Below are 71804 nucleotides of genomic sequence, written 5' to 3' on the forward strand. Positions count from 1 at the left end.
TTCTATTCTATTCTAGTTATTCCATCATTATATTATAACTTGTTATTAGTTTCTCTAATAACCTTATCTATAGTGGTAATTTTCTAGTCTGAATATTATGTGCTTAAGAACATTAAAACAAGGAAGATAATTGGTTATGATATTAAGCAAGGAAAGCTATATAACTTAGACTTAACATCAAATAGTTTTGACATGTTACCTCAAGCTTTAATAATGGATTTATCTAAAGGGAAGAAGAAGAAGAAGAAGACTAAAATTAGGTAATTGTATTGATATTTGGGGGATGCTTCATTTGGTTATCTAAAAAATATATTTTCAAGTTTATTTAAAAATAGTTGATGTTTTTAGTTTTTAATGTGATGTTTGTGAACTAGAAAAGATTGATCATGTTTTGTTTCTAGTAAGAGCTCATATTCATTTATGATTATACAGTTTGATGTTTGGGATTCATTTGAAGTTGCTACTTTAGGTAGATCATGTTGTTTTGTTACCTTTATTGATGATTGTACTATGATAACATAAGTTGACTTGATAAAAATCTAAAGGTGAAATATTTTTTTTTATTATAGAAGTTTTATAAAAATATTGAATCTTATACAAGGCACTAGCTCAGGCTCTCTGTAGTGATAATAAAGGAGAATATCATAGTTCTAAACTTCAAAAATATTTGAAAGCATATAAAACTATTTATCAAATTACTTGTTTTAATATACATATAAAATAGGGTTATTGAGCACAAAATTAACACTTACTAGAGGTTATTTGTTCTTCATTAATAGAAGTTCATATGTCATTATCTTATTAGAGAGAAACATTTGCCTTTAAAGCATAATAAATCAATAAGGTACCCTCAAACTCTATTGAATCTTGAACTCTATTTTAGGCTCTCACTCAAGCATTTTAGGCCTTAGCAATCCTAAATTTACCATCCATGTTTTAGTTGTGTTTTGTTTGTACACCTTTATGAATACCAGTATAACAAGTTCAATCCTTAAATGTTATGATGTATTTTCCTTGGATATTCCAATCATTAAAAATGATATTAATGTTACCATCCTCAAACTCGATAAATATTTATCATAATGAATGTTGTTTTTCATGAAGATATCATGTATGTTTCCTTTAAAATTGAACTTTCAGGAGAGTATCAAAAGAAAATTCAGACTTTAGATTATGATTTTCTAGACATAAATTTGAATTCTAGGAGTGATGATTATGAAGTTAGACGAAATAAAAAAAAGGTGGATTGGGCTTGAATGGTATAATTTTTGACCAAAGTGGTGATAAACACTTAAAAGTTAAAGATGTCACTCTAACAAATACTTTATTCAAGTTAGAATCTCTCACAAATAATATATCATAATAGTCAATTATTGAGGATGTTCCTAACTTAGTATATGAGTTAGTAAGAAAATTATCATATCATCATATAAATTTATTTTTAAATCCATATATGAACCCAAACTTTCTAGCAAAGTAAAATATTGTATGAGTCATTATATGTCTAATCATTATTTATCTTAATCAAATCTATCATTTGTAAATCAATTGTCATATGTACATGTTTCTAATAATGTGTTAGACGCCTATCTGAATTATGTGGAAATCAGCTATAAACGAAGAGATGAAACTCTTTTTAGAAATGAAACGTGTTGAATTTCCACTAATAAAGAAACCAGTTGGATACTAATGGAAATATAAAATAAAATACAAGGTTGATGACACAATTAATGTTTTAAAACAAGATTGATGGTGAAAGGTTAAACTCAAACCCATAGAATCAATTACACAGAGACATTTATACCTTTAGCCAAAATTTATGCAGTTCGGGTCTTATTATTATTAGGTGTAAACTTGATTTGTCATTAAAATAATTTGATATGCATAACGCCTTTCAACATGGTGAATTATTAAAAAAAGTCTACATAGATCTTCTGTCATGGTTCATGATCCTTAAAAGATAAAATTAGAAAGTGTGTGGGTTGAGAAAATTGTTATATAAATTGAAACAATCTCCAATAACATGGTTTGGAAGGTTCACAAAACCTATGATAGTCTTTGGCTACCATCAGAGCAATTCAGATCATATATTGTTCTTGAAGAAAAAATAGAGTAAGATTACAACACTCATTATATATGTAGATGATATGGTGATTACGAAAAATGAAATTGAATAAAAAAAAGCTCTACAAAATTACTTGGATAAATAATTTGAAATAAAAGACCTAGATATTTTAAAATATTTTTTTAGAATTAAAGTGTCTCGATTTTATAAAGTAATCTTTCTATCTTAAAGAAAATATGTCTTAGATCTTTTACAAGAGACTGATATGTTAGCATGTTAACTAGTAGACAATAGTGTAAGGCTATATGTTGAGTCCAATTAAATATCAGCTAATAAAAAAAGATAACAAAGACTTGTATGAAAATTGATGCGCTCATCATCACCCACTGACTAGATTTAGCTTATGCATTAAGTATTGTTAGTCAGTTTATACATAATCCAAAAGAGCAACATATGAATGCAGTAATGCGTATTTTGATATAAAAGTTATACCTGGTAAGGGATTTTTTTCATAAAAACTGCAAAATTATTAAACCATATATACATATATTGATGATAATTGGGTTGCATCAGTAGCTGGTAAATGATTTACTTCTTGTCACTTAACCTTTATAAATGGTAATCTCATTACATAGAGACATAAGAAACAAGGTGTTGTTACTTGCTCAAGTACAAAAGCTGAATTCAGATAAATGACTCTTAGACTCTATGAAGTATTGTGATTAGGTTTTTATTATAAGATTTGGGTTATCAATCGAGACAACAAATTTAATTATATTGTGATAATATAGCAAGATGTTATATTGCCCATAATCTAGTTCAACATGATCATACAAAACACATAGAGATAGATAGATTCTTCATTAAGAAAAGGTTGGATAAAATAATTATAAAGTTTCCTAAGATTGAATCTAAGGATTAATTGGATGACATTCACACTAAAGCAATTTGCAAGTCAAACAAGTTGGGCATATATGATATTTATACACTAACATGAAGGGAAGTGTTGATATTTCTTGATTTCTTGTATAGGGATTCAAAGTTAATTTTCTGGTTTTTAGGTTCCTAATTTTTATGCATAATTATTTTTCTAAATTAGTGTTTTACTAGATCATTGGTATCCATTGCATTGCGAGTCAGATCATTTTTTTAAAATAAAAGAAAATTTTCTAAGCATTGATAAAGTGGTTTTTAATAAAATAAATTTTAATCATAAACTCAACAGATTGGACAATATTTTTTTTAAAAAAAATATTGATACATCGACAAATTTTATGATATTTGTTATCAACTATTGGGATTATGACATATTAGATCGACCCTAGTTAATTTATCAAATCTAGGATCTGAGTCTTGAGAATGTGATAATCCTATAGAAAGCAAATCAAAATAAATTACGAAGATTAATTCCTAATCAACCCAAAATTTGAAAAACAAAACTGAAAAAAAAACATTAAATTTATAAAAAGACAAAAAACTATCCTAATCAACTCGGGTTAACCTGCCAAACTTGCAATCCGGATCATGAAATTAAGATAACCTTATAAAAAATAAATTATGCAGTTAAATTTTCAAGCAATTCAATGTTGAAAGATGACATAAAAAATTGATTGAAAAATAGACAAAAACAACCAAGTCAAATCAAGCTAACCTATTAAACTTATGACCTAAGTCATGAGATCAAGATTATTTTTTAAAAAAAAAACAAAAAAAAAAAACTATAAAGCTCTATTTCTAATAGATCTAATGTTAAAGGTTAAAATTGAGAGAGAAAAAAAAAATCCATGAGATTATTAAATTCCATAAAAAAAAATTGAAAAAGAAAACTATGAAGCCCAATTAAAAAAAAAACTAATATTGAAAGATAAAATTTAAAAATAAAAAGGATTGTGTGTTGGAGAGTGAAATTGAAAAAAAATCGATTAAAAATTTACAAAAAGAAAAACAAACAAACTCAACTTGGTTCAACTTGCCAAATATATGATCAAGGTCATAAGATCAGGATAATTGCATGAAAAGCAAATTAAAAAAAATTACAAAGCTAAATTTCTAACTAATCTTGTGTTGTATGATGAAATCAAAAAAGAAAAAAAGTCAATTAGAAAAAAGCATAAAAAAAAACAGCTTGAGCCAACTCGGGTTAACCTGTTAAACCTATGACGTGAATCATAAGATTAGAATAAATTCATAGAAAGTAAATAAAAAAAAATTATGAAGCTTCACTTCCACCAAATCTAGTATTGAAGGTTGAAATTGATTAAAAAAAAAACTTAAATCTATGAGATCAATATATAACCTAATAGAGAGAAAATAAAAGAAGAAGTAACAATAAAGTACTTTAAGGATATAATTTATTTAAAAAAAATAAGAAAAAGAAAATTAAGTTATTAAAGGGTTAAATAAATAGTATTTTGTGGGCCTACAATTATTTAGGCCCACCCTTTATATATATATATAAAAGAGTTTTAATTATATTTTTTTTAAAAAAGTGACCAAAGCTCAAGGACAACTAGAACAAACAGAATGCAAGTATACAAGCTTGACTTTCACTTTTTGAGAAATCAAGTAAGACGATGAATATATACTATGAATTGAATATCTTCTTTTAAAAAAAAAAAAAATAACAATGTCTGCAAAACCATCCATGAATCAGAAAATCATGCTTGCCTTGTTTTTGAAGATTTATTTATGTCAGTCTTGTCCTTCTAGGATGCCTTCTCATAATAAAAATGATAAAATTAGATAGATGGAATCAGAATGTAATTCAGGCAAACAATCTCAGTATCTTCTTTAGTTTCATTACTTTAGCATTTGTCCCCAGTCTTGCCCACAGCTGCTGTTTCTTTTTGCCATGGAAAAAAAATATATATATATATATATATATATATATATATATATATTAAAATTTTATCTAATTAATTTTTTTAAAAAATAATTTTTACAATCTAGTCCTTTACAATGTACCTGCAGAAACTAAAAACTCATTCACAAGAGCAGTTGATTCTTTTATATTTAAAAATATAACATCAGTTATTTTTAATGTATTTTTTACTTGAAATATATTAAAATATTTTTTTATTTTTAAAAAATTATTTTTAATATTAGTACATGAAAATAATTTGAAAACATAACAAAATTAATTTAAAATAAATAATTTATTTATTTTTTAAAAACATTTTTTGTAATGGAAAAATAAACAGTTATTTTAATGTGTTTTTTACTTGAAATATAATATCAATTATTTTTAATATATTTTTTTATTTGAAATATATTAAAATATTTTTTATTTAAAAAAATTATTTTTAACATTAGTACATGAAAATAATTTGAAAACATAAAAAAATTAATTTAAAATAAATTATTTATTTATTTTTTTAAAACATTTTTATAATGGGAAAATAAACTGTTATTTTAATGTGTTTTTTACTTGAAATATATTAAAATAATATATTTTTTTTAAAAAAATATTTTTGATATTAGCATATAAAAAATAATTTGAAAAAAATTAATTTTAAAAATAAAATAAAAATAAATTAATTTTTTTTAAAATATTTTTGTAATGAAAAACAAACAGTTGTCAAAATGCTAACTGTTTCAAAGTACTTTTGGTTCTGGTGGCATCCGGTGACCAATCACAAGTCACAACGCCAGAGGCTTGCTGGTGCGCATAGGTTGGGCGCGTCTGTAATTTGACTGTCAAAGCAAAGAAAAGAAAAGGAACAAAATAAAAGTCTGAATAATATTGAAATCCTAAATGGGGCCCATTGTAATTAGCTAACACCAATTACCAAAGCCGAAAGAAGATCAGAGACAGAGGACCCTTCTGGGCCCCCCAATGTCCGCCACTTTATCAGAAAAATCATCATTCATTGAATTAATTTTTCATAATCAATATGTTTGTTTAATAATTTAATACGATTTCTTTTTGTGCTGAGAATCAATGCATTACATTAACATTAGTAAAAAAATATAAAAAAAGTGATGTTTACAAAATAGTATTTGTTATAATAATATTTTTATTTTTTTATTATATTTTTTTATATTTAATTTAATAAAAATAAAAATTTATAATTTGTATTGTTTTGCAAGCTAAAAGAGGTGGTGCTTTTACTATGCACCACCTCACAAAATATTATTAATTACAATAGTATTTTATAACTTTGATTTTTTAAAAAATTAATATTATTTTTTTTATTTTATCCTTTAATATTTAGATTATTGAAGATTATACTTCATAATTTGTTTTGTTTTTCAAGCTAAAAGAGTTGATGCTTTCATTGTACAACTCTTTACAAAATATTATTCGTTACAATAGTCTTTATTTTTTTACTTTTTTTTTGTTAAATTGATATTTTTTTTTATTTTATCCTTTAACATTTAGTTTATTGGAGATTAAACTTCATAATTTATTGTGTTTTGCAAGCTAAAAGACATGATGCTTTCATTATGCACCGCCTCACAAAACAATATTCATTACAATAGTTTTTTTTTTTTACTTTTTTTTCTTAAATTCATGTTTTCTTTTAATCTCATTTTATCATTTATCATTTAGTATATTAGATATTAAACTTCATAATTTATTGTGTTTTTCTTTCTATGTGGTTATTTTAATATCATAACTCGTGTTGCAGGTTTTATGGGTTGACTCGAGCTTTTTTTATTTTCTTTTTAATTTTAGACTTTAAAATTGAGTTGATTAGGAATTAGGCTTCATGATTGTTTCTATTTGCTTTCTATGAATTTATCTTGATTCTATGACTTAGGTCATGAGTTTTGCGGGTTAACTAAGGTCGTTTTATTGTGTCTTTTTTTATAATGATTTTTTTCCTAATTTTATCCCTTAACAATATGTATGATTGATAATTAAGTTTCATAATTTATTTTGATTTGTTTTCTATAAAGGTATCCTAATCCCAAGACCCGAGTCATGGGCTTTACAGGTTAGCTTATATTAACTCAAGTGTGACTATTTATTTACTTTTTATGAGGTTATCTCAATCTCTTGACCCAAATCATGGATTTGACGAGTTAACCCGTGTTAACTTGGGTTATTTTTTTTTTATCCTTTTTTAATTGACCTTTTCTTTTTAACTTAATCCTTCAACATTAGGTTGATTGAGGATTGAGCTTCATAATCTTTTTCAATTAACTTTCTATAGGGTTATCATAGTGTCATGACCTAAGTCATGGGTTTACCAAGTTGACTCGGGTTTTTGTTCTTTTTATAATTGATTTTTTTTTCAATTACATCCTTCAACATTGAGTTAATTAAGAATTTAACATCATAATTTATTTTGATTTATTTTATATGAGGTTATCATGGTCTAATGCTCCAGGTCCTAGATTAAGCATGTTCACTTAGATTAACCTGGATCGATCAAATATGTTATCATCTTAATTTTTTTTTTTTAAATGATGTTGTCTTGAGTTTTTTAAGTTAAATTATTTTTTACTAGTCATCTAGGTTATTTTTGGATCACCAGATTGACCAAATCATATCGGGTCAATTCCTACACAATTTAGTTTTTTTCACTAAAAAAAAATTAGCAACACTTAAATATTTTTTTTTTACTTTAAAAAACTAACCTAACCTGCATCATATTATAGACCAACAATTTAGTACTATAATCTTTTGGGATGTTGAAAAGTTTGTTAGTGCATTAGCAATATTAAGTTTTCAAGTATTGAAAATTTTTATGGAATGGGTTATGATACCAAATTGTAGTAGTTGCAATATATTATAACTAGGTAGCTATCTCGCACTATACTACAAGTTGGATTTTTTTTTTTAACGAGACGTAAAAAAACAATGTAGTTTATTGTTAGTACTTGTTACAACATTAAAAACAATCCGAGACTATGTAATTGAGAAGAATATGCGTGAAAAATATAATTTTTTAAGCAATATTCTTTATTCAATTAAGACTGAAGTCAATTATTTTCATGGTGACATCCTTTTTTTCGTATAATATTAAGTTGGTGATATATTATACCAACCTAAATTAACTTAAGCTAACCACCAATTTTACAACCTAAGTGATGGGCTCAACCATAATATGCTAACCTGATTGGTAACTATTTTTTTTTTCTTTTTCTTTATCTCTCTTATGACAACTTTTGCTGGTCTTAGGTTGGATGAAATTTGAGACTAAATTGAAGAATTATTAGAAAAATAGGAATTAAATTAAAAGAATAGGATTGGGGTAGAATGAGATTTGAAACTCAATTGAAAAGTTATTATAAATTCATAGACTAAATTGAATAAAAAAAAAAGAGACAAGGTTTTAGTATGTGCATCCCACATGCCAGCATGTTGGAGGAGTTATTACCCTTTAGCGGCGCATGTGAGCTCCTCCAACCTCGCCAAGCCAGCTTCCTTAATGTTATTGGAATCATGGTAAAATGGGCTTTTATAAAGGGGACACTTGTAATTAAAGGCTTTGGTGTATGCATCCAATGCAATTTTTTTTTTTTTTTTTTTTTGTATCTCTATTTTCTTCTCCTTTTGGATTGTTGCATTTGTTTACTCTTTCTTATAGAAAACGGGTTTTTTTTTTTTAACCGAAGTTCAATCTTAGTCCCTTTATTTCTAATTATATGTTATATAAAAATTCAAAATGATTTTTGAAAATATAGCATAAAGTCAATGCTGGATTGTTTTTTTTTTTTACAATAAGAGAACATGATAATAAGCTATTGTGAAGCAAGTTCTAAAAAAAAAAAAAAACTGAATTGAAAAGAAAAAAAAAAGTACGGAAAAAAAGCAATGAATCCATATTAATTGAAACACTAAAACACCAAAACGCCTAGGAAAACGAGATTTTCTATAGAATAGTCATTCTTGCGCGAATGGTTCAAGGTTTTTTTCCCATTAATTTATAAAATTATGTTTTTTTCAAATAAAAAAAAATCCTTTCTAACATGATACAATATTTACCCGAAAATAATATAAAAATATTTATTAAAATCTTAGCAATATTTTATTGTATTGATCATATAACATTTTGTTTTTGCAATCAATATGCTTATTTTTTTTATTTCTTGAATTTAGATTTATTATTTTATGCTCTTTAGTGCTGTTTTATGACGCTTTAAATTTTTTTTTTATATATATAATTTGATTATGATAATCATGTACATTGTATCCTTGCTCATTATTTACTCCACATGCATTTAAAACAAAAACATACAATTTTTTTTACAATTAATATAATTCTTTTATTTAGTTTGTTGAGTTTAAACTTATTATTTTATGTTTTTGTGTGTTTTTAATGATGTTTTCATCTATTTAACACGGTTTTGTTTGTTTTTTTTTTAATTAACACATTTGCATCTCTTTTTTGAATTGTAGGATTTAAGTTTTTTAATATATATTTTTATATGTTCTTCATTTATGATATTTTTAGTTTTTTTTTTATAATATTTTATTATGCAGATAAGACACACACACACCTGCATGGACTAAGTAGAATGGGACGCATTCTATTCAGCAATCCATATATCACTTTAATATTTTAATTGAATGTTTAGTTGATTTTAATTGAAAATGCTTCTATTTAACTATCATATGATATGATATGATATAATGCTTAGTCCTACGTGCAATGTACAATTAATCATTTATTTCATTCTTTGTCAACATGCTTAGTGGTGGGGGCACAACACGTTACACTCTTGGATATTGAGGCTAATTTAATCACAATAGACTTTATAGTTATTAAATTTGGTTTTCTTTCAACTGATCAATTCAGTTATAAGTTGATTTAAGTCTTTCCAAGTTAAGTATTTTAAAGTTGGGATACATGTATAGTTGTTAAGTTTGTTAAAATATAATCTGGTTGACTAGATCAAAACTAAGCGAATTCAACTGAAGAAATTCCAAGAGATTTTTTTTTAAAATTATTGTTTAAATAATATTATTTTAATTTTTTTTATATAAAATAAAAAATAAAACTAATATTATTTTAAAATAAATCCAAATTAACCTATTAACTAGAGCTAACCTAGCAACTCGGGCCTTACCCCGTCAAACTCTAGTCAGGTGTGATAAGCATGGATTTAATTTAGAGCACACGTGCTTAGAGACACACGAGAGAGATTATATACGAGTACAGTTTTGTTGGTGGAAGAATCGGGTACCCATGAGGAAGGAAAGGGAATAAAGAGGATGTATAAGTATAATTTTTTTTAAAATTAAGATGAGTATTTGAATCAACTTACACAGATTAAAATTTAAAGATTCAGATCGGATGTTTCGTAAATGAATTTACATGGAGGACAGCTCAAAGGTTCCATGAGAAAATGCCATTAAAATCAGACTTTTTTCCAAGGCTTAAATGGACCTCAAGCACCGAATCCAAATAAGATATAATCTTTTTCCTGACACCTATTATTACACCACGAGTGACATTATAACCTGTTTGTTTTTAATGTTTTGAAAAAAAATTTAAAAAATTTTTATTTTTATTTTAAATTAATAATTTTTTATATTTTAAAATTATTTTAATATATTTTTAAATAGTGATTATCAACTGGCAACCATAAACTGAGAATAAGAGGGGCTTAAGTAGAAGTTAGGTACCAATATCGAAGACACCAAGCCCAACGGCGTTACTGAACTGAACCCTGAGGGTGACCCAGCAGATAAAAACACCCTCAAACAGGAGGTAATGATAGCAGTAATTTATTTATTTATTTTAGTCTGAGGCATTTTCAAAACATATTGCCTTATTTGTAATCATGCAAGCAACCAATCATCATTTCCCTAGCTGTTAACTGGTTTGCCATCATGAACACAGATGATGTCAAATTCATTCTGCCATTAACAATAACCCCCTCATGGAAGCAGCAAGTTTAATTTGCTGTTGAGGGTGATTCCGTTTTTGTTAATTTCACAGCAACTCTATCCAAAAAGAGGTGAAGAGAACTACCATAGAATCGAAAAGCAGGACCAAAAGTACCTGATTCCACATTCTTTATTTCTTGTTAACATATGCAAAGCAATTACGGTCTGGAAGTACAAATACATGAGGGCCTTCTTGATAATGTCCGGAAGGTGTTCTGTTGATCTTTTTCTCTCTCTCAAGGATAAGAAACTCAAGTCTCAAAAACAAAGAGGATGAGCATGGCCAAACGCCTGAAATATGCAGTATAATTTGACCTTAGCACTTCAACCCCCGAAATTATTGGAATGAAAAGCAGCCTTCTCTTTAAAGTTTAAACCCCCACATAACAAACTATCCGTTGACATGAATCTCAGGAGGACAAACCTTCAATGGAATAACCTAACTTCAAGCAGCTTTTGGCATTTTGTCTGGCATTATATTACTGGAAAGAATAAGCTCTGGAGGTGTTTCCCGAACAACTCCAAGCATTGAATCGTATTCTTCGTCACGGCGAGCGAATTTCTTGCGGAGCATTTTCTCAAACTCAATTTCATCAAAGCCCTTGGCATTTTCTGCTGCGTGAACTTGTGCCAAATTGGCATAATTTAATGCTGATTGGGAGATGAAGGCCATCTCTTCTTCTGTGAGCTTCCTCATGAACTTAGCAGGATTGCCTCCCCACACCTGACAGCAAAGAGATCACTTGACTAGTAATCAACATCTCATCTATGCCATATAATGAAAAAAAGAGTAAAATAAGAACCACATATAATGAGGTATTTTTGGCTCTGATCCACAGGTTAGCCCTTCCACTTGACTAAACAATACGTGTACAATGGCCACATCAACATAATATCACAAATAGAATAAAATACAGAAGTCCAAGCCGAAGTAGCTGCATGGAAGGTTCTCCAAAATATTTAAGTATTTTGAAACATTCAACTGAGAAGCATTTGCATATGTGACACACGAGATACGCACAATTACTTCAGCAACAGAAATTGGGAGAAAACAAAGCTGATTACTCACCAGAGTAACCAAAAGATTAGAAATTTATCTTACTAGAAAAACACGCTAGTTGTTTCTATCTCCCACTAGATACCATTTATGCCAAATTAGAAAACTTCAAAATCAATAAAACCAAAATAATGACTGCCATTGTCAACCCGAAGGTTTCAAAGTGACAATTTACCATACAGACAATAAAATTAAACATCAAATGACAAGGAACTCAAATTTTGTATTGCTTAGCCATACTTTATGTCAAGCATAAATCCCATAGAAACAGGAATTGAAATTTGATTGGATAAGAGTTTGCAGGCTTTAGGGGGCAAAAAAAAACAACAAAATGAATGAGAATTTCACACACCTCTCCAGAGGGAATCCTAGTATTCTGCCTCACAAGAGCTCCAGCAGCAACCATGGCATGTTTCTCAACACATACCCCATCTAGCAGGGTTGCACCCGTACCAACAAATGCATCGTCCTCAACAGTGCATCCATGTAAAACAGCACTATGACCTGTCCATTTGAAGTTTGTAATCATAAACCAAGATCCTTGATTGAGACACCCTTAGCAGGATTATGATATTTACATTCAGAATGTGACCGAGCATGACTTACCAACAGAAACATTATCCCCAATGATGGTTGGTAAAACCTTTCCACTTAAGTTAGACTTTGCAACATGAACAAGAGAATTATCTTGTATATTGGTTCCAGACCCAACACTGATGCTGTTAACATCACCTGCACGGATGGAGCCACGGTTGGACAAGAATCAGCAATATGATACACACAAGCAGATTACGCTCTTCCGTGAACACGAGGTTATTCATCTATATCTCAAGACCTAAATATGCAATCATTTAAACTAGAGCATCTTGTTGAGTTAAGGCCCCATATCAAGCTTTAACTTTCACTAAATTCATGTGGTTAATACCCTACGGAACGAAGCTATCACTTCTAACTTGGCGTCATTATATCTAAAAACAACATAATCAAATATATTGAGAAGTGAATTAATGACGGAAAAGGGGGGGGGGGATTTCTATTGTGATGGATAAAAAATGTTAGGCAAAAATAAGTTGTCCATCTTACCTCTCAAAACACAGCCGTACCAAATGGAAGAACCTCTTCCCACATGAACATTGCCAGTGATAGATGCACTAGGGGCTACAAACGCATCCTTTTCAACAACAGGAGCTTTATCAAATACATTCATGAGCGTCCGATGCCTGGATACTATTTAATCAAAGAATAGAAATTACAAACCATATACCCATTTCTGAATCTACTATATGTAAAAATAAAAAAATAAATAAATCGCTCTAATACAAACTAAAAATATAAATGTAACAAACTGAATCATGCTCACGTTGTTCTTGGAAGTAGTAGTTGCCTTGAAGCCGGCAACCGAGGCGATCAAGTGCTTGACCAGTTTCACGGATCCAGAATCCTACGCTGTAGATTGCTCTCCCTAATGTCCCCATCTAATCTTCTGCCTGATCAGATTTTGATTTATTTTCTTCAATTGAAAGAAATATTACTACTATTATTATTATTATATTACCATTGAAAGAAGAAGAAGTGGAGAAAGAAAGGAGAACAGCTGTAGAGACTGAGAAATGCGAGGAGGCGGAGTAGTAGACACCTGACTACCCTTCAAAACGCTGTGCAAAAGACTCCCTGCGTGTGCACTCCACGAGTGCCATCTTGTCTACCAATCACGTTCCAGCAGTGGGTTTTTTTTTTTTTTTTTTTTTACTTTTCGTGGTCTTGCCACGTGTTGCATTTTGCTGGGTAGTTAAGGCTTTTAGAATGCACACGACATCGTTTTTGTTTAATATGCCAATATTTTATTTGATTTTAATTTTTATCCTATCTCTTACAATGTGAACACAACTTCTTATTTGTTTAACGTACTTTAGACTTAAAGATTTCAATTCACCCCTAATTATGCTAGTTGTATGATATTTTATAGATTGCAATTGTTTCATTTAAATTTATTTTCTAAGCTAAATATAATAGTACTAATTAAAACTATGATAGCTAAATTAAATTTCATTAAAATTTATAAAATCAAAGTAAAATACTTAAATTTGCAATTAAATTAAAACAATTTTTTAGCATACATATTAGGCATATGGTAAAATATTCAAAATTATAATTTAATCAAACAAGATCATAATATGTATACTAGCACACAAAACAAAGTATTATATTTAAAACATAAAATATTAAACTAAAATCACCGTAAACATAATAAACTTGCTTGTTAAAGTATTAAACAAAAGAAATATAAATATTCAAAGGATTAGACCCTCTATTTTTAAAACTAAAATGCCCATATCTTAGTGCAAATAATTCTTCAACTCTTCACAATCTTGTAATTGTTTAATATAAAATTAAAGATTTTTAGGTTTTTTTAAAACATGATAATCAAGGATTATTGGGAGTAATTTATTATTTATGTTTAATTTGTTTTTAAAAAGTTAATGTTTCATATTAAAATATTCTTGTTGAGTATAATTTCCAACAAAATCTCAATCCTAAAGGTGCGTGAATGGATACCAATTTTTCTTTGAAATCAAAAAGCGCATTAACCATATTTTTGAGAACAAACTTGTAACAAGAGCAGTATTGGCTTGTATGGGAGAGTGCTTTCTTGTAAAGATATAGCCACTAAAAGCTGGGAAACAACCATAAATATGAAAGATAGGGACTGATTCAAATGACTCTCTAACTTTGAGAGGTTTCATTTGTTAACAGACAGCACTCCTTGATGCGCTACTGAATTTCTTGGACCTTTTTTATGGAGATAAAGTGCCCATTTCTGGCCAGGGATTCTCAGGTAAAAGCTTAATAAAATGGCAGTCCCTGGAATCGTAAATGCTTATTTTTTCTTATACCCTTACCTTTTTGAGGCACTTGTACAACCATTGTCCAGGATGATTGCTGCATGATTATCAAGCAGTTCTTCTGGATCATCTTTTATCAAACCAACACAAACAGCAGACATTGCGTACAGAAATTGGTGTTCTTTCATGTTATAATCAAGCAAAATAAAGCAATGTATTTGGAGGGACTGATCCATCCGGGGCAGGAGATCTGAACTTCAAGTAGAATTAGCATCCATAACAGCGGCACCTTAATATGGCACTCGAGTATGTGGCTAAGGACTTTCAAAAACAGCTTCACTGCACATACTGACTACTGCCAGAGCTCTTCCTGTACATGCTAATGAATTTGGCCACAAATTCTGCAGAATAAGTGCATGATCAGGCTATGAACTATCCAAGTGCTTAGAGCATATATTTTCATTTGGATATGGAGGTGTAAATGATGCTAAGCATCATTGCTTCGATGAATCGCAGAATCTTTTTGCGTGTATAACTAGCAATGATTATTCTGTTAGATTAGTTTGTCCGTTTTGCCTTCCAGTTTGAGCAGAGCAGTTGTTCCTGTAGGGAGTCTCTTATCCTATAAACAATAGCTGCTTTTTGTTCAGTTTGTTGACAAGACCGTACTACAAAGTTGGACTTTGTCTTGGTGCGCCAAAGCAAGCCTGAGGACACCACTCCACTTGGCTGGAAACTAAAAGATAAAGGACAAGAAAAGGGGTAAAAGAGAGCTTACAGAATAAGCATGCCAATAATAAAGCTCCCGTTTTGAATTAGCCTCCACTCCCTTCAAGAATAGCTCTACCAATTTCTGTCAGTTGGAAATGCAGCTCTATCGGAATCGTTTACTTGTTGAAAAAGAAAACTATTGGTAGTAATCATGAAATGAAAGCTGAGAGATATCAAATGCATCACCAGGAGAATGAGCTTGGGGTGAACAAAATCCACGAGAAGCTTTTGAAACTTTCCCCGTACAGAAAATAGCCTGTGAAATCCATAAATGAAAGACATTGATCATTAATGTTTTTATCAGGAAAAACCGAGTATGGTAATATCTGATTGCTACCCAGTTAGATTTTCACCCAAAACAATTCTTCCACACACCTACAGTGATTGTCCTCACCATTTTCAAATAAGAAAGGAAAATAGAACAAAAGAAAAGAAGGCGTACTTATTAGGTGAGGGATCATTCAGGATTTCTGTTGCAAGTTCAACCAAAACCTCTTCCTGTCCAAATGGAATTGGCTGATCATCAGAAAAAGGATAGATGCAGAAGAAGATTGCCATAAAAAAATGTTTATCGGTAATTACTAATTATCACTGCCATCTTTTGATCCATATTGGCATATTTATTGGAAGTTGAGTATGTCCATTTGAATCCTCACTTGTGTGCTTTGCAGGCTTCAAGAGCCATGATTGCTTTTCTTAGGTTCTGCTTCGATTTGGCAGCGATCTTAGAAGCAAAGTTCATCGGTAGATCAAACTCTTCTTTCCTTGCAATTTGGATGAGAACTTCCATGATCTGGGAAAGAAGTTGAATCAAGAAATGAGAGTTAAGATAAATTTTTCATTAAGGTCTAATTTGAGCAAGACTAATTCAGTAGGACCAGGGTCACATTTCAAGTATCGATCAAGGCCATGACTAAGGGGGCTTAAAAATCTTAGTTTTAAACTTTGCACTGTATTTAAATACCATTATTTCGTCCAAGCAGTGAATACACTGATTCTAATAGGAACATTCTTACCTCGTGGGTTACAGGAGCATCGACTTTTAAGACTTTGCAGCTATTTTTTACGGTTTCTAGGATGTCCGAATCATCTTCACAGCAAGAGTATGAGCTTACAAGAATCTGTGTAACAGTCCATGATCCATTTTATCAAATGATGTATGCTCTCTGGTGCTTTGTCAACCTCATAAAGAATTAATACTGAAATAAAGAAGACATAAGTGTTAGCTTCAAGTGAATGAGTGGAACGGTTCATCAGGAAGGCAATCATGCTCATGTTTAAGGGGTTCACCTTTATAGTCTGGCTTAAAATTGGCCTCGTTAACTTCAAGGTTAATAGAATAAGTGTTGCTTATTTCCTTCACTAAACCCATTAATGCATATTTAGCATTTGGTTCCGAATTTACACTGATCTCTACATGGTGAGCACTGGATGCTATTGAAATTGCTACTTGTGCTGCTGCCCTTTGTTCCTGTTTCACAAGAAAGTGTAAAACATTGGATCCCAAAGTTCTCCAAAAGTTGAAAAGAAGTTAAATATAACCGATGAATCTTCAATATTCCGCCAACGTTTTTTTATTGAGCTTTTAAAAAATCTCGGTTCTGCTGATATCTCAAAGACTTCAAGAAGATGAGATGACAAATCTGTAAGAATACTCGTATACCTGAACCTGGAAATATCTTAAATCATGTGTTTTCTGCAAGAAAAAAGTGAATTAAGTTATCTTAAGCATCCAAAAGTACTGCTCAAGAGAGAAAGATCATTAATGTTATTGCATCTGATAACCAAGGACATACATTCCAACATGCATCACCAAATATTTCTCTAATCAGAGCCAGTGCTAGCGCTTTTTTACCAGAACCGGGTTGTCCTTTCAACAAAATGTAAGGAATGCTGTCATGTGATACCTATGGTTATACATGGAGTGTGTTAATAAGGCCTGCTGGCAGAATAGACTAGCAACATTGAATGACATGGAATAGTTGATAAAGCAGTTTGCAGAAGCCCAAGTATTTATCTAGAGTTGAGCAGATACGAGGAAAAAATTGTCACTTAATCTTGAAATAGCTTACTAGTTGACTGAGAATTTGAGCTTCATGTTTGTGGCATGTAAATCCACTAAATGAATCAGTTTGATGCTTATCGGCCAAAAACTGTCTCAAGCTCTCAACCACAAACGCCTTCTCAATGAATTATGTTTCATCAAAACGTTTTTTTTTTTCAGGTGATTTTGAGGTCTTGCACGGCCCCTTCCTCACGCGTGAAAACCAAACTTCTGATTGCTTCTTCTTTCTATTTGCTGTGAACTTTTTCAAGCTTCCACTTGTTCTACCTCCTGCTTCACTCATCTTACTATCGTCACTGGTAAGCTTGCTACTACTCCGCCTACTTGCTGAAGAGGCGGAAGTCATAGTCATTCGTGAACCAGAAGTTGTTGTCGAAGTTCTCCGTGAGTTATGATTGATATTAGCATTTGCTTTATTACGCTGAAGAAGAACAGAATCCATGCGGGGAAACATTGTGGGCCTTGGGTACACATTGGTTACATTGTTGTCCTTTACTATGGCATTCTTCTGCATCGCCATGGCTGTTTGGTCGACAGAAAAGAAGATATCACCAGGTGGAATAGATTCCGTGCTTTCAAAATTCGGAGCATTAAGCATAGAACCTTTAGAAAGCTTGATGTTAGCAACTATCTCATTCAGTTCACCAACAGAAGGTGCTTTTGTGTGAGAAACTTCCCTTTCCCTTTGTCTACGGATCATACTCCTTGACAAAGGCGATGGGCTTCTTCCCCCCTTTTGCTCTTTATGACCATGGCTGTTTTCCTGTTCCTTGCCCCAGGCCCTTTGTCTTTGTGCAGTTGACATTCTACGACTAGCGTTTAGTCTCTCACTTAATCTACTGTCTTCGTCAAATTGTTGCTAACGTCGTATCTTTGTGGCTTGTAGGGTGACTTGCTGCTGTGCCTCCTTCGAGGCGGACCGTATCTGATGGCTCGTAACCGCTTCGCCTTTGCTTTAGGACATTAACAAGTTGAGGATGAGGGGCTCTATATCGAGTCGAACCATTCTCCATTGAGCCCAGTATTCGAGCAAGAATTCAGGAGCTTTCAGATTGAAAAAAAAGAGGAGAAAATGTCTCTCTTCCAAATAGCCTTAGGAAAGTGTAGGAATCAAGAAAAGTGTCAGATTCCTAAGAAAAAGAAGAATTTCGATGCTGAGGTAAATAAAAAGGTATGGAATCCAAGGAGGAGACTGAAACTAAGGAATGCAGAAAGATGCTTCAGTTTAAAATACGATGATTGCAAAGCTGAAACATCGGTAACGACAATGCTTGGTGGTGTTCTGTTTCAGGTTTTATCCAGCAATTTACACCCTAGGATCTTTTGTTTTGCTTCCTGTAAGATCTAAGCTTGCCAACCAGCATGGTTTGCCCTTTTGTCCTCTTTATCTTTTTTCATTTTAGTCTGTGGCTGGCTGCTGGACGAGAAGAATTATGGATCTCTGGAAGGACCGTGGACTTGAGCTGCTGAAATAGCAGAATTTTCTTTGTTAGAATAGGAAACAAAATTCAAATCCATTTCAATTCCGCAACCTCCACCCTTCGCTTATTTCACATACTCTCTTAGGATTTCCTTAAGAATGCAACAACATTTTGCTAATTGAACTAGTTTGTACTTCGAAATACTTCAACTTGAAACACCATTCAAAACTAAAGAAAACATGAGGAAATGTTTCTAAACCTGCACGTTTTAAGATACAGGGTACAATGGAGAATCTGAATGATACTGATAACATGTCGAAGCATATTTTCTGATGAATCTCCAGCAGGTTGATTTTGCTCTTAGATTAATTGATGAAAGTGATGAAAGTTATCTTTGGTTTTATCTGCACAAACTTAACCCATTATTGTCACATCAATTTGGATCACACTCCTAATCCATAACTACCTGTCAGAATTCTGGCACTGGGAAACTGTACAATGCACTTCACTATCATCTTGACTCCTATCCCTAGAAACTAGGTAAAGCAAAGAGTGATTTTGTTTTATCCCTCGAGTTATCAGAGCACACACTGCGTTGTAGCTGGAGATAAATGGGAATCCAATGTTTCTGGTTTTTGCTACAACATATTTATGATGTTTAAGCATGATTTGAATTATCAACGATTTTTTCTAGGCCACAGGATCCCACTCATATACCTGCAGGAGAAAACAATTAAAGAGTAGCTTAAGTAGCAGCTTGCTCGAACATGTTATGGTATTGACGCTGTTTGTTATCCAAACCAGCCTGTGAAAACCAAGTCCTATGAACTTCACACATAAAGTCAGCTTTAATCAGGAACTTTGATTAATGAAAGTATAATTACATTACAAGTACTAGCTTGAAGCAGATGTTAGAACTGGGGCTGCAAAATTTGTTACTTTTACAATGTCTGCAGGGAGGCTTCAGGTTTTAGAGATGACAGCCAATCTATCAAGGACTTATTAACAAGCTCTGGAACTTCATCGTGCGGGCAGTGACCAGCCTTTAAGTTTACAAGAGTTGTATTTGGGTAGAACTCTTTGATTCGATTGGCCTTTGCGGGACCTACCCATGGGTCTAAGTCACCCCAGAGCAATAGCAGTGGGCATCTAAGTTCACTCAATGCACTGTTTAACGTGTACTTGCTTTGATTCAGCATGAATCGAGTCATCAATCTGAAGAAAGAAGAATGTTGATAGTAGTTGAGAAAACAATCAGAGCAATTTTAAGTTAAAATCAAGCATTGGCTCCGGCATCTATAGGACTTGTCTTGCAAATGTAATTGCTAATAGTCAGCAAGGAAATGTTTTTAAAATATAATTTCGAAACCAAAGTGGATATTTTATTTAATAAAAGGACGTTAGACTCGTATATGCACCTATAATAAACTTCTCCAGCGTTTGGATCAGCTGCTGGCATGGTAATTGATTCCACAAGGTAGTCGTCTACATTAGAGGTATTTATATAAACCTGCGATGCAACATAGAAGTTTCTGTTAGCTAAAGAAATCATGAAACTAGCAAGAATAGTTTGCACGTTAGAGAATATGATGATTTGAGAAGTCAAAAGTGACATATACTACGGTAGTATGGACATGTTTGGAGACTCAAATTTTTCGAAAACCATCCATGTGTATCATATAACTGACGGGGATGGATAAAGATATAATAAGCGCGGTTGGTGCCTTGGTTGACATCCCTAGAAGGAGCAACCAATTCAAAAATCATAAAAACTAGATTCATCATACTTGTTAAAAGGATACACAAAAGAGAAAATAAAACTCTATCTCAGTTTAAGTTGAAGGCAGGAGACAATCTTAGCAGTGCTATAACAAAGTTTACAAACCTTGGGAATTTGGCCTTGATGAAATGGCGGGTAATCCTACCAGTTAGTGTTCTACATGGTAATCAAAATTTACAAGGATGCAAATATATCCATTCCATGATTTAATATAAGCACATTTCAAAATCATTTTCAGGCAGCAAGGCAGTGATCATGGATATACAACAGAGTTCCTGCTTGGTGATACAAAAAATTTAACGCTCATAATTTTGCTAATATGTCTTTAAATGAGAAGTCCTAGTTAACAAATCAAGGAGCAAGAAACTTACACTCTTTAGAACAGATTCAATGCGAGCTGGCTGCTTTGCTTGCCAAAACAAAAATCCAAGAACTACACGCTGGAAAACTTCCTTCAGGGGTTTCAAGACAAATTTCTGCAAGATTGATTCCTCAGGCTCATCCATGTTTTCATTTGGATTCCCAAACTGACCAGCAGAATTTAGTAGTGCAAGTCCAACAACTTGCTCAGGAAAGCCCACTGCTGCAACCAAAGCAGTAAAGCCTCCAAGGCTGAAAATTCACCACGAGTTATATAACGCCAAAAACATAGAGAAAATAAACATTTTTCTTCCGCAGTACATGTTTTAATCACATACACTCAAACAGACAATATAATGAAAAACAGTGCATTTTATTTGTTATACCTGTTTCCTACTAAAACAGCTGGCTCTTTCACTATCTCCTTCAAGAAATCCACTACTTGATCCCTCCACACCATGGCATCATACTCAATAACTGCTTTCTCACTCCATCCAAACCCCAGCAAGTCTACTGCATAAACCTTATACTTTTTGGCTAATTCAGGTATGTTGTATCTGAGGACATTGCAAAGATGATAACTTTGTCAGGTAGAACAAGACTTTCACTATAACCAAGGAACAAATATGTAAACAAACATCCATTGCATCTCAGCCCGGAAAAAATTCACAACCATTTGATACAATAGCAGCATTATTCTTCTAATTTTCAATTAGCAACAACTATAATGCAAAAAAGATGGGATTCAGAAAAACGAAGAAATCACGTGCTTTAAAACAAAATCCATTGTCTGATTGAGTTTTGTTTCCATCAAATGATCGATCATGATAAACATAAATTAAATAACAGCATTATCATCTCTTGACTAGATGCACAAAGCTTTGTTTGTTTCCTTAACTAAATGTTCTCCAAAAAAGCATCGGGGAAAGATGGGTGCCTCATTCCTTAAAACAGATGATAGAATCTAAGAATAAAATACCTCCAATGAAATGCAGAAGCACCAAAACCATGAATGAGAACAATAGGAAGCCCTTCTCCTTGTACCACATAATGTATTTTGTGACCCCGCCATGTCCAAAAATTATATCCCTCAGGCTTAAATGGCAATCTCTCCATCCCTATCCCCAAAGAAAAGAAGAAAAATAAAAACTTTATACTTAAGCAAGCACAGCTGGATGGTAAAAAAAAAATAAAACTGACCTTGAGTAGGCTCTGTGGCTAAAGAAGAGCCCGTGACTGAAACCCCAGAAGCCAGAATTCCTCTGAAAGCAAAACTTCTCCTGTTCATTTCACATCTGCTTCCTTCAAGCCAAAAGAAAGAGAGAAAGAGGAATTCAATAAAAACCCAGAAACGAAATGAACATTTTAAAACAAAATAAACTTACTGTGCTGATTTAATCTTGCTGGTGGTACAAGAAACCTTGTAGCAGAGGAATTGAATAGCCTTGACCTTAATGAAGGTGACAAAGAACATGATGAAGAAGACATTGAAACAAACTAATTCTTTAAAAACTCTGGATTTTAAGAAGCAAATCACATTTTGGAAAGACCAAAAGCAGCATTTAAATATCTGGGGTTGTGTTTCATCATTTATGTGGCTACTGTCTTTTGTCCTTGTGGCCGTCTTCAAGCCATAACCCTCTTGAGACTTTAGATTTTGTTTTCTAGTTAACTATTTCTCCTTTCCGCGAAAATTCGGTCTTGCTAGATTTTTTCCAGAAGTAAAAAGAGGAAAATATATCTTCGTTTAATTCAAAAGAAAAAGAAATGAACAATATTCTTATCAATACTACTTTAAAAAAAGAAATCTTAACAACTTCTTTGTTCAAAAATAATTTTAAATAATTTAACTTATTTTTAACTAGATCTAAGACATGATTTATAGGGAATTGAGTTCTAAATTAAGTTTTTTTTAAAAATAAATTTTTAATTATTTTTTTAAAATTATTTTGACATGTTAATGTTAAAAAATATTTTTAAAAATAAAATAAAATAATTATTTTAATTTATTTTAAAATAAAAAATACTTTTAAAAATAACCATTATTACATTCTTAAATATTTTTTAATATACTAAATCTTAATGTTTCATAAGAGAGACTAAATTGTAATTGTTGTAAAACCATACAATAATAATAAAAACAATTTTAAAAAAAGGGAAATAGACTGGTCTATTATAACTTGAGCATCATGTATTTTCTCATAATTTTAGTTAATCTTTTTAATTAAATAAACTATACATGATATCTTAAAAATATGAGACAAAATATATTAAGATTTAATATTTATTTTAAATATATTTGTTTGTCATGTATTAATTAACACACACAAACAACAACAAATTATGTATTTGTCTTGCTTTTTGAGTTATTTAGAGGAGAATTCGTTTGGTTTAAAAAATCAAGCTTAAAGTATACTAAAAATTACAAAAATATTAAAAATAGAAGGACATATTTGAGATATAACTAAAAATTAAAAATATAAAGGTATAATTATACATACAAGAATTTATTAAAGATATCATTTAAAATATATAAACGAATATTTTGAATATTCAAGTCCTGTGATTATTGCATTAGTTTGAATGGGAAAAATAAATAAAAGAAATGACATATTGGAAAAATAATTGAATTTACAGAATTAAAGATTTATATGTACACAATAAAAATATTGGCGGTTACATCTCCTTCTCCCTGAAGGAATCTCCTCCCTATATAAGTCCCTGACTTGCCCACGAAACCAAATCTCCCTTCCCTCTCCGCCAAACACAAAAACCCCTTTTCTCTCTGTTACACAAAACTAATTTGCGATTCTTTAATCCTTCGATCAATGGCTTCTGCTGCAGTCTGTGGTACCAAAAGATCATACTCCTTCGAAGACGAAATATCCTCCATCCCGCTTCTAAAACGTATCCGCTGCACCTCTCCGCCTGGCATCCGGCCACCACAACCACCTCCAAAAGAAAACCCAGTTCCCAGAAATCCTGTTCCTGCTAGTGGTGAACAATGGGTGGACCTGCTAGTGAAAGAGATGACGAGCGCAACAAGCGTGGACGACGCAAAAACACGAGCAGGGAGAGTTCTTGAGATGCTGCAGAAAGTAATTAGCGATCAGGTGACCGAAGGGGCGGCGAAGGGTTTTGAAACAGAGAATTATGCGTTGAAGGAAAGGGTTGAAGCTTTGTGCCAGGAGAATGGAGTGCTGAAGCGCGCTGTGGTGATACAGCATGAGATGCTGAAAGAAGGGGAAGAGAAGGAGAAAGAATTGAAGCAGTTCAAGGAGATGGTCGAACATTATCAGGAGAAGGTTCGGATGCTTGAAGTTCATAATTATGCTTTGTCAGTGCATTTGAATCAGGCTTTGCAGGGAAATTCTATCGGTGGACGTTGTAATCCTGATGTGTACTAAAAATATATTTATTTTTATTTTTATTATTTACATTTGATAATTTGTGAGGCTTTGTTAATGTACTTATCTGGTATTTGGAATTGTTGTATTTAATAAATCTTTGATACGACAGTGATGCTAAATTCCCATGTTAAATATTCTAATTGTAAAAGAAACAAACTATGATAGTCTAAGATAATGTATTATGTAAGGATCACTTTATATTAAGCATCCCATTAATTTGAAAATGTTGTTAGAAAAAATTGTTGTAATGATTAAATAAGTTGCAATCTTTTCCCCCCCTAAGACAAAAAGTTTTTAATATTTAATTACAAATATTTTTTGAGTAAATGGTTTTAATGAATCATTATTAAGGGTTAGCAAATACCTAAAATCAGACAAGTATTAGCTTTTAGTAAAATAGTTTAATCAATTTTTGGTTTTGATATAAATAAAATATCATTAAAAATATTATATTTTCATAAATTTTTGTTATGAAAGACCTAAGCATCTATGTCATCACTCTTATAAAAATATTTGGTGTATTGTAATTGGTCAAAAGATATGACTAACTACCCCCACTTCATATAATTTATTTTTAGTTCTTAAATGCAATTTTTTGTTCTTCTCCAAGACAGATTCTAATCTAATGGTACCACCCTTTAAATGAGTGTTTTTTAAAAAAAAATTAAACTCCTATTATCATATTCAAACATGTTATCTAATTTGAGAATCAGAAACATTACTTAATAGTAACCCTATTAGTAGTTTTACTTTCCACATCCTATAAAAACTATCTTTCTTGGGATGTTATAAGGAACATGTATTGCACAAAGACTTGAAACCCTTTTTTTTTATAAAAACTCATTTGCTTGTCTTTGCAATTCAAGCATCTTCATTGAGCATATTCATCTTATAGCAAGGCAAATTCTACAATTTAACATAAGGACACTTTATGGTGTGTTGGATGTTACACATAAAGAGATAAGGCATTATAAAGTTTAGAGTGAAAAAACTCTTTCAACATTACATTTACCTCTTTTTAAGATGGCTAATCTGAAGAGTTTTCTATAATCTTTTTAGCAACTAGAGCAAACACAATTGACTCCTCGTGAACCTCCTTCTCAAACTTCCTAGAATTTATTATGTAAAGTCCATTTTCTTTGACCTTTTTCTTCTGTTATCCATTATTACTTGACTAGAAATAAAATATACAAGCTTTTTAATGTAGCTTTAATTAATATTTCAGTTTTAATTGAGTATTGACTAGAAATATTTAGAATCAATGTTTGATGCAATAATAATCTTATAATCATAATAACTTTATAATTTTTTTTGCAAAAACATTTTTGTTCCTTTATTTTTACTATATTCATTAATAAAATATTGATGATATTAAAGATAAATAAATTTTTATTAACAAATCAAATATATTTATATGAAAAAAATAATACTCATATATAACTAATTGATTTACTACTATGACAATAAAACAAACCTCATACAATATTTCACTTAAAAGCTCAGATTAAACACTCTCTCTGTATTAAACTACACACTTGGTTTGGTACTCACTACACTCTCATTGTAAAAAAAAAAAAAAAAAAAGAAGGTAACATGCATATGTGCATTGTCATTGACCATCAATAATTTATATTAAATTACATTATAAAATAAAGAAAAATGTTATTGTTTCCTACTAATTTTACTAGAGGTTGAGAGATGTGAATTGTATATAAAAAAAATTATTTTTAATATATATCAAATATTAAAATAATCTGAAAATATATAAAAAATATTAACTTGAAGTAAATAAAAAAAATAAAAAAAATTCAAATATTTTCAAAAATATTTTTAAAAATCAAACTTCGTGAATATTTTTTTTATGGCTTTTAATTGAGTTGCACGCTCCATGGTTGTTCCACTCTATGAGCCCTCCCTTTCTTCTTGATTCATCGGCTTGGTGTATAATACCTTTCAATTTCATTAGTAATATCATATTGATTTAAGCAAAATTGATTTGAAACAAATCTAAATAGTTTCCAAATCCTCTCTCCTTAAAGCTGATTCAATTGTCTCAGATACTCCCAGGTTGCTAACATGGATCATGAATGATCCAGGTGTTGTAAGAAGAGCTCAGTACGTATGAGGCTATGTGGAATAAAAGTAGAATTTGTATTAACACAGTAGCCTCATTGTGTTGTTCCATTATAGCTGCAGTGTGTGCTATGTTCTGTTTAACTTATTTTGGCGTCATTACTTCTCAGACAACCATCGCAGTCACTCGATGCAATGAAAACAAAGTTAAAACTCCGGTGGGATGCTTAGCTTTATGAACATAACCAAGAATGTAGTGCTTGAACTGGTTACGAAGCATGATTTTCTCAGTTTGGAAATAGAAAAAAGGAAGTGCGTCTCTGTGGGACAGTATGCACAAGGCCCTTGTTCTATATTTCAATTAACAGAGCTGGAGATGGAGGATCAGAGGAGAATGGGAAGAAAGGTAATATCCCAGATATTGTATTCATCACTGCTTCAAAAATGTTTTGTAGAAGTGTTTTCCTGTAGCTAAGCAGATTAGAATTCTTAAAATTGCAAGTTATTTCCATCAGACAGTCTTGTGTGCTCCTTAATTGCCATGGATGCTGTTGAATCGAAAGATTATTAATAAATCAAATCACAGAGGAGCGTGTCTGCGTCAATATATAGCCAACGGACATCAATTTTATGAATTTCCATCAAGGTTCTGAATCCAGAATACGTTTTTCTGTTATTAAAAGAGATGATTAGTGCATGTATTCTGCCTTCTAACGTGTTAATTTGTTTGAGTTCATTCTCATCAGACAGTGAAATTGACTTACCAATCTGTAAATTCCATTTCAATGATGAAAATAGGATAACACTACCCCCTGCTTACTATACACTACTATTATACATGTATAAAATAATATTTATACGTGTATTTTACTTTTATAATATAAATACCAAAACAATTTAATTTACTTCGATACTAACTAATGAACATTAAAAAAAAAGACTTATAGATTTTTTATTACTAATATTTATTTTCACTTATATATTTACAACTTGCATTCATTTATAATACCTATTTTAATATTTTATAAAGGAAAAACTTGTTTTCAATCTCTTTTTTTACCGCACACACATTTATAACTTATAATATCTATATATTTTTTTATTTTTAAAAAAATATATCTATAATTTTAGCATTCAATGCCTTCAAGTTAATTAATAATATTAGATATTATTGTAATTATTGTTTTTTTTAAAATTTTTTTTATTTAAAAATATATTAAAAATAATTTTTTTAATTTATTTTTAAAATCAATATATCAAAATGATATAAAAATATTTTAAAAAATTATTTTTTTAAAAAAAACAAGATTTTAATTTTTTTGATAAACAATGTTTTGACCATAGATACACTCTAAAATATTTTGTCCTTCTAAAATGTTTTGACCATGTTCGTTGTACCCTACCCAGTCAAACACCCCCCAAAAAAAAAAAAAAATTTCTTCCTTATAAAACTCAGACGGTATTTCCATTTTCAGTCTCAAAATCCAAATTACTTTTCCCTCTCTTCACCTGTCTCTCTCTCTCTCTCTTTACTACAAAAATGGTGACCGTAGAGGAATCGGTGGTTGACACTAAACTTTCACCACCAAATTCAATTACATATTAACAACCTGTGTTTCATTTATAATACCTATTTTTAATATTTTATATAAAAAAACTTTTTTCAATTTTTTTTTTATCATAGTTTTTAAACTTGATCCGGTGATTCACCTGATTAGGTCACGAGTCAGATGGGTAAAAAAAAAAAAAAACCAATACAACACCAATAGAAAACACCTAACTAGTTACAATGCAATACTTATATAAATCAAATTTAAATTTTAAACAAATAACATAAATTTAATTTAATATCCAAAACACAAACCAAATATAAATTCTAAAATATTTAAAACAAAACATCCAAAAACATATTTTCTAAATCAACAATACATTCACTTTTGTTGAATGAACACGATAAATTCTTCGGTGTCCATAGAAGAACTTAAAATGCCGATGAAATTGAGCCAATCTCGTCAACACCTAATAAAACATCAGCATGCTCATTTAAAACTTCATCATCACAATCATCTTCAATCTCATTAATATTTATGACATCTACATTTAAAACACAATTAACAAATAAATATTATATGTTAAACAATACTTTGTTTTAAATAATATTTATCACTAAATGATCAATCATTAATTACCATCATCTAAAGTATCTTGTATGGTCATTGTTTATAGAGCTTGGTGAAAACTCTTTGTTTCTTCAGTTGTCAAAATTGATGGATAATCTTTTACTACCCAATTTTTAATGTCACAAATTGTCTCAAAATTAATTGGATCATAATTTTATCATTTCCAATAATTCCTATATATTAAAAGTGAAGGTAAACACAATATAAATATTAATAATGCTACTAAATAAGATAAAATAATATTTAAGAAATTATAGAAAAGAAAAATACCTTTGTTTCAATCTTAGATTATAGTGGACGTAAACAAAGTCATTAAAAGCCTTTGGTACTCCAATCTATTTCTCTTCTTAGAGTGAATATGTTAAAAAATACTTCAATTTCTCTCGCATCCTAAAGAACTACAAGTTTGACTGAACACTTGTATAGCTAAATGTTGTAGATTTGGAGCACTAGTTCCATATGCCATCCACCATTCATCTATATAAAAAAATAATATGTAAGACTGTCAAATAATATTTTAAAATATAAAAATTATATACCTGGAGGCATAAGGGTGAGATTATTTATTGCGGACACTCGACAAAAGTCATGTTCAGCATTCCTAAACAACTTCATTTTACTTGTGATCTTACTTTGCAATGGTAGATTTTATATGCATACTTCTTAAGAACATCTAGAAGCCTAGAAATGGTGCTCATATGTTTATCCATTATACCATCTAGAAGCCTATAAATGATGTTCATATGTTTATCCATTATACTTGCATCATATTAAAATCAAGGATTCAACCAAAATGCTGTTGCATAAAGATTTCTATATAGTTGTCATCTCACTGATTATTGATAATGTCTATGAAAGGTTTCACTCCAACCTTTCTCTTTTGAAATCTCTTCAACATTTCTTCTTTTGCATAATTAATAGCATCATACAAATATCTCATTAAAGGTCTATCATCACCATCAACCATTCATAGCACTCGAACTAAAGGTTCACTCATTCGCATAATTATTGCACATTATTCCCAAAACAGAGAGTCTAGCATACTCTCAACACACTTTTTTCCTTTGCTATCTTTAGCATAAGCAGATGAGACCCATTCTCTAGATGTCACCATAGCCCTCAACTCATCTTTATGAGCTAAAATGCTTTGTAATGCAATGAAATTAGTAGCAAAACGAGTACGAGTTGGATGAAGTATTTCTTTTCCTTTAGTGAACTTCTTCATCAAATACAATGGATAACAATGATTATAAATGTACTTTATGATACTAGAAGTATGCTACATAATAAAACAAACTGATTGCATTTTACCTATGTCCTGGATTATGAGGTTGATGCAATGAGCAACACAAGGAGACCAAAATATTAAAGGAAATTCTTCCATCAATAACTTGCCAACAACAACATAATTTGCAACATTATCAATCACCATATGCACAATATTTTCTACCCTAACATATAAAACAACCTCTCTAAACAACTGATGCAACAATCTAGCAATTTTTGAGATATCTGATACATCCATAGTTTTCAAAAAAACTGTTTTTTTAGGACAATTTACTAAGAAGTTAATTAAAGTCCTCATCTTTTGATCTGTCCATCCATCAGCCATTAATTTGCAACTAGTCTTTTTCTAAATCTCTCGTAACTTTCAACATAAATTTTCACTTCATCAACCGTTTTTGCCAAGTAATAACCATGAATAACATGCAAGTTTGGTTCTTTATAACTAGGACTCATGGCTGTTATAACATTTATGGCATGCTAATAATACACAAAGTTATGAGCATTACATTGCACATATGCATCAATCATCCACTTTGCTAAAGCAAGATCACACCGTTCAACTACTTTCTTCCTTTGCCAAATATTCTTAAGAGACTTTTGAGCACCATAAGTTGTTTTTGACATGAAATATGCCCCTAATGTTGTAGATTTCTTCTACTTTCCATAACTTGTAGTCAATTGTTTTACAATGCTGGTGCTTTTAATCTTTTTTCTTTTTTGCAACCTTTGGTGGTAACATGTTTTTTAGTATTGACATCCTCACCATCACCACCATCATCATCACCTTCTAATTGTCTAATTATCATCTCTTCATGCTCCCTTTGTTGTGCATTAAATGGATAGAATTCTGCTTGCATTTCTCTAACTTTTTTTTTTTTCAATATTTCCTTTAAGATTTTAAAGCATTTTATGTCGAACATCAGGAGGACATTTGTGACATTGTTCAACTACTCCTTTAGCTCCAGCTAAATGCTGCTTAAATCGATTAATGCCACCATCCGCAAATACTTTAGCATAATATAAATATACTAATTTAGTTTTTTTACATCCAACACTAAGTTCAGGAGTTTCTCTACAATGACCCCATGCCAAATCTATTTTTCCTCTACTACCACTTGACATGGAAATTAAAGGTTGAAATGAATTGAGCCGTTAAAGGATCACTACTTGGAGAAATATACTATACATATCGAAATGTGAAGACATTTTTAAGGACCTATATTAAATGAGAAAAAAAAAAAGATTCATGATTATAGAAAAATAAAAGCAATTTAACAGAATAAGGGACACTATGGGAAGAAAAAAAAAACAAAAAATAGAAAAATTCTATTCAATTTAACAAAATTAGCAGAACATTAAATATAGGAAACAAACGGAAGAAAACAGAAAACACAAAAATTCCTCATGCAACATTTCTAATAAAAATAATTTATACCGAAAGTTATATACAAGGAAATGGAAAAATTAAATTAACGCATTCTTTGAAGCTTTTTTATAGACTTGCGACAAATTCTGCACAGGTTTCTCATTTTGCACAACAGCTTGGCACATACGTAATTTATGAAATTGAGGAGAATATAATTTGAAGCCCAAATCATATATGTTTTCCTTTATTATATATTTCATTTTTTTCTGTTATTTTTCTCTCCTGTCTGCATGGCTGCTTAAGCGATCTCTCAGCGATTGCTGTTTTGTCAAGTCCATTGTAATTTGCATTATTTACACACATTTCTTTCAAATTTTGACAAGAATCACTCAAACACTTTGATAAATTTTCAATTAATCCCTGATTTTATTAATTTAATAAATCCAAGTCCAATTAAGTCTCAAAACTTATCAATTCTCCAATTAAATCCTTGATTGGAAGAATTAAATTAATTCCAAGCTTAATTAAGTCTCAAAACTTATCAATTCTCCAATTAAATCCTTGATTGGAAGAATTAAATTAATTCCAAGCTTAATTAAGTCTATTTATCAATTCTTCAATTAAATTTAAACAAATTAATTCCAAACATTAGATTAATTCCAAAGTTTAAAAAAACTTCCATTCAATTGCCCTTTAAGAAATCCTGGGATAACAAATTGGACATCAATTCGTTATTGTTAAGGCATTTTCTAAGCATATAAGACAAGCTACAGTGAAAAATCCACTCAACCTACACAATTTATCAAATCATAACACTACTGTCAAGATTTGGTATTCTTTGTGCATTTTTGCTTTATGACCTATTTGCCTTATGTTCTTATATTAACTTGCTGGATATTAATGCCTCGATCCTTGTCTTAAAAAAAAGTCTTGTGATTTAAAATCTTGATAACATTTAATTCAACCTTGATTCTAACACTTTTGAAAAAAAAAAAAAAACGGTAAGCCTAATAATTAGAAACAACCCATATAACACAGTCATTGACAGAGGAAACCTCAAATTGTCTTTAAACATGAGTTAACTAATTTCATGCAGTAGTTGCCAAAAATAAAAAAATAAAACACACAAAAACTATCGGGATTGCAAAACAATAAGGCTTGCACTACTAAATTGGGTAGCTAAGTCCTCTATTTTGTCAAGCACATCAAACGAACATAAAGAATAAAAATGAGACAGTTAACTAATATGAAGCTTACGAAGAAATAATTTAAATAAATCAAGAAAAACGAGGCAGAGGCTTTATTAAGTTGAAGAAAAGAAAAGAATAGAAAAACATACAAATGGGGGTGAGAATAGGAAAGAATAAATACCAAATCAAGAACTGCGAAAGAATCGATACTAGATTAAGAACTGCAAGTTCAAAAAAGAGGGAAATAATAAAGAAAAGAGAGAGTAAAAAAAGGAGAGTCGTGAAGATAAATAATTAACATCAGCTTCATCTAGCCTTATTCGTAGATTTGAAATAGTGATCAAGAGTCCTCTGCTCTTCGCGATTGAAATGACTTTTTCTTTAATTTGGTTTTCTCTTTGTCTTCATTGTTAATTGTTTTGGCATTTTAATCGTAAAAGGCCAAAATGACATCATTTCACGTGTGTGTGTAAAAGAGGTTGGGTCTCAGCTGAGTTTAACTGAGTCAATCCGCCGGGCCGGTTCAAGTTTCAAAACTATGTTTTTTTACTACTACACACACATTATAACTTATAATATCTATATATATTTTTTTGCTTTTTTAAGAAATGTACCTATAATTTTAGCATTCAACGTACCTTCAATAAAAATTAAGAGTGCGTTTGGTATTGCGGTAGCTATTGTGGTTGTAGTTTGAAAAAAGTTGATTTATAAAAAGTACTTTTAGTTGAGGTTGGCTTGAAAAAATAGGTGTTTGATTAAAATTGTGGTTGAAAAAAAAGTAATTTAATGTGTTTAATTAAGAATGCTTTTAAAATTGAGGTTATAAAATAATTTATAAAAATATATATTAATATTAATGATTTTTAATTTAAATATTGTGGATTTAACAATTGCTATTACATCATGAAATAAATCATACTTTATATAAAATATTTTTTATTATTCCATGAAACCATCTACAATTCCATTACGTACGAAATACATCCGACAAGAACTACAGTTTTTATAATTTTTTTAGCGTGTAATAAAATTAGATAAAATATTATCAGGTATAAAATTCACTCTAAACTAATTTTTTTTAAATGTTAAAAAAATTAACACACTAAAAAAAAAAAAAAAAGGTCATACAGTGCAAGATGATTGCACTGTTCATTATTTTTTAAGTGAACAGTGCAATTCTCTTGCACTGTTCATATAAACAGTGTATTGTTGTATATTATTTATGTTAATTGCATTGTTTCATTGAACAATATAATTAACATAAAAAAAATAAGGAATTTTTTTTTTTTTAACTGTGTTTCTAACACAAAAGATAAATGGAATTATAAACAGTATATTACTTTTTTATTTTTAATAAAATCACTGCAAATTGCATTTTAATTAATAAGAGAACAAAACAGTCCAGGTTCGTTGTACCTACCCAGTCACCAACCCCCCCTCCCCCCAAAAAAAAAAAAAAAAATTATTTCTTCCTTATAAAACTCAGACGGTATTTCCGTTTTCAGTCTCAAAATCCAAATTTCTTTTCCCTCTCTTCACCCGTTTTTTTCTCTCTTTACTACAAAAATGGTAACGGTAGAGGAATCGGTGGTTAACACTAAACTTTCACCACCAAATTCTTATTCTGCGGTGGTTCTTGGTGGCACTTTTGACCGGTTACACGACGGCCACCGCCTCTTCCTCAAGGTGACATTCTTGGCTCTTTCTCTCTCTCTCTCTCTCAAAAGACAGAGAGTCGTGCACCAGTGACCGGATTTTGTTTGAATTTTTGAACGAAATGATTTATTTATTTGTTTTTGTTTTTGTTTTAGGCCGCAGCAGAATTGGCGAAGGATCGTATTGTGATTGGAATCTGTGATGGTCCTATGTTGAAGAATAAGCAGGTCAATTATTTCCCATTTATTTATTTATTGATATATTTTTTTGTTGTATATTGTTAGTTGAGTAATGCTATTCATCCTAAAATATGAGTATTTATTTTTATGAATAATATCAAATGGTTGATATTAATCCGCGAATGAATTAAAATTGCTGTTATTGACTCTTTTTTAGTTAATCAATAATTTTTGAAAGAAATGTGATTACTTTTGCTACCTCATTTACATTCGTGTGGTGTCGAAGCTAGTTAGGTACCAGTGAAATGGTACAAATAACTTCTTCTTCTTTTTTTTTTTTTTTTAAAAAAAAAAAAAAAAAATTCTTGCTTATTCTTTTGAATTAATGATATATGATTAAGAGTTTGTTTTATCAGAAGTGTGATGCTGATTACCTTGCCTTTTGGGTTCTTAGAACATGTAATGGAACCATTTAAATTACTAGTATTTTTTATTTCTTCGTTTGTGCAATGATTAGGTATTTGGTTCTGCCTTTTGCAGTTTGCTGAATTAATACAACCCATTGAGGAAAGGATGCACAATGTTGAAAACTATATCAAGGTATTTGATTTGAAATTTGAAAAGAATGTTTTGTGTTCTTTTTGTTCTTTTCAGTATCTGGAAAGAAGGGTTGAGAGTTTTTAGACAAGACTGGTTTATTAGGTTGGAACAGCTGCATATACAAGTTAAACTGTTGTGGCTGAGAAAGTGAGCTGGATGGAATTCTTGCATCTCTTACAGTCTGATTATCCCATTGTTCACAAAGTAAGAAGTAGGATGTGTAATTTAACCTAGGAGAAAAAATAGTGTGTCGTGCTTCTACTGGGTGAAGCTTTTTGAACTGAAGTTTGAATTTCCATCGTCAGTTAAGTGGTGAGGTAGCAAAGCTATGGACCGTGAGCACTGTAATTTAAAATCAATGCATTGCCAAATGGTGAGCATGGTTTCTTTTGGAATGATTTTTTTCCTTTTCTGTTTAGAAAATGATTGCTCCTATATTGTTTTGCAGTCTTTTAAGCCGGAACTTGTTGTGCAAGCTGAAACTATTACAGATCCCTACGGGCCTTCAATCGTCGATGAAAATTTGGGGGCTATTGTTGTTAGGTGAGTTGCTATTCATATTGTCTAGGGTTTTTTCTTGGGACCTTCTTTCAGGTTTTGATGTGAAATTTTACCATTTTATTTAAAATCATTGTGTTATTCTAACTTTATATATACAGCTTGAGGTGTCTGTATTCTTTTGAGCTTTTTATGCGTGCATTTTTGTTGTGCTGGGGTTTATCTCCATCATTGCCTGCTTCAATGTTGTAGAAATTAATGTAAATCTTGTCTTAGCTGCTTGAGTTTGTTGCCATTATTCTCATTTTCTTCGTATTATTCATTGAACTTGGTTATAGCAACGAGTGGAACAAAATAAGAAAAAAAAAGGAAGGCCAATTTACCTTCTAGGGTTGTAAATTGCAATGTCCTCTTTACTTCCCTAAAAGGTGTGATGGGATTATTCTTGACCAACTGTTGCTTTTGCGGCAGCAAGGAGACAGTGGCAGGTGGGTTGTCCGTTAATAAGAAGAGAGCTGACAGAGGCCTCTCACAACTAAAGGTTTGTGTTACCATTTTTTTTTTTTTTAATCTGTGATGATGTAGTGTCATGTTGTTTATGTAAAGTGGGCTTTTATAATTGCTTAAAAGGTCAGATGACCAGGCCTTTATATCATGAATCTTGTGCAGATTGAAGTTGTAGACTTGGTTCCTGAAGAATCTGGTGGAGATAATAAGCTCAGTTCTACGACATTAAGGAGGCTTGAGTCCGAGAAGGCCAAAGAACAACAAACACCAACAGAGTCATAGTTCTTGATCATGCACGATGTCCGGAAATTAATTGCTTGTATCAATACCTGACTCTGCAAGGTTCAGGAAACAAAGAATTTCGTGGAAGACTGTTTGGAAAATACATGATACAAGATAGAGAGAATGTCTTTGTATGATTTTATGATTTGATCTACACAATTTCTCCCCAAAATAAATTGATGTTTTGACGTCGATGCGAAAACAATCCATGTGTTAGTAGGACTCAGAATCGTTTCGCTCTTGCACTATGTAGCAAGATATCTGCGTGAGCGTGTTCTCCCAGGTTTAGCCTTTGGAACAGCAGCAGCTTCAGTAACCTTGAAAGTAGAGCAGGCAGTTTTTTTAATTTCTATTTAAACTCGGTATCACACTTCTGATGTCAGGATTGTGTATCATGCGGAGGCTCCTTTTATCATGATCAAAATCGCTTGAAAAAAGCCTTGCATCTCTAGTGGCAAGATAATTGATGAGAATGGTGACATTTCACGACCATAAGGTAGAGTCGTTTTGATTTTTTAACTGCCGTTTCAATGCCTCAAAGGAATTGTGTATCATGCGGTATCACACTTCTGATGTCAGGATTGTGTATCATGCGGAGGCTCCTTTTATCATGATCAAAATCGCTTGAAAAAAGCCTTGCATCTCTAGTGGCAAGATAATTGATGAGAATGGTGACATTTCACGACCATAAGGTAGAGTCGTTTTGATTTTTTAACTGCCGTTTCAATGCCTCAAAGGAATTGCACCACAACAGAAATATTAACGGCTACTATTTCCCTACAACTGAATTTTGAAAATTCTCTAACTGTATAAAGAGGAGTTAACATAACTGAAAGATCACAATCCCGCTCTTTTCTATCTTCCTCGTCTTCTTGATCTCCTCCATGCAACTTCAGAATAAAATAAAAAAATACATATTTTTCTCTTGCACTCAATATCTAAAACCGAAGGAGAAAGAGAGACAAAGAGAGAGGATTTAGTACTGGTCTCTTTAGCAGAGAGCGGAGCCATTGGTTTCTCCAAGGTTTTAAACAAACCGGCTTCTGTTTTCTTCCTGTCCTCTTTGATTTTAATGCTTTCTTTGCCTTTTAGTACAACTCTCAGAGTTTTTTTTTCTTAAAAAGTTTCTTTGATGGTTGCTTTTCTGCTTTCTTTAAGCCATTGTTTAATGTAATGTTATTTATGGGTTTCACTAGAACTGTTGATGGTTTCTTTAACTGCCATGATTTCTCAAGATCGTTTCTTTAAGTTTGTGTTCATTTTTCTTTTCTAGAAAGTGAATTTTCATAATTTTGTAGAATTTGACACCCATTATGTGTATTCTTGATGGGTTTGCTTATTCTTGTCTAGAAAAGAAGTTTATTGCTTTATATATGTGGGTTCTGCTTGTTATATGAAATTAATGAGTTTTTGCAGATGGGTTTTGCAAAATTATTGCAAAGATGAATGATCTAATGACAAGATCGTTCTGAAGTTATGTGGAACTAAAGAAACAAGCCCAAAAGGACCTTCAAGTTGAACTTGACATTGAATCAGGCCAACCAAACCTCTCTCAGTTCTTCCATGAAGTCAACGGAATCAAGAGGAAGATATTACCAATCTCTTGTTTGATCTTCAAAACCTTATTAAGAGTCGAAGTCCACTCACAGTGCCAAAGTTCTTCGTGGCTTAAGAGACCGAATGGAATCAGACATAGTTGCAGTTCTTAGAAAGGCCAAGATTGTTAATTCAAGACTGGAATCACTTGACAGATCCAATATATCCAATCGCAGAGTATCAGAATAGTATAAAGAAGGAAGTCCTGTTGATAGGACGAGGATACCAGTCACCAATGGCTCGAGAGTTAAGCTTAGGAAAATTATAAGTGAATTTCAGATCCTGAGACAGAAGATTTTATCAGATTACAAAAACGATCTGAAAAGAAGATACCACACTGCGACTGGAGAGGAACCAAGCGAAGAAGAGATTTCAGGAGGTGGGGGAGTTCAGATGTTTGAAGGGAAAGGAGTGGTGGACTTGAAGAATAAAGAGAGGCATGAGGTTGCGATGGACATACAGAGAAGCTTGAAAAGGCTGCATCAGGTGTTTCTTGATATGGCTGTTCTTATTGAAACACGGGGAGAGAAGATGGATGATATTGAAGAGAAGGTGACCAATGCAGGTAATTTTTTAAGTGGTGGAACAAACAGTCTGTACTATGCCAATCAGATGAAGAAGAAGAGGAAGACATGGTTTTTATGGGTTTTTGCTGTGATGTTAGGGAAGGGAATTATTTGATGTCAAGTGATTAGTTGTTTCTTTTTCTACCTGCTTGCCTGAAAATTCATGTCTAGTAGAGTTTTCAATAGTTCAGAAGTAATCTTTTACTATTTTACAACGGCTTTACATGTCCTTTTTGGGTAGCTGAATGTGGTTGTAACATCCCCAATTTTAGATATAAAAATCATTTTATCATCCATGGAAAGAACAAGGAATTTTTTAAAAAAATAAATGGATTCCATGACCATAATTCTCAATGATATAATTTTAATCTTGTTAATCATGATCAATAATTTTATCAAAAATCTAGTGAAATTTCCTGAGATACCACATTATTAAAATTATTATTCTCAATTACAACATAATTTTTCTAAATCTCAATATCATCCAACAATTCTAGATCACATGTTATTCAATACCAATCATACTTTTCAAATTCACATCATACTCATTCATACATTTCAATAGCCATACTCATAAATGTTTAAAGAATTTTAAATATAACATTTATTGACTTATAATCAATTCAAGAATATATAATCTACAATATTTGTTTTACTATTAATACTTTTAATTTTTACAATACCCAAAATAAAGTAATATAATTTTACATGTTTTAACTACCAATTTATTTATATACTCATTTAACAAAAAATTATCATTTGATAATATTGCATAGTTTTACAATAACAACTAGGATGATCATAACCTTACGCTCTATTAATCATCTCTATTAATCATGTTTGATTTGTGATAGACCTGTAATTAAATATATAAAGCATAAAGATTTAATTTCTATTTAAACCATGAAACTTATTGTTCATAATTTATTCCTACATTTAATTAAACACCAACATTACATCTTCATTTCTTTAAATTATCATTTATATTTTCAGCAATCCAGACTAAATTATCACATCACAATAGCAACCACCCATGATCGTTATAACTTCAGCAACTCATTTCATTGTCATCAATCTGATTATCCTCTCATGGATGCTAATAAATCTGACAACCCGTTTTATTGTCAACAATCTAGCTATCCCTTTACAGATGCCAATAAATCCAACAATTTTTTTAAATGTCAACAATACGACAATCTCCTCATTGATGCTAATAAATCCAATAAACTTTTCCAATTACCAATAATCCATATCATTATCATTTACTTTGTTTCTTCTTTCACAACAATGATAAGACCTACTACTTGAGAAAGTCTTGCTTCACCTGCATGAGATCATGCTCCCACAATCTCCCTTGAATTAACAGGTTTTCACAATATGAATTCATATCCATAAAGTTCAAGGTATTTAAATTCTAATCACACATAGTTTTTTTATCCTCACCCAACATACCAAAAATTCCATTTAAATTCATCATCATCATCATCATCAATATTTTTATATGCATTAATTTCATACAACTACACATTTGTTCATGAGATTTCACAATTCCTTAATTTCTTTTTCCTTGGTTGACCTAGACTTCTCCATTAACAACACTAGTTTTTTTTTTTTTTTTTTCATCTTATTTAAACTATCCTTTTTTCTTCTTCTTTTTTCTTTCTCTACTACAAGTATACCTCTTAGTACATATTGCATACAATTTTTTCCATCATATAATTATATCAAATTTTCTCATTTATCACTTAACATAGTCGACCCTTCCTCCCTACAAATCACCACGACCCCTTCTTCAATTCCTTTTAATTTAACATCCTTTACACATTTTAACATGTAAACACTACATCAAATCACCCTTAATATTTTCTTCTACCATGGTTGGCCATTACCCTTACAACAACACCATGATTTCTTTCAAATTTCTTCATAAGTTCACAAGTTTGTCAACCAAATACAATCTAATCATAATAATTATAAAAAATCTTTCAAGAACCCCAATTCATCAACAAAAACCTCTAACTAAAACTTAAAGATTTTCAACTAAAATCTATTTAAATCTCATGTAAACTTTTTAAAATTGATATAGAATGCCTTACTAGACAATTATTTGAGCTTTAAATGCCATCCAAACAAATTTCAAGGATTTCCCTTTCCTTTTTCCTTCCTTGATCAAATTTCCTCCCTTGATTTTCACCTTCATTAACTGTTTCTTCCTTATTTTGATGTTTAGATGGCTTGATCTTTACAAACTCTCAATATCTCCTCTCAAATAAACACTTACCTAATGTTTTTTTTTTTTCTAAGTTTTTTCTCTCTATCTCTCAAGAACTTTCAAGCAAAATCACGTTATTTTCCTTCTTCTTTGACGGTTGGCCAATACACACACACACACAAAATACAATGCAATATTTAATAAAGAGAAGGTAACATAAGTTATAAAAATACAAACATGCTTTCTACATTAAATACAAGTCCTTTACTAGTGAAACATTAGAATTTATACCCTTCAGTTTACAAGAAAATAGTTAAATTAGTTACAATTCATAACCAAAAATACAAAATTTTATATAATTCCACACCTAGTAACTAAAAATAAGGAGTCAATAACACTATTTACTCCTAACGAGCCTATAAAGGATCTAAAATAAATAATTAACTTAATGTTACATTGATCTTCATTATGAAATAATCATGATTTCAACTCAATTTTCCACATAACTCTTTTTCTTTAAAGATCAGCCTTTTATTTTAGTCATTCATCAACTAAACTCTCACATTTAAGTTTTCCTCATATCTTTATATTTATCTTATTCAAATGAATTTAATAATTTGGATATTGTACACAGAGGCCCATTAAATTGACTAACCCTTTTAGTCGCTAATAAATCTAGCCATTATAATTGCTAATTATCCCGGCATTCCTTTCTGGAAGCTATTAAATCTAGTATTTCTAATAGATACTAATCAACTTCGCCATTCTATTTGGATGTCATTCAATTCAGCGTTCCTATTCATAAGTTAATAAATCTAGTAATCTCGATTGGTACCAATCTATCTAGCCCATCCTATTTTGATGCCATACAATCTGGTGTTTTTATTTGGAAGCTAATAAATCTAATAATCCCAACTTGATATCAATCAATCCAATCATCCCACTTGGATGCCATTGAATCTGGTGTTTCCATTCAAAAAGCCAATAAATCACTTTCATAACTTAATTTTGTATCTCGATAATCATATTTTCAATTATTATAAAAAATCTTGCATATAAATAAATTGCAGTTAATATTTGACTTAAAGTGAATTTTAATAATTATCAATGTGTTAAACACCTACATGAAGTCTATTATTGTATAACTATCCCCGACTGTTAGGCAACTCTCACAACCTCTCATGTATCATCATAATCAAAATAATTTTAAACTTAATATTCTCATCATAGGATTCTCATTTTCAACTTTCATTCAATTCACATCTCATACTTAAAGAATTCATAATTTTTATATTCTTGCCAAATGATCTAATCCTTTCACCAATTCAAGTATTTTTAGATAATTAAAAATTCCATTTACTTGCATGAATTAACCATAGCCACACACTCTTTTATTTCTTATCCCTAGGCCAAAACTTTATTTTTACAAGAAAAGAGAGTATAAATTTTTCCTAAATTAACTCATCGCCCACTCTTATTTCACTCATTTGAACATGTTTTAACATCAATTTAATCAATTTAATTTTAGTCCTCTCATCCACTCCTTGGTCGAATGCCCTTATAAAAAATAACATGTTATTTTCTTCATTAATCCATTCAAATAACACTTGACCCAATAATTTTTCATGCTTATAAACAAGATTCTAGCATAACATTACACGTTAAATCAATAAATTTCTCAAGTTCAAATTCCATAATCATACATAATATCTTTCAAGCTCATTCATATAATTACCAAAATCAAATGCAATAAAAGGCATGCTTACCTTGAAATAACAAAGATTCAAAAGCAATTTAAGATAGAAAACAACCCTTTATCCTTCTCTTTCTTCTTGTTCTCGCTAACCCTTGTTCTCACTCTTAAGTTTCTAGAACTCCTTCAACCACTCAATTTCTATGGTAGATCACTCAAGAATTCTATTAGTCATCTTTAGTCAACTCTTTTTATGTGATTTTCTAAGGAATTATGAAGGAATTTGAAGAAATGTCAAGAAAAACCCTAACCCCTCTCTTCTTACTCAATGTTGTCGGCCACCCTTAATAGAAAAATGGTATTTATAGTTAAAATTTCATATATTTTCACTTTGACCCTACTTGTTTCCTATTTTAAATATTGTCCCTTTTTAATCTTTCTTTTCTATAATTTAATTCTTTTTTTTTCATTTAATTTCCTTTACTTTAAAAATGTATCACATTCTTTATTATTTAAATTTATTTTCTATCCATTTAACTCCAGGAATTTATTTATTTATTGTTTTATTTATTTCATCCAGGGGTTTACATATTCTACTTGTGATGTTATGGTCGATGGTAGGTTGTTACTAGCAGAATTACTAGATTTTGATATAATAATGAGAATGAAATGGCTTGTTCAATATTATGTTTCTTTGGATTGGTGGGGTAAAACAATGACATTCAGGATTCTAAAAGAACCAGGGCTTTCTTTTCAAGGTGATCGACTTGTATCTCATCCTAACATGATTTCAGTAATCACTAGACAAATATTGTCTAAAAGTATTTCAATGTTATTTAGCTTATGTATAAGATGTTAGAAAAAAAAAAATCCCCAAGATGAATCAAGTTTATATAGTCATAAAGTTATTTGATATATTTCCAAATGATTTGTTTAGATTGCGATTTGATAAAGAGATTAAATTTTATATTGACTTGGTTCTCAACATCGAACCTCTATATATAGAATGGTACCAACATAATTAAAGGAGTTGAAGGATCATTTGTTGGATTTACTTGACAAGAATTTTATTCGTCCTAGTGTTTCTCTATGGGGTGCACCAATGTTATTTATGAAGAAAAATGATGGTTTTTACAACTTTACATTGATTATAGATAGCTAAATCAAGTGACCATTCATAACAAATACCATCGCCCTTGTACTGATGATTTTTGTTTTAATCATTTACAAAGAGCTCAATGTTTTTACAATATCAATCTCAGGTCGGGTATCATCAGTTGAAGATTTGAAAATAAGATATACTAAAGACTACTGAATATGCCAATGAGATTAATAATAATATATGTATTATCATTAATGTGAATAATATTATATTTGAATAAAATATGATTGGTTTGATTGTCTATTTTTTATTTGAATCGTATGATTATCAAATATTAGTCTAAAATGCATTATAAAGTTATACAAGTCAGAATATCTACGCTAACAGAACAATGTTAATCTATATATACATGCTTGAATATAATTATCTAACTAATTATTGACGAGTCATCACACAAATATGTTAGTATACTTTACCTAGCAAGGGTGGTTCTTTTGCCATCACCTATGGCACGAACATGTTTTCTTCTCCATGTCATTCTTATATATGATTTATATATGTTCTTAGTATGCTTAATTACACCTTTATCATGAATGAACCTATTGGATTAATCATAGTATAACTTAGTCTTCTATTTGTATATTTGATATTATTTATTAAGAAAAACTCATCAATTTATTATTTCAATCTTTTCAAGTATATAGTGTATTAGCTGATCAAGTACTATTTATTAGCAGAGAATCCTTGTTTATACTTTAAGTTGGTATGCCCAATACTTCTTCATCTGAGATTTCTTATTTTTTTATACTCATCTTGTAAATATGATCTATGATGTTATGCATAGCTTGAGCTTAACAAGTACGATAGTTTTTAGGTTATTCTTTTTGGGTTATGTATATAAGTATATATTTATATATATTATCTAATAATAGAGAGTGATAATTTATTTTTATATCATTGCTTTAATTTGTTAGTTCTGATAGAATTATGTTAAGGCATAAGAATTAGCATAGATAAGATGGTCTAGGAGCACCTTTATCTATGTGTCTAATCACGTGCTCAAATTTAGGTCATGATACAAAAGGTGGTTATTAGTTTTCTTGTAAGTCAAAATAGCTTAAAAAATGAATTTTTGGATTTAAAAAAAACCCTAGTTTGATTTCCAAACATGTTTTTAGTAGTTGCGAACAAGATAAACAAATGATGCATCTTTTGTTTTTTTTAGAAAAAAGTAGACGATCCATCCTATTTTCCAAAAAAAAAAAAAAAAAAAAGTAAGTTGTGCTGGCCACCTAAGATGAGGCACTTGACCTTTGTATTGTGCTCATTATGTATTTTTTTATATATATTAAATTTCATGAAAATAAATAACTTTAAAATATATTAAAAATATTATTTTTTAAAAATAAGATTATAGTTTTATTCTTATAAAACTATTAGATGTTTTTTTTTTTATAACCCTTCTTAATTTGTATTTACTTTTTTGTTTTTTTTGTTAAATAATTTTTTTGGCTTCTTTGTGCATGTTTTTAAAATTATCGCATGATTAGATAAAAAAAAATAATTTCTAGTAGATTCTTCTTATATTTTCTTAATATATATGTGACATGATAATAAAAACATTTTTTTTTAAGATTTGATTATATGACTCTTATAATGTTTTGCTTAAAAAAACATTATGATAAAAAAAATTGTCAAAAAAATTGCATTAATAGAACAAAGAATTTTTAATTAAAAAAATTGACTTTTTTTGTTTTTATTTCATATCATTCACAATCTTTTTTATATTTATTTTTATTACCGTTGGTTTTTATTAAATGAAGTACATTATAAAAAAATATTTTTTTTGTTAAAAAGATAGATTAATAAAAACTAGAAATTATCTTGTTTAGATAGAATTTAAATTATCATTATTTTATAAAAAAAATTATTAACATAAAACTAGATAAAAAAATTTAATAGCTACTCAAATACAAGAATAAATATCTTGATTTTTATTTATCATTAATATTTTTTATTTAATTTTTAATTAATATAAACATCTCTTTTTGATATTTATTTATATACAAAATTTCTAATTTAGTTAATTAAACATACTCGTCAAGAGTTTATTCACAATAATAATAAAAAAAAAATTTACTAGTTAAAAATATGTTGTCAATACTCAATAGTCGCACTTTTTTTCTTTTTATTTTTTTCCTTTTTGGTTAAAAGATATATTTTAATCCGTCCCGCAGGAGAGGAAGCGTAAATTGACTGTTTGTTAAAGTAAGAGAAAAAAAAGTGAAAACAAAAGGATGGTCTAGCTAGCTGGATCCGTATTAAGGGAGCAAATTTCGGTGCTCTATATTGAAAAACTCTGCTTGAAACCCACCACTCTGCTTCTCCTGGTGGCGTTGGTGGTGGTGCCGGTGGCACCCTCTTTCATCGTTGTTGGTGGCGGTAGTGCTGCTACACATGGCAAAGTAATCAAAACATGGTCTTTGTTGCTAATCTTGGGTTTCGAAACTGCAAAGTTTTGATTTTTATGTAATTTGAGCTTGGTTTGATTAGGACCCATTTCTGGCCTACATGTATAAGGTTGGTTGGTTTTGAGGAAATGTTTGTCCTTTTGGATCTGAAAGTTGCCATTTTGCGTTTATTTGCCGTGGGATTCTTTACTAGACATTGTGATGTGTGTGTTTTGGTGAAAACTGAGAGGTTTTGGATGAAGGGTTGATGCAATTTAAGAAAGTTATGATTTATTTATTTTATCTGTAATTGGATCCTTCTGTGTTTCCCTTTTATGTTAGAATCTTCCTTGATTTTGGAGTTTCAGATGGGTTTGCGTGTATTTGATTATGATTGCTGTTAAGCATTATACTTTTTAGACTTGGGATTAAAGATTCCATTAATAACATGCAACAAATGGAACTGCAGTCTTGGATTTACATACCAATGGAACAAGTTGGGTTCTTTTCTTTTGTTTTCAAAAAAAAATTTGAAGGGAAAGAATTATGTTTTGATTATATTAAGTTTTGAATTGATTCTCCTTGTTTTTATGTTGTTGTAGTTGAATATTAAATGAAAGGATGCATGAGCTTGTTGTAAGTTAAGATGTCCTTCAAAAGCATCATGCGTGAATTCAAGGAAATAAAAGAGGGGATTGGAAGCATATCAAGTCGAGGAGTTGAAGGGAAACATTGGCGTGGCAGGGCGAGGTCACATATTGCACCAGATGAAACACCAGAAGAAACTGATCAGATTGACCAGGGCCAGTGGGCGAATCTACCGCCAGAATTGCTTTTGGATATCATTATGAGGGTAGAAGAGAGTGAGTCCTCATGGCCTGCTCGTGTCGTCGTTGTTCATTGTGCTTCAGTCTGTAGATCATGGAGAGAAATTACAAAAGAGATTGTAAAAACTCCTGAGCAATGTGGGCGGCTGACGTTTCCCATATCATTGAAGCAGGTACTGATATTTTTCTTCTTCTTTTTCCTAGTGTCTTTTGGTTTACTTATTATGTCGGATGCCTCTTGCTTACTTGTCTTTGTTGCCTGAAAATAGCCCGGTCCTCGTGAGTCGCCCATACAGTGCTTTATTAAGAGGGATAATGCAACTTCTACATTTCTGCTGTACTATGGTCTGGTGCCTTGTAAGTCATGTTATTCTCTTGCTCATGCTTGCTAAAAAAAGAAAACATATTTACCTTTGTGGCTTGGCAAGAAATGCTTAAGAAAATCTTCTGTAATTATTTCTCATCGCATCTGGACTGGGTCAGAAACCTATGGTGAGCAGAATGCATACATGATTGGTGATATTAATATTAAACCCCTCTTCATTGATCGTACTAAGAACCATGACATTGCAATGGTTGGAAATTTGGGAGCTTTTAGATCTTAATAGGAAGCAAATTACCTAACTTTCCAATGATACAAGTTTGAGCAACTAGCTGCCTTGAAGTATATGCTACTCCTTCCAAATCTTTCTGTTCTATATAACTCTTGAGTGTAGCGAGCTCCATTAAGTGCTTATTGACTGGAAATGTTAATTACTACCTTTTTTTAAAAAAAAAAAATTAACATTACTGTCAATTGACAGCTGAGGGTGAGAATGATAAGTTGCTCTTAGCAGCTAGAAAGATCAGAAGGGCAACATGCACAGACTTCATAGTATCTTTGGTTTCAGATGATTTTTCTCGGGCCAGCAACACATATGTTGGTAAATTGAGGCAAGTTTTCAAATGTGAATGGATGTTAATTATTTTTCCTGAATTTTCTTCTATTCTCGTTCCAAATAATTCTTTGGAAAATTTATGCCAGGTCCAACTTTTTGGGAACCAAGTTCACCATGTATGATAGTGAACCTACATTTGAAGTGCCAAGGCAACTGGCAAGGCGGACAAGTCGTAGATTCCATCCCAGGCAGGTGTCTCTGAGACTGCCTGCATGTAACTACTGTATAGCTACTATCACGTATGAGCTCAATGTTCTCCGCTCAAGAGGACCGAGGAGAATGCATTGCATAATGCACTCTATTCCAATGTCTTCCATTGAGGAGGGGGGCACTGTCCAAACACTAACATCAATACCAGAGACATTTAACAGCCAATTTCCTCACCCATCAAGTTCAATAGGGAAGGAATTGGTCTCAGATAACAGTTCTGCAAGGGCCTCTCGGTCACCAGTATTAGCCGAAGGTTCGGAAGAGCTCCTTGTTCTTAAAAACAAGGCCCCTAGATGGCATGAGCAATTACAGTGCTGGTGCCTAAATTTCAGAGGGCGTGTCACTGTTGCTTCCGTTAAGAACTTCCAACTTGTTGCTACTGCTGAACCATCCCACAATGTGCCTGCTGCAGATCAAGAAAGGGTAATTTTACAATTTGGAAAAATTGGAAAGGACATCTTCACGATGGATTATTTCTACCCACTTTCAGCCTTCCAAGCCTTTGCGATCTGCCTGAGCAGCTTTGATACCAAACCAGCCTGTGAATGATAACCATGGCGCGTGGAGATATTTGCTTTAGTAAACTAGAACGTTTGCCCTAATTTTTTTGAAGCGTTTCTTCACTACATGCCAAGCACTCAATGACATCACAGCTGATCTTGGCAGTTCAATCAGAGCTTTTTTCTGATCGTGGAATTTGACTTGTATCACATTTCACCATCCTAACACTACGGAAGTATAAGAAGTTCAGTGCATGGTATGTAAACAGCTCTGTAGTTTTTACCTGTTGGACAATTGTATAATTGGTGAGAGCCTGCGTTTCATTCTAACTGTGGTAAAAAAATGTTTTTCAAGTGTTTTTTATTTATAAATATATTACAAAAATATATTTTTAATATTAGACTAAAAAAATTAATATAAAAAAAACTCAAATTTATTTTAAAAGCACTTGTCCAAGGAAAAATAATCATTGCATTAGAACCACTGGTTTAGCTGTAAAATTTACCACGTAATGTAGCATCTTTATTCCTATGCTTGATATCATTCTCTGGTCCAGCAAATTTAATGGTTGCACTGCAGTTTGCCTTGGGGATGTACTTGTGTGGGTCTTTTCATCTACTACACCACAGGTTCCCCATCTGCAATATTGACAACGTCTTCCAGTCCTCCCCGGACTACATTTGCTGGCTAAGTTCACCTTTTGTCAAAGCATGTCGAAAACTAGCTCCATTCTTTTGTTACTTGAAACTCCTTTTAGTCGCTTGCTTCATGTCTTTTTTACCCTGTTCTGATATGTTTGATGTTCCTTCATTGGGCTTTTCCCGTTTACCCTTCCCTGGTGGTTGAGCAAGAAAACCTTGAAATCGGCTGCTTCTTTGGGATTCCTGAGATTGCTGCTGACAAGCTTGTGCTTGCTGATATGAAGGCCTCCACTTGTACGATAAAGATACAGTGATTTACGAGCTTAGAAGATATGATTTCTTCACATAACTGTTCTCGAAATGTTTCAGGTCCAAGAATCTAGTTTAAAATACAAGACACAGCATCCACTAAAAGATTTGGATGTTCATTTGCACGAAAGAAACATGCTCGCTACTTTTGGCGGCATAAAGAGCTTTTAGAAAAGCTTTTGTGATTCCAGTCCATCTGGTAGGTTTTGCATCTTATTTCAATAATTTTGGTCAAAGCCGGGTTCCATTGATGTTTATCAATTTTGTGGGGGACAAAAAGAGAATTTCAGGTGCCAACTCTAGCTTTGGTTCCACCTGCTCGTTGTACCTGGAAAACGATTATAATTGCCTCAATTTTTAAGCAGAGTAACAACATTTTAAACCCATGTGATTCTCAAAATGTCAAAATCCTTATGAAGCTCAAAGAAAACCCTCTAGAATATGGTCCCATATTCAAGCTGCTTTAGATCAATTACGAGTAAGACAATCTGAACACTGGATACGTCTCATCAGAAGAAAACCAATTAGTAATACATCTTTCTTCAACAATGATTGAGATATGAACACCATAGTTAATAGACATTGGAAACCAGGAAGAAACTCTTCATCATTCTTCGATGGTCTGGCTACTTTCAGCTACATGCTTCGCCTCTCCTCTTGAGACAGTTTCACAATTCTTCTCCTTTGTTGGCAAGGTCATATTTCTCATCTCACAGAGGAGTACATAATGAACTCTCTTGAAGTAAATTGAAAAGGCTGATGCGGAAAAGGGTTCCTGAAGTGAGCATTTGGAAAAAAAATAAAATAGGGGGGGGGAGGGGGTTGTTCAATCAGTATACTTGTAATCAGAAACTGGTGAACAAAAGACAAAAGATTGTGCACAGATAAGTGGAAGACGCACGGTCGAGGTCCATAAACTTTGATCTGGCGTACATGGGTATCCCTCCCATTAAGATGATTCGATAGCACAGCAATTTGCAACATAAATGTGTTAACAAATGTTTCCCTGCCAAAGATACAGTTCCAAGATTAGGAAGTCAAATTGCTCATTTCATAAAATATTAGACAAGATCAAAACATCAATCCAGTCTCCTCCAGCTGACTGTTGCTTCAATGTTCAGTAAATAGGAGACCAAAACGATCTCATGGTTTAATCACATGTGATTGAAATCAATTCTCTTACAACTTTATATCAATAAGTTTCAACAGAAGTGTCTATACAAAGTTTCAAAATACCAAACATGTATTGTGTATCTGTTTTGTCCAGCATGCTTGATTTAAGCCCAAGGTCAGAAAAGAATACGGAACACGGTCCTATAGGACTACTATTTCAATATTAGACATAGTCGCTGAGTCATTGCTGAATTGATGTAATTGAACTTGAAACTTAGATCCTTAACTTTAAAATAATTAATTGATAGCAAATCATGGCCGCTTACTTGAAAAATACAATAACGTGGTATAACAAAACACATTTTCATGTTGTATACGATTCTCGACATAGGATGACAGGAAAATTCCAACGACTCAAGACCATCATTCAGGATTTACCCTCTGTTGAATTGAACCCATAATCTCAGTTTGGACAAGCCTGTAAACATTTCCAACTCAGTTGTACTTCAACATTCCTCAAAACAATTGATGACTTGACATCAAGAAGATAAAAAAGTAACTAAAAGTTGAAGGAAATGGTAGTAAGAATAAATATTCTATCCTCTACCTTTCATCTCCCATAAAGGAAAGGAAGAAACTCCATCTTTGATTCTTGATTTCTAGTGCTAATAACTACTAACATATATCAATAATCATGATCAACACAACAGGTAAAACAGGTTATTAGCTTTATATTTCACAATGATAAACTTAATTTAGTAGCAGCCAACTAAGTTTATCATATTCAGAAGAGCTAGATTTGGACAAGAACAAAATGAAATGATGAGAGACTTGGATAATGCCTATTTAGCATCACTAAACAAAGAGAATTAATACAATCAGCACAGAGGCATAAATATAATGGCAGTACTTACTGATTACCTAGGGTCATTTCCAGATAAGGACAGATAGACCCACCCGGTTGGCTTCACAAGTTCCATAGTCTTAATCTCCTAAAACAAAATTTATACCAAAACCAAAATGAGCCGCCACAAAAATGATTTTCAATTACAAAAACACAACAAAGTATAGAATACAACAAAATACCTTCAAATTATGAAAACCATCACCAGCACGAATCGAAATCTTACTAGGTGTATAACTCTCATCCAACTTAAAATCCACGTAAAGAACAACTAACTAGAAAAACACAAAATTCCCACGAATTAATCCTAACACACAAAAACCCAATTAACCAAAATAAAATTATTACATACCTGCAGCTTCACTTTCTTCTGAAATTGAATATTAACCAAATGCGGTTGTGCTCCATCTGACCTAAAACAACAAACAGATGAAAAAGATTCAAACTTTATATTCAGAAACTCAAACTTTCATTTCTTCTTTCAATAAAGACTCAAACTTTATCAGATAAACGGAGAGACAAAAGGGTATGTTCGTTAACTGCCAATAAGTGTCAAGATTGTCATCTCTAAGAGAAGAGATCCCATTTCCAGGTTTGCAAGAACTAACACTCCAAGCAGCTTTTTTTCCCATTTCTCTAAGATCATCTTCAATTACCAAGTGCTTGTTTCCTCCTGTGATCTTCCCTTCTTCTTCTCCTTCCGATGATTCTGTTGCCATTCTTCGTTAACCAGTATCAGGAAGCACTGTAGGAAATGTAAACTTTATGCCAAACCAGAATTTGAAATCTTGCTTCTGGTGAAAGGAGGTAAGAGTTTTATAATTGCTAGACGGCTTGTCGCTTCGTTTTATAGACGGCTTGCCGTAGTTATCAAGTAACTGGCATCGCTAAACTACTTGCCGTTGCCGTTTGTTGGGCATCAAAAATCTCAGATAGGATTGAATTACAAAATAACTTATTCTTAGCGTATTGCAAAATACCTGCATGAAAGGCTGCTAAAATTAATAAAACCAAATACATTTCTGGAAATTGCTCCAGAAGAGGTGGAGGATATAGTGAGAAAAATGGATATCTTTTTCCTTGTCAAGCAGAGACAAACGTTGTCATCAACTCGAGAGCAAATCGTAAGATGTATCTACAACTTTATTCGTCAGATGATGGGGTAGCATCAGAATTCTTCAACTAATCTCATTATTATTATTACTATTATCATACATATACTAGAAACAGAAAGTACAAATGATACAATTGAGTTTTATTTTTTACTTTTTAAACGGTCACGGTTCCTGTTTTTATTATTAAAATAACACAATTAAATTTTTCTCTAATTTTCACTACAGCGGTAGCAGATTTCTTATTTTTTTTTGGAAAATAAGTTTTTTTTCTTAATCACTTTTTTTTTTTCTTGTTTTCATTTTTTTTAATATTGTTTTAGTTTTTCTTTATTTTCTTTATATTTTTTTGGAAAAAAATATTATTTTTTATTCTTTACACATGAAATATTTATCATTCTACACTTGGCCTATTTATATCATTTTTTTTGTTCTTATCTTTATTCTTTTGTAATTTGTTTTGTAATTTTTTTTTCTTTTCACTTTTTCTTTTTCAAAAAATTCATATACAAAGATTGAGGAAATAGTGTTTCAATGTAACAATTGCAACTTTGTTATATTTTTCTAATACGTTGAAAATAAGCTTAAAATCTTACATATCTTTATTAATGTATATGATCTTCATTATATTTTATTATATGTAGGTATTAATTTTTTTTTACTCGCTGTCGAAAAATATATTAATAACACCTACATATTAATTTATGACAAAGCACATGTCAAATAATTATTAATGTACTAAAACCCCTTGGCATCTTACTGTAGCAGTGAGCAGTGAAATACCAGGGCATTTTACAATTTTATCCTCCAACATTTAGTTTATTGGGTATTAGATTTTATAATTTATTTTCTATAGAGTTATTTTGGTTTTATGACCTAGGTCACTAGTTTTGTGGGTTAGCCATATTAACTCGAGCTTTTTTTCCTATTTTTTGACATTTATTTTTTTTTATTAACTTCATCTTTCAATATTGGGTTGATTAAAAATTAGGCTTCATAATCATAGTTATTTTTTTATTTGCTTTCTATAGGGTTATCATGATCTCATGACCTAGGTCGCGAGTTTTACAGGGTAACTAGGTTGACTCGTGTTTTTTTTTAATTATTTTTTTCAATTTCATCCTTCAACATTAAGTTGATTGAGAATTAAACTTTATAATTTTCTTTTAATTTTTTTTTATGGAGTTACCCTGGTCTCCTCACCCGGATTTGACAGTTTAACCCAAATTGAATTGAGTCATTATTGTTGTCCTTTTTTGTATTTTATTTTATTTTCTATTTAAACCTTCAACATTTGGTTGATTAAGAATTGAGTTTCATAAAAAAAAAAATTATCTGATTTCTATGAGGTTATCACAATCTTATAACTCAAGTCGCAGGTTAAGACGATTAACTTGAGTGATTTTTTATATGTTTTTTAGTTGATTTTTTTTTTCAATCTCATTCTTTAATATTGGATTGACTAAGAATTAGACTTCATAATTTATTTCAGTTTGCATTTTATGAGGTTACCTTGGTCTCATGACCCAGGTCACAAGTTTATTTGGTTGAGATAGGTGGTTTTTTTTGTCTTTTTTAATTTTATCTTTCAACATTGAGTTAATTGTGAATTAAGCTATATAATTTTGTTTTGATTTGCTTTTTTGCGGTTATCTTGATCTTATAATCCAAGTTTAGAAGGTTAACCTGGGTTGACTCAACTTTTTTTTTTTTTTCAATTTCATCCTTCAACTATAGGTTGATTGAGAATTGGGTTGAATATTTTTTTGTATTTGTTTTTTTTAAGGTTATCAGGGTTTCATGAATTGAGTAATAAAATTTTCAAGTTAACCTGAGTTGATCTAAGTCACTCTAATATGTATGTTATCATTTCAATACTTGAAAAAATAATGTTGTCTTGATTTTTTTAGTTAAATTACATTTTTATCGGCCATCCAGATTGTCTTTGAACCTATCAAATTGACTAAGTCACATGAAGTCAATCCCTATATAGTTTAAATGTTTTTCTACTAAAAACACATTAACGACACCTTGATATTATTTTATGTTAAAAAAATTAATTTGACCCGCAGCATTGCGCAAACAATTATCTAATGCAAGACTATTTGATTTTTGCTATGCTGGATCATTGTCCCTTATTATTAACTTTAGTTTTGAGGAATTTGATATTTAGTGTAAAACATTCAAGACGTGATGTCTTTTAGAAGAATAGCAATTTGTAAAGAAGTAAATATGTTTTCTTCCTTTCTTTTTTATAGATAGAGGAGACCTACATTTACTTGATTAATCATATCGTGTTATTGATATCAGGGGATAGCGAAATTTACTAAAAGAGCGGATTATTGGTCTCAACCTACCAAAAAAGGTTTTCTAAATTTTGTATGTGGAGAACATTTTTTTTTTAATAAGAGTAATTGTACAAAGCACGAGAGGCATACCACAAGAAGTACAAATGTTTGTTACCTTATTCTATCTGACCAAAAATAACAAGGAAAAGAAGCAAAAGCTAAAAAGAAATTTAAAAAGAACAAAAGCAGATTGAGAAGACAAATAGTAGATGAGTCAGTTGACCAGTTTATAAAAATTCCTTAACTAGTCGATTGATTGATTACATATGAAACAATGTTGAACAGAATCTCAAAATTAGCAAGAATAATGGTATCTCATGACTCTCGGAGGTGCTGATTAATACTTAAAAAAACATATTTATCAACATTTTATATCATCATTTTGCACTTAAAGTATCAATAACTCCTTAACTAAAACATGTTTTATAATAACAAGTCTAATACTATAAAATGCCCTAATATATGGTAAATGTTCATCTTAAATGTAGGCCTATCACATAAATCAAAGGATTGATTGATGAATTCAACTACTGGAATTTATGAAGATAAAGAGAGGGTGAAACTTAGAAAAGAGATGTTGGTGCAGTTCAAACTGGAACACTGTTCGGTAATTGGGTCATATCTCGAGTTCTAGATGTCCAAATGACCTCAAATTTTTACACAAATTCAGTAAGATATAGGCCTACAACTTTCATGTTTTCATCAAGATCTAAGAAGGCCGTTTTCAAGTTCAAATTATAGCAACAACGGAAAAGTCTGAATCTGTCCTGCAACCCGAACACTGTTCAGTGTTGGGTCCATATCTGGAGTTCTAGAAGTCCAAATGGCCTCTATTTTTTTTTTCTGGAAAGCTGAGTCAATTTCCTACAACTTTCATGTTTTCCAATGGACCCATTTTGGATGGTAACATTTTTGTTTTATTCAGACAAGAAGATAAGGATTTTTACCAAGTCAAAAGTTGGCCACCCACTTAACAATTATTTATCAAATCAATAATTTCGAATTTTGGCCTATAAAAGGAGGCATTTGTCATGCATTCGGGGGCTTGGTTGTTCAGATCAAGTTCATGCTCTTTATTTCTCTCTTTATATTTTTTTGTAATTCTTAAGTTTTGCTTTCATTAATTTCTTGTTTATGCTTTTCATTTCCTTTCCTTTTCTTAGTTAACTTGTATCTTATTTATGTTCTTGTTTTGTTTATTTATGTTTCTCTTCTTCATTATGTTTAGCTAAGCTTATTATGTCAAGGTGAAAAGGTTACATTAATGGTGTAAGAATAAATATAGTGTAAACTCAACATAGACCTTAATGCTTAATATTAACATGTCTTATCTTTTTATCTTACTAATTCTTAATACCTTGCTTGTTAAATGGTTAATCTAGATTTGTGTTGTATAATACTTGGTACAACAAATGTTTGGCACTCTCATAGCCCAACCGTATGGTATTACCTACACCTGGGCTATGAAAGGAACTTGGTTTATTGTTAACATCAGTTAACATCATGAATTCCTGACAATATTTAAAAGTTTGGTGTTATGTAAATAAGATAATTAATATGATCATGTTAATAATTTATAATGAGCTATTAATGATAAATCATCCGATTGGAACCTTCTTCGTGTGTGGTTTTCAAATTGAGTAATAAGAGTTTATACTATACTTGTTTGAAATACCATTAGTGGATCCTCTAACCTTGACATTTGTTTTTATCATTGGTTAATACTTACATTAATCTTTCATCTCAAAGTTCTCATTAATTTCTACCTCTTCTTCTTTTATTATTATTATTACTACTACTACTACTACTACTACTACTACTACTACTACTACTACTACTACTACTACTACTACTACTACTACTACTACTACTACTACTACTACTACTACTACTATTATTATTACTACTACTACTATTAATATTATTATTACTACTACTACTACTACTACTACTACTACTACTACTATTATTTACATTTTGTTTATATTATATAATATATCTCTTTGATCTTTTCATAAACTCAGTATATAGGCTGGAAACTTGTGATCCGATCTTTTAGATCATTCTCAGGTATAACAACGCCACGTACTGAGTATTATTACTATTACTATTATTGTTATTATTATTGTTATTGTTGTCTTGTTATTTATAATTTATACAATTAACCTCTCTGTGGTTCGACCCCGGTCTTACCAGGTTATTTATTACTTTGACACTCCTGCACTTGGAAGAAGACATCAATCTTTTGGTCGTGTCAGGCGCCAAATGGACCTAAAAGTAGCTAAGATGTGAAACATTGGTTTGAGCTCTACCAAAGAACTGAACCAAATAAAAAATGTTGAAAAAATCTTGATGAGAATAGTAAATATGATGAAAGACTAGCTTATTTTTCTCATACCAAATAAAATAAATCGAGGCTGATAGGGCTAACCAAACAAATAGAAGTGTAAATTCATTCTTTCTTTTCAAGTACATGTATGCCTACTAAAGTAGATGACACCATGTTAAAGAAGGCCAACCTATAAGGGTCATTCTTATGATAACACCCCAAACTATAGTAAAGAAAAGGCACTAAAAGAATAAATATTCATGTGTTTCAACTTGTAACCTCCAAAATCAAAGAGAGAATGATCTAAAAAGCATGTAGTTTGTTCATGATACTAAGATGACCCATAAAGGCAAGTTATGGGATAAAAGAGTGTCTCAGGGTGAAACCTGGGAACCAGAAAAGATGGTGTATAGAGTCTATAGGTTTGGAATCTCTAAGAACCTCCCAAGTCGAGTCAATAGAAAACATCCTCAATGAGTGACCATTCCAGACATAATGGTCTGGTAAGACACTCCTAAGTTTAAAAGTAATCGAGTCCCAAATAGGCTGGAGCTCTAGATTACCCAATGAAAAAGCCCAATTATCTCCTTCAATGATGTCTAAAACCTTAGCATTCCATGATAACCCAGTAGAAGTGAGCACCCTAAAAGGCTCTAGGTCACATAATCATTGCCCATTTGGCAACCAATAATCTAATAATAGAGAGGTAGTAGTCTCATCACCAATACTAGAGACAAAATTTCCTCTACAACAATCTCTGTTGAGTATAATCTTCCTATATGACCAAAAGGACACTGAAAAAGGCTTAACATGCCAGAAGGATTTGCCTTTGAGTAGAACATTATTGACCCATCCCAACCAAACTAATGATTTATCTGAAAGCAATCGCTAAACATGCTTGAGAATAGCCGTTCTATTCCAAATTTAAGTCATCTTTATTCCTAAGCCTCCCTTTTTAAAAGGATAACAAACATATATTCATACTACCTTAGCCTTTGAGTGGGAGAGATAACAACCTTTCCAAAGAAAGGTGGCCAAGATACCTTTAATCCTTTTAATAATAGAGTAAGGTAGAATAAAATATTAAGGACTAGTAAACCTGGATGGAGAAGAGAATTAATTTGATCAATTGAAAACATCTAGCATAAATAAGAGAAGATGAAGTCTACAATTTAATCATAAAGAGAATCCATTTCACTAAAGGCTTACAATCAAAGTGGGTCAATCTAGTAAATATCAACAGGACACTCGGGTATCTTGCCAGCAGAGAACCCAACTTAAAACCTAAAAGATCCCACAAAGAGGTCTCAAGCTTATCATTAATTCCTGATAAGAAGACTAGGCTCTTCTCAAAATTTATAACAAGACCCAGATAACCCTGCAAAATCATCCAAAGCCTTCCTCACAATCCTAACTAATTCCCTATCTACCCGGCAATAGATTATAAGATTATCAATAAAGCACAAGTGAATAATGGTATTTTGCTGGCACCCCTAGTGATAACAAAACCTTAGATTCTGTGAGGCATCTCCAAGAATACCTCTTAAACCCTCCATAACTAGAATAAACAAATAAAAGGATAAAAGATCAACATGCCAAAGACCTCTAGAAGATGGGAAGAAAATATGACTCTTTATTCATAGCCATAAAAATGAGTCGTGGACATGCATACCTTAATCCATCTAACCATGACACTAAGTACTCTAATAGCTCTTAAACTCATAAAAATAAAATCCCAATTAACTATATCAAAAGCTTTCCTGATGTCGATTTTCAAAGCACATCTAGGCATATAACTAGCTAAGTGGTAGTTATGTATTAGCTCCTAAATCAATAAAATAACATTAGATATTTTCCTTTTCGAAACAAAAACAGTCTAAGAAGGTCTAATAACCTCCAAAAAAATCCTATTTAATCTATTCATAATGACTTTAGATATGCATTTATACATCACATTACAACATGAGATAGGTTTAAAGTCATTCATAGTGGTTGGAGTTTCAACCTTTAGGATCAAGATGATCCTATTAGCAATAACACACTTAGGCAAAGTAGAGAAATCAAAAAAATAAAGATTTCTCTGTGGCTATGAATGAAGAAAGTCAAATTTTCTTCCCACCTCAAAACAACAATAAAGTCTTCACCAATAATATTTTAAATTCTCTTAAAGAATGAAAAGGTATAACCCTCTAGTGTAAGAGCTTTACCATCCGAGATGGAAAATAAAGATTATTTGATCTCATCATCAGTGATGCATGGCTCTAAAAAAAGAACATGAACAATCCTGCTAGAGAAGTATAAGAAGGCATCCTTTGTAGTCACTGTTGAGTGTGCAGAAAATAGCCTCTGAAAGCAGCCGACTGCCGATTGACCCAGACCCTACTGATCCTCAACCCGAGATCATGTCTCATATGCTAACCAATGGATCATGTTCCTCACATGTCTATATAGTAGAGATTTATGAAAGAATTCGATGTTTTTGTCTCTCAAGTTTAACCGTTGAATCTGATACCTCTACTTGTAAAAAGTTTTGTCATCCTTACTCAACTGAAAAAACTCATTTGCAAGCTCTCTCTCTATCGATTGATACTTATCAATATGAGGAGAATAATCAAATACAAACTATGTTGTAGTCCATTTAGTCTTTACCTCAATCACATGACTAATTATGTGGCTAGTATGTTAATGGTGCAAAGAATTTAACTTAGGCTGTAGTAGTCCAAGTTTCTTGTTAAACCTATACATAGGGTTACCATTCATAAGAAGTTGTCATGTATCTATAATTAAAACCAATAAGTCATTCATGTCAACCTATAGATTTAAAAACTTAAAGGATATTTTAACCTTGTGTAGAGGATTAGCAAATAGAGCAATCATAGCACTGTGATCTGAGTAGTATTTAAGAAGCAATTTACAACAAATAGTTGGCCAAGTAGATAACTAGCATATGTTATTAAAAATCCAATCTAGCTTCTTAAGAATAGTACCTTTGTTATGTTGACTATTGTGCCAAATGCATTTCTAGCCTAAATAAAGAACTCTAACCAGTTCTGTAACCTAGACGCAACTCCTAAAATCATCTAGATGTCTATGCCAAATGAGATCACCCCTCATTTATCATAAGAGCTCATTATAACATTAAAATCTACCCAAATTAGCCACAGTATACACATGTGATTTTCAAGGATAGTAGATCCTCGGACCTCAGTTATGTTTAACCGGTCATTCGATTCATGTGGTGGTTGAATCGATTGAAAGGTTTGTCTGGGTTACTAATTTTTCCACAACAACAATAATCAAAATAGATGCATCCCCTTCAGCTATAATAACTAGTGAGCTACAAGCATGAAAAGCATCCCTGCCTTTTTTTTTTCTTGAGCATGTCTTCCATCGATATGGTTAGGGCCTCAACCGATACCTTGTATGAGTGGCCGAAGACTACAAATTCACAAGCTACTGGCTTCCATTCATAATTAATCATAATTGTGATAGGCTCTGTAGATAACCTATACTAAAGTTGAAAAACATGAACCATAGGTAGTGAAACATTCAATTCCACACAAACTCTTATATAATCAAGTTAGGTGCCATTAAAAGTGTGTTTGTCACATGACAAAGGTCTCCCTACCATACTTGTGGCCATGCCTAAGTTGATCTCATTCCAAAAGGAGAAAGGTAATCGTTGAAAATGAACCCATACCGACACTTTTATGCTTTTGTTCTTATCGAGAACAAAGTATGGGTGCCATAGTTGAAGGATAATAAATTTCCCTTCAAACATCCATGGTCCCATTTCCATAATCGAGTTAGCATCATCCTCACTTTTGAAATGAAAGATCAAGAAACCTTGTTATGTTGTCATGACACTATCAAGACCATAAGTCTTCCATACTCAAAATGCAATAAATTAGTTGCATGATAGGGAATCTTATAACCTAGGAAGAATCCCACTAAACACTAGTTCTATTTGGATACACTCTTATCAATGACATTATTCAGAATGTCCAAAATGATATCAATCTCTTACCATTGAAAAAAGGCTATCTTAGCACGAGTTGTAGCATTTGAGGCCTTTACTCTATCCATCTATAAAGTTCTTAGGTTGAGTTGAGGGTGGTTATGTTTTTGTGGGTCATGGTGGTGTTTTGTGTGAAGGTAGTTTGGTTTTCTTTTTATGAGGTTGTTTAGGGTTAGTCTTGGTGTTTTGATGTAGTTGGTAAGTGGTTTTGTTTGTGGTCGTGGTGTTTACGGTGTTTATGAAAGTGTTAAAGGGATTTTTTATGGCTATGGCTAGGTTGGAAATAGGCTGTGTGGTGAACCAATCAACCATTTTATAGTGAATCGGCCAACCAGTTTCTAGGTGATTTGTATCCATGTTTGGGCAATAACTTCAAAGTAGCTGTATATACAATAAAGATAAAAGTAGCTAAAATCCAATGGTTTAGTTCAAGATAAGCAAATATAGTATAACATATCAAAGAACCAGAGTGATCCAACAGTTAGATCAACTACAATTTACAAAAAAGCAATTAGATATCCAAACTAACCAGAGGTACTCCAAGGAGTAAAAAACTTTCAAGAATGTGGGAATCTGATCTCTACCATTCAAATCTGAGAGGACGTCTAGGCGAACCTCTGCGTGAAAAATGGATTTGATCCAACGATGAAACAAGGAGAACCAAGCAGGTGACTATGACTGCCTGTAATCCAATTTCCCAGAAAACTTGCAATGGCTATATCTCTCAAATGACACCAAATAAACCAAATTTGTTCAGTGAGCTGATATAGTAGGGTAAAACGCACAACATATTTGAATTGAGAAAGATCTAACGGTGATCGGAGTACTAATGTCTTCAAAAGCCCATTCTCTATCTTATCACTCTTTCAGACCTTCTCCCTTATTAATAAGTTGAATAGTGGGAATTATATGAAGAACATTCAAGACCATGTACTATAATTTGGCAATACCAGTTGTATAAGCCAAAAAAATGTTCGATTATGATGTTTTGGCACAAAATAAGGCATTTTTACAACACAGTATACCAAATACTCATTATGGATTTCAGCTACATATAGTTACAGACACAACATTCTCAAGCCAGTAGTTTGTGGTCCTATAAACAAATGGCTTTCTTTTGCTTTCTTCTGCTAAGCAGCTTAAGCTAGCCAACTTATCTGTTCCAACAACAAGCTCCTTCCTTTTTCATTCAGCTCTCCTTACCCCCACTTTGCTTTAATGAACCAACCATGGTTTATGGTCCTCAATCATTTTTATTTCCTATCAACCTTTCTTATAGTACCAATGATGAGGTCCTATTTTTCTTTCAACGTATAAGAGCATAAGTAGTATATAAACAGTAACTTCCAAGTGCATAGATGCAGACATATTGGATATCTTTAGTCTTGCAATGTAAGAAATTTGATTGTTTAATTGGTAAGAATTAATGATGGTTTTTGCGACATCCATCTATACGTGTGGGGAGGGAAATATTTACAATGCCCGGAATGATCAGAATTTCTGAATTATTGATTTTAAATTCTTGCTTATTAGTTTCCAAAATTACATAGCTAGTCTAAGACTGATCAATTTCTCAGAAGAAGCTTGAAAAAAAAAACTTAAATTAGAAAATGTTAAGTACAGGTATAAGCATGGTTTACTACAGAACTAGGAATGTTAGTGTCTAGCTACCTGTGAATGTTAAAGAAGAAGAAAAGATAAGTTGATTAACTTTAATTGAACCCCTAATTTTGAAGGTTTTGTAAATCATCCCAAAAGGGTTGAACTTGCTATATTTGATTTATTATATGTTAGGATCAAAGGCATGATACAATGCCAAGAAAGTAGCAAAGGGTTTAAATCACCAAATGTAGATGCAATTATAGGTAATAGATCAAGACATAGGTCATTAACGAATGCTGAAGAGCTTTTAGTTTTTACTAGCACAAGTTAGGTAGGATTTGTCAAAGCTTTTGGCTCGCTATTTGTTGCCTGTCATTGCATTAGATTTAGTTAAATGTGGGTCAAATTGGAAACTTTGATGACAGAGTGGTTGCTGGAAAACCCTCTATGTAAGCAGAAAACTTCATTGCATAATTATTTAGAAGAACAAGTTAGTTCTAGGAGAAATTAAACAATCTGAAATTCCTATTTATAACATTCTAACAAGTGGCTAAAACCTTACCTCTTTCCTAGAAAAGTTATCGATATTGAATTCTGGCCTTGGGTTTAGAGTTGCAATGTTCATGAATAAGAACTGTAAGTAAATGGAAATTTGATTATTTGAATTCTCAAAAGAAACATCTGATAGAACAAATTAACTAGGATGGTTACCTCTACTTGTCTTTGAAGAGATTGGACATAATTAATGATTTCATCAAGCATTCTGGCCCTGCCTGTTATTTTGTTGCATCTAGAGACTAGATCTTGTAAACTTTTCATTTAATTACTAATCTTTTCCCTCCTGGCCTAAAATATATCAAGGATACATAACCGATCTCAGTGGAGGTGACATCATTAATTTTGACGAATAACTTTACATGTAACTTGTATGAATTATACCCATGAAAAATGTTCCTACTTGCTCATTTAGCTAAGTTGTGACTATCAATAACCTGGCCACGATGTGGCCGAACATGAATATAATTTGTCTTTAGTAAAGCTGAAGTCTTCTGATTTTCCTTTAAAGAATCTGCAGAAATCTTTGGACTGCTTTTCTCTTTGACCTTGGAGTCGACTTCTCTTCTTTAATCTTATTGTCATACTCTTCTACTGCAACAAACTAAACAAACAAGGAAAAAAATACAGAGAAGTTGAAGATCTTGTCAATGATCATATGATTTTACCAACCAAATTCATCAAGCTGATTAAAGTAAAGATTTTGTTTAAAAGATAAAGCCACTCTGATTACACAAAGGCTGAAAATGACAGGATTGGCTTGCGTTGACCAGAGGTATAAAGAAAAGCTCATTCTTTCTTGAATTACAAGAATGGAAGATTCATTTTCAACTCCTATTCTGATACTAATAAGTTCATATAATATTACTAAGAAAAAGTGATTTCTTATAAAGTTTTGATCATGTAATACTCCTGATTGAGAATTGAATTGAATGAACTTGGAGTGAAGATGAAGAGACATACCTATGCTTTTCTCTTATTTGAATTGTCTCCACTACCATTGTTGGATTGCTTATTTTCCATCAAGGTCAAATCTTCACTTGCCACCTTTATTGCTACCATCTTCTCCTTTATTTTTGCATCCTTTACCACCCTAATTTGACAACTAGAAATCCTTGAAAGCCAACGATCAATCTCAACAGATCCAACTACCTCTGTTTGTCCAAAATCCATCCTATTATTAGCAACCAACCCAATGCCATTTAATGAAAACCCACCATATTTTGGCAAATCATTGTTCCCTAGATACATTTTAGGCTTCTTCCAATCAATTATATCTCCATTCATTGACTCATGATCAATGAAACCATGAAACTGGTCAATAGGCATCGAACATGGTTCAAGGGAATTGTATTGGTTCATATAATTGTTCTGTTGCTACTGCTGATTTAATGAAAAACCACTATATTTTGACAAATCATTGTTCACCAGATATATTTTAGGCTTCTTCTTCCAATCAATTATATCTCCATTCATTGACTTATGATCAATGAAACCATGAAACTGGTCAGTAGGCATCGAACATAATTCAAGGGAATTGTATTGGTTCACATAATTGTTCTGCTGCTATAGCAGCAACCATTTGAACCTTGCTTGATGTCTTTCTAACACAATCATGTCCAGTAGCGGAGCCACGTAGGGTCAAAAGGGGGCAATTGCCCTCTTAATTTTTTTTTGAATATTTTTTATATTAGAATATTAATATAATAGTATGGTGAGCGCTTAAAGGGTCTACACACGCAGAAACGCAAAGGAGATATTGTTGACTTCTATATATATATATATATATGTCTTATGTTTAGGTTTCTAGCACTCACTCCAGCTCATTTCTCATTTCCCTAAACGTTTTTCTTTTCTTTCTTTTTCTTCCACTCATTATTCGAGAGCTTTTCTATTTTTTTTGTAAACTGTTGTTCCCCACCTCTCTTCCTTGTATAAATTTCTCTTTAAGTCTAATTAAACAAGTAATTTTTTTTTTTACTTTAGATAAATTTCCTTCATTTTTTCTATTTATTTTATTATCTAATTTTAATTTTATTATTTTATAATTAGTTATTGAAAATATTAAGGTTATAATAATTTAGGGGTTTTAATATGTATAATGTTTTGAATCAATTAAAGGTGAATGGTAGACACCAACAAGATTTTGACCAATAGACATTGATTTGATTATTTTGAATTAATTAAAGGTTATATAATTTCCTATTGAATTGGTTACAGTATGGAATTAAACTTTTCCACGAGATGAACAAACAAACTTTCCAATTGTTATCAGTGAGTAAAGATTGATATTTGTAGAATTAAAATTGTTTTAGCTTGAGATTGGTCCTTTTTATTATGTTAATTTCCTTGTGCCTTCCTATAAAATAATCAGAACAAATGATTAAATAATTCTTTTTTTTTTTCTTTTTTTTTGTTTTTGTCAGACAATCAATTTGTGTTTTACTGGAGCCTGGAGAAGAATTAACACATGTATGCAAGCTTGCAGGTAAGTTTTTTCTTAAAAAAAGGAAAGAAAAAAACTATTTTTTTGTAAGTTTTTTCATTTTAAAAGTATTTTTAAATTAATTTTGCTTTATATGAGTTAGTATATTTGTTTCGAATTGATTTTTAATGCATGTCTATATAATATAGTATTTTTTTAGTTATTTGCCCCCTCATTTAAAAAATTCTGGCTTCGCCACTAGTCATGTTCGTGTAAAATATGTGTTTTTTAGACAACATAAGTTTATGTGATACTATCAAACGATGCCCTAATTCCTGAAGGCTAAAAACCGTTGAATAAAAAACCTCAACCACTCCACTATGTTACTAGCCCTAAAAACATGTGCGCTAGAAAAGCAATGGTGGTTATATTTTGGTGTTTATTATAGAATTGGGTAATAAGCTTAAAAGGAGAGATGTTAAGTCTCAATCTAAAATAAATGTGAAGATATTTATAGCAGATGAGGTGGTTATATTTTGGTGTTTATTATAGAATTGGGTAATGAGCTTAAAAGGAGAGATGTTAAGTCTCAATCTAAAATAAATGTGAAGATATTTATAGCAGATGATATATATATATATATATATATATATATATATATAGAGAGAGAGAGAGAGAGAGAGAGAGAGAGAGAAAAGATAAGAGAAATAAAGGAGAGAAAGAAGAGAGATAGCCATAGAAAATCACAAAGGAATGTACACCATATATAATATCAGTGGGCTATAGTCCCCAGTGACATAACCACCATGTGAGGATGTCTGCGGAACAGGAAACGGGTAGGCTTGAATGGGTGTTTTTTGAGATTTTGACCTTTCAATTCTTGGTGGGGGGTCTTTATCAGGGTTTTTTTTTTAAAAAAAAGGTATATGCCTTAGCTTCTAATCAAGGACCGCAATCTTTAATCAACTGAGCGATACTCCAAATTTCTTGCTACAATTTGAGCTACTTCAATTGTTATTTATCCAATGTTTACTACTATTTTATATGGGGTATTCTCGAATTAGGTTTTGTATAGTGAGAACAAATCTATTTTCCGTTGGATTTTAGACAAATTATTCATAACAAATACGAGATGGAGCAAATCTATTTATTGTATGTAAATGAGGATTTGAATCCAAGACATGTGCATCAACATAAAATGAGGGATAATTGTTGTTGTCAACAAATATAAAACTAGTTTGGTGATGGTTTTGTAATGTTCATTACAAAAATAATAGTAAATTTGTTAATAATCTGCCAAGTAGAGACAAGAGAATCAATCAAGCCCTTGAAACGTCGCTCATAATAATAATAACTAATAAAACATATATTTTAATCTTTGTCATGCAAGTTTCTGGTCTTCTATAGAAAACGATGGCAAGCCATTTAAATCACTAGCAATTTGATATCGTTATTCAACATATATTTATGTAATGAACCCCAAGAAAAACACAAAGAGAGAAAGAGAGAGAGATTTGCTCCTTAGGGAGGAATAGTCCATTATACTAAAGTAGGAAAAGAAAAGATCTGCCTTGCATTTCATTAAAAATTCATCATTTGAGAATACATCTTGATCACCAGAAGAGAACAAGAGAACATTGGCCTGGAACATCATGAAGGAGGACTCAAGAGAAACATGAATTACAAATGATAAAGATCTTTGTTTTTCATGATAAAGATACATGCATGTATAAGATCATGAGAAAATAATAACTGCCCCACCGACAATTTGTGCCAAAATAGGCCAGCAGAAAACAAATGACACCAAATCTTTACTACCTATCCCAGTAACTCAAATCACACTTTCCAAAGATGACATTATGACTACAAGATAATATTACTATTAAGTTCCAAAACAAAAGGGTTACAATTTTCTTCCAGACTATTCTATGTTAAACACATAAATGTTGGTCACAAGGAGACTACTAAACTAGAATATGTAAGCAGATGGCAATCATCAATTCAGTCATTCAAGCCATTTTACATCTTATGAAAAGAATTGGAGCTACATCTTATTCACATCACATAAAAGAGGTTAAAGAAAAAGCAATTTTGATTCTTAAGGGTTACCATAATTGCTAGATTTTTCCTAAATGGTTCCTATTTATGTAGTAATTCAAATGTTAGGAAAAATATAGATGATAACTAAAAAAGACCAAATTAGTTACATAATGAAGATGATAGTTGATGATCCTTCAGAATCCAATATTCTAAGGAACTTGAGTTTTTGAATGTTTAGAAATATATGATTACATATTTATATCAATCTTCTCTTCTCCATAACTAAAAGCCTAAAAAGTTGATGACAAAAGCCTAGATCCCTACAAAATAGTCTTTTTTTTTATGAGATTTTAAAACCCTATAGTGATTACATCAGTGACTTTATAGTGAAGAGTTGTAGTAAATGAACATTAAATTCTAGGAATGAGAATGTTTGTTCTTAGTTTGTTCATGATAAATACTGAGAACATATTGTAAGAGAGTAAAGATTGTGAACTTACATAGATCGTTAACCCATGTACCTTGAACTTTCTTCTTTTTATTCGAGGGGTCTAAAGTCTTTTCCTTTCACACCCAAGTGTGGAGGAAATCCCTTACATCAACATTACAGGTTGATGTAAGTGTCTTCTTACACGACATTAATTATGATGAGAGTATCACTTACCTATTAAAGACAACTTTACATCATTTCATACACAACATTAATGTTGATGGGATCAACCCTTATAATCAACATTAATGTTGACAAACATATAATCGGCTCTTTGAAGAATTTTACACAGCTAGAGCATAAGGAGATAATAACCCAAGGATATCAAGTCTAGCATCCCTCTAGATCCAAAGGCAACTAGTTTTAGCACATAGTCGAACCCTAGAGAGCTAAGCATAGCATCTTGCCAAACTCACAAGCGTTTGTGCCAAGCCGAGCCCAAAAAAATTAGACCTGACATCTTACCAAGCCCAAAAGTGTTTGTGTTTGAAATACAGTCGAGCCTACAAGAGTTAGGTCAAGCATCTTACTTGACCCACAAATGTTTGGTCCTAGCATGTAATTGAACCCAAAAAAATCAGGTCTAGCAACCACAAGTGCTCACGTCGTGCACATAGCCGAGTCCAAACAAGTTGAGTTTGGCACAAAACATTTAGGTCTAGCAAATAACTAGAACTAAGAAAATTAGGTCCAGCATCCTGCTAGCCCTCTTTTCCATGGGTTTTAACCTCTAACGAGATTTTACAATGGGTCATCTTCTTACGGCTCCTCTATACAGAATACTTTATCCATCAACAGCTAACCATTGTCTTAAAGCTTTCCTATTGGCCAAGAGGAAAATATTTAAAACAAGTTGGTGATTAACAAAATCATTACAATATATATCTCACAAGATAAGATGAAAAAGACATAGCATTGAGATCTAAGGCCTCAATATATAATTCATATTATTGAGATAAATACAACTTGAGGCATCTTTAAAATGATGGGTATCAAGGTAAGTGATGGGGTTATGAGTCCAAGGGTTGGCAGAGTGTTGGATCCTTGGAGAATCCCCACCCACCTTCATATGCTTGTGTCTCCAACAGCTTCGGCCATCAAAGCTGCTGCTCATTTATCAAATGTTCAGATCAAATTCACGCCTGAGCTCCAGTCCCAGGTTCAAGTTTAAGATCTATCACACACTCCATGTAATCACCTCCTCTCCCTTTAACTGCTGAACTTCAGCATTTAATTACATCAGACCAAAGAAAAAAACTCCATCCCTGAGGCACTGCCATCAGCAAGACACAGCGGCAACCTCATTAATCTTTCCTGTCAGAGATTGACACTTGGCAACCAAGCTTTCTAAATTCCTCAATTCAGCATGCAAATGAAAAAAATATATATTTGCAAAGTCAGTTACTAATTCACTACTGACCTCAGCTTTGATTGCCTTTGAAAAAAAAAAAAAAAAAACAGCAACAGAGCTATCAATGGTTGCCATCCAACCAGTTCCCAGAACATAGAAATAATCTCATAAAAAGAACATTTTATGATGCGAACAAGATTAGTGAAGTTTAGAATGCGGAGTCAGTAAGAAACCAGAACACCAGAAAAACATAATGCCTAAATTAGAAACAGAAAAAGGGCAAATGCAAACCATAGTGAAATGAAATAATAAATCAGTGTGCAGTTGAGAAGCAACTAGAAGATCCTACCCAATGAGAAGGCAAATCAGTTGCACCTGGGCATAAAACTATATGCATCGTCTGTTGGAATTTGCAGCATTAGGTTATTGTATGGGACATAAAAGCATTAAAGCTAGATCCCAAACTAAACACGTCAATAGAAATGCATAAGAGTGGAGTCTAACAGATTTTGTAATGGTCAACAGATATTTCAAATACAATCAAGAAAGTAATAAAAATTCTTCCACTTTGAATTTTCTCTAAATAAAAACACCAGTGTAGGCTCTTAACAGCTACTCATTTGCACAAGATAATGCGGATGATGGATTGAAATGAAATCAACAAGAATAAAACATGAGGGAAATGCAATTGACAGATAATTACAGGAATATGGTCTTGTTGGCCAGAGACTGACAAAACTTCATGAATTTGTAGAATAAAAAGATGGGAGGCAGCAAGAATTAAAATTGTCATTCATAGATAAATTTAGCTTGAATTTCAGAAATCAAAATCAACTTCCTAACAGCATATCAAACAAGACTAAAGAATACACATTATCATACATGGATAATAGGTCTATACACATTATCATTTTGATTTCCTAACAACATCAAGCAAAACTATACATTGGTATTGACTATACAGCAGGAACATGGCAGCAAATACAGCTTAGGAAATCAGACCTAATGAACTCTGCATGCTGGGAATTAGAGCATTTGAGAGAAACAAAACCCTTACCAATTAAACATAAAATATCTTCAGTTTGATGCTATTGCAATTCCATTCCAGACAAGAAGAGTAGCACCACAAGGTATGAGAAATGGAAAACTGCCAAGGTTGATTCTATATTTGACATTAAAAAGGATTCTGAATCCCAAAAGATCAGAAAAGGGAGTGGTTTGAAGTGTCATCTCTTCTTTTTTGATGCAACAGAACTGCGTACAGGGAACACTGATAAATTCTTGAAAAATCCAGATGTCTTGGGAGATGACTTCTTTTCTCTTGTTTGGTGGTCAGCATTTCTATCAGTAACAAGATCAGAGCAAAAGCTTTCTTGATCATTATCATATTCGATGTCTCTTAACTGCCGAAGCAATTCCAAAGCACTTGCTCTCCCTTTGTCAGTTCCATTGATAGATATATCAACAAGGGAAGGGATAACACCTTCATCCATCACCAGCTGGCAATATTGAAGACGCTGAGAGCATAACAAAAGCAGAATGGCCACTGCATGCTCTTGTTCCTCCCGACTACCACTCTCAAGTAGCTCAGCAATAGAAGCAATACAACCATTTGTCTCAGCAACAGAAACCCTAGCCACTTCAAGATCACACAAATTTCTTAATAGAACTATAGAATATCTTGAAAGATTACCATCCTTCATCAAAGGAACCAATTTTGGGATGCACTCCATAGATGCAATTTGGGAACAAATATCATTGTTTGAGGACAAATTATGTAGAATTTTAATGGCCAGTTCTTGGAATTCTTTGTTATGGGAGTCCAGCATCTTTCGGATAGAAACAAGAGCACCACATGCAGTGATTTTAGATCTGCAATATGGGTAGCCTGACAGCACTTCAAATATGGCAAAAACCTCTTCAATTACTTCAGAATCAAGGAATGATGACAGCAGATTAAAGGCCTCTTCATGCAAGTATGATATTCCACTTCTGCAATAAGCAAAACCTAGCAATGAAACTACTAGCCATAGA

At 31.6% G+C, this 71804-nt stretch overlaps 7 protein-coding genes and 2 pseudogenes across 13 annotated transcripts in view; 4 read left to right on the plus strand and 5 right to left on the minus strand.

The window, feature by feature from the left end:
- Positions 1-10999: 10999 nt before the first annotated feature.
- Positions 11000-13620, minus strand: LOC118029975 (gamma carbonic anhydrase 1, mitochondrial). Of its 2 annotated transcripts, XM_035033978.2 has the most exons (6): positions 13328-13620; positions 13051-13194; positions 12574-12699; positions 12320-12471; positions 11335-11634; positions 11000-11201 (listed from the first exon to the last, which is right to left on the minus strand). In XM_035033978.2, exons 1-5 carry the CDS (start codon positions 13440-13442, stop codon positions 11356-11358), a joined length of 816 nt encoding a protein of 271 aa, XP_034889869.1. In that variant the 5' UTR covers positions 13443-13620; the 3' UTR covers positions 11000-11201; positions 11335-11355. The 2 variants fall into 2 exon arrangements, with proteins under 2 accessions (XP_034889869.1, XP_034889868.1); XM_035033977.2 differs by having other exon boundaries at positions 11000-11634; positions 13328-13619.
- Positions 13621-14842: 1222 nt separating this feature from the next.
- On the minus strand, positions 14843-18659 carry LOC118030049 (replication factor C subunit 3-like; annotated as a pseudogene).
- Positions 18660-19909: 1250 nt separating this feature from the next.
- LOC118030015 (pheophytinase, chloroplastic) lies at positions 19910-22886 on the minus strand. The gene is made up of 7 exons (XM_035034034.2): positions 22593-22886; positions 22408-22509; positions 22187-22325; positions 21594-21764; positions 21219-21459; positions 20486-20577; positions 19910-20282 (listed from the first exon to the last, which is right to left on the minus strand). Exons 1-7 carry the CDS (start codon positions 22693-22695, stop codon positions 20009-20011), a joined length of 1122 nt encoding a protein of 373 aa, XP_034889925.1. The 5' UTR covers positions 22696-22886; the 3' UTR covers positions 19910-20008.
- Positions 22887-24035: 1149 nt separating this feature from the next.
- On the plus strand, positions 24036-24614 carry LOC118030047 (uncharacterized). The gene has a single exon (XM_035034074.1). It carries the CDS (start codon positions 24036-24038, stop codon positions 24612-24614), a length of 579 nt encoding a protein of 192 aa, XP_034889965.1.
- A 9562-nt stretch (positions 24615-34176) lies between these two features.
- On the plus strand, positions 34177-36643 carry LOC118030042 (phosphopantetheine adenylyltransferase). Its single transcript, XM_035034070.2, has 6 exons — positions 34177-34402; positions 34528-34599; positions 35092-35151; positions 35600-35694; positions 36121-36190; positions 36319-36643. Exons 1-6 carry the CDS (start codon positions 34283-34285, stop codon positions 36436-36438), a joined length of 537 nt encoding a protein of 178 aa, XP_034889961.1. The 5' UTR covers positions 34177-34282; the 3' UTR covers positions 36439-36643.
- A 1060-nt stretch (positions 36644-37703) lies between these two features.
- Positions 37704-38858, plus strand: LOC118030041 (syntaxin-112-like; annotated as a pseudogene).
- A 7002-nt stretch (positions 38859-45860) lies between these two features.
- LOC118030039 (tubby-like F-box protein 2) lies at positions 45861-48813 on the plus strand. 3 transcript variants are annotated; one of them, XM_035034067.2, is made up of 5 exons: positions 45861-46072; positions 46660-47057; positions 47154-47241; positions 47688-47817; positions 47909-48813. In XM_035034067.2, exons 2-5 carry the CDS (start codon positions 46704-46706, stop codon positions 48579-48581), a joined length of 1245 nt encoding a protein of 414 aa, XP_034889958.1. In that variant the 5' UTR covers positions 45861-46072; positions 46660-46703; the 3' UTR covers positions 48582-48813. The 3 variants fall into 3 exon arrangements, with proteins under 3 accessions (XP_034889958.1, XP_034889957.1, XP_034889959.1); XM_035034066.2 differs by having other exon boundaries at positions 45862-46187; XM_035034068.2 differs by lacking the exon at positions 45861-46072 and adding an exon at positions 46208-46553.
- Positions 48814-49837: 1024 nt separating this feature from the next.
- On the minus strand, positions 49838-52494 carry LOC118030040 (anaphase-promoting complex subunit 10). Its single transcript, XM_035034069.2, has 6 exons — positions 52041-52494; positions 51853-51913; positions 51683-51775; positions 51518-51588; positions 50385-50489; positions 49838-50258 (listed from the first exon to the last, which is right to left on the minus strand). The coding sequence occupies exons 1-6, from the start codon at positions 52217-52219 to the stop codon at positions 50189-50191; spliced, it is 579 nt and encodes a 192-aa protein (XP_034889960.1). The 5' UTR covers positions 52220-52494; the 3' UTR covers positions 49838-50188.
- Positions 52495-69259: 16765 nt separating this feature from the next.
- The window catches only part of LOC118030037 (U-box domain-containing protein 5), a 7483-nt gene continuing 4938 nt past the window's right edge, over positions 69260-71804 (minus strand). Inside the window, exons 6-7 of one of the 4 annotated variants that reach the window (XR_004684252.2) lie at positions 70828-71762; positions 69260-69692 (exon numbers count right to left, since the gene is read on the minus strand). Coding sequence is in view for 1 of the 4 variants with exons in the window: in XM_035034065.2 (XP_034889956.1) it covers positions 70997-71762 (766 nt within the window). In the remaining 3 variants the exon portion in view is untranslated. Of the gene's footprint in view, positions 69775-70539; positions 71763-71804 lie in introns of those variants that run through there. The other 3 variants (XR_004684253.2, XR_004684254.2, XM_035034065.2) reach the window with 3 other exon arrangements.

This window comes from Populus alba, chromosome 5, assembly GCF_005239225.2.
Source record: "Populus alba chromosome 5, ASM523922v2, whole genome shotgun sequence".
Lineage (NCBI taxonomy): Eukaryota > Viridiplantae > Streptophyta > Magnoliopsida > Malpighiales > Salicaceae > Populus > Populus alba.

Excerpts from the sequence above, each read along its gene's own strand:
- LOC118029975 (XM_035033978.2), bottom strand. The coding sequence starts at position 13,442 with ATGGGGACATTAGGGAGAGCAATCTACAGCGTAGGATTCTGGATCCGT. Across the intron at positions 13,195-13,327 it reads CTACTACTTCCAAGAACAAC|TATCCAGGCATCGGACGCTC; the intron begins GTGAGCATGATT and ends TTGATTAAATAG. Across the intron at positions 12,700-13,050 it reads GTACGGCTGTGTTTTGAGAG|GTGATGTTAACAGCATCAGT; the intron begins GTAAGATGGACA and ends CCATCCGTGCAG.
- LOC118030015 (XM_035034034.2), bottom strand. The coding sequence starts at position 22,695 with ATGTCTTCTTCATCATGTTCTTTGTCACCTTCATTAAGGTCAAGGCTA. Across the intron at positions 21,765-22,186 it reads GCTTCTGCATTTCATTGGAG|ATACAACATACCTGAATTAG; the intron begins GTATTTTATTCT and ends CAATGTCCTCAG. Across the intron at positions 20,578-21,218 it reads TTGAATCTGTTCTAAAGAGT|GTTTATATAAATACCTCTAA; the intron begins GTAAGTTTCTTG and ends GTTGCATCGCAG.
- LOC118030047 (XM_035034074.1), top strand. The coding sequence starts at position 24,036 with ATGGCTTCTGCTGCAGTCTGTGGTACCAAAAGATCATACTCCTTCGAA.
- LOC118030042 (XM_035034070.2), top strand. The coding sequence starts at position 34,283 with ATGGTAACGGTAGAGGAATCGGTGGTTAACACTAAACTTTCACCACCA. Across the intron at positions 34,600-35,091 it reads CTATGTTGAAGAATAAGCAG|TTTGCTGAATTAATACAACC; the intron begins GTCAATTATTTC and ends TGCCTTTTGCAG. Across the intron at positions 35,152-35,599 it reads ATGTTGAAAACTATATCAAG|TCTTTTAAGCCGGAACTTGT; the intron begins GTATTTGATTTG and ends ATTGTTTTGCAG.
- LOC118030039 (XM_035034067.2), top strand. The coding sequence starts at position 46,704 with ATGTCCTTCAAAAGCATCATGCGTGAATTCAAGGAAATAAAAGAGGGG. Across the intron at positions 47,058-47,153 it reads TTCCCATATCATTGAAGCAG|CCCGGTCCTCGTGAGTCGCC; the intron begins GTACTGATATTT and ends GCCTGAAAATAG. Across the intron at positions 47,818-47,908 it reads ACATATGTTGGTAAATTGAG|GTCCAACTTTTTGGGAACCA; the intron begins GCAAGTTTTCAA and ends AATTTATGCCAG.
- LOC118030040 (XM_035034069.2), bottom strand. The coding sequence starts at position 52,219 with ATGGCAACAGAATCATCGGAAGGAGAAGAAGAAGGGAAGATCACAGGA. Across the intron at positions 51,776-51,852 it reads AGAAGAAAGTGAAGCTGCAG|TTAGTTGTTCTTTACGTGGA; the intron begins GTATGTAATAAT and ends GTGTTTTTCTAG. Across the intron at positions 51,589-51,682 it reads ATGGTTTTCATAATTTGAAG|GAGATTAAGACTATGGAACT; the intron begins GTATTTTGTTGT and ends ATTTTGTTTTAG.